Source organism: Tauraco erythrolophus, chromosome 7 (assembly GCF_009769465.1).
Source record: "Tauraco erythrolophus isolate bTauEry1 chromosome 7, bTauEry1.pri, whole genome shotgun sequence".
Lineage (NCBI taxonomy): Eukaryota > Metazoa > Chordata > Aves > Musophagiformes > Musophagidae > Tauraco > Tauraco erythrolophus.
The window spans coordinates 41,404,632-41,470,591 of NC_141471.1; the positions used below are offsets into that span (position 1 = coordinate 41,404,632).

A 65,960-nucleotide genomic window follows, 5' to 3' on the forward strand; every position below is an offset into this window, starting at 1 on the left:
CTCAAGGGGCCTGCAGGAAAGCTGGGGAGGGACTTTTCACAAGGGCATGCAGTGACAGGATAAGGGACAATGGCTTTAAACTGAAAGAGGGGAGATTTAGATCAGATCTAAGGAAGAAATTTTTGACAATATGAGTGGCATGGCACAGGAACAGGTTGCCCATAGAAGTTGTGGATGCTCCATCCCTGGAAGTGTTAAAGACCAAGTTGAATGAGGCTTTGAGCAACCTGATGTAGTGGAAGGTGTCCCTGCCCGTGGCAGAGGGGTTGGAACTAGAAGGTCTTTAAAGTCCCTTCCAATCCAAATGATTCTATGATTCTATGGGAAGGCACAAACAAAGGCTAGGAACTGAAGAAGGTAAATTAAGTGCTGAGTCTGGAAAGTGCTAAGTCATAGAATCATAGAATGGTTAGGGCTGGAAGGGACCTTCAAAGGTCATCTAGTCCAACCCCCCTGCAAGGAACAGGGATATCTCCAACTAGATCAGGTTGCTCAGGGCCTCGTCCAACCTGGCCTTGAATGTCTCCAGGGATGGAGCATCCACCACCTCTCTGGGCAACCTGTTCCAGTGTTCTACCACTCTCATGGTAAAATATTTTTTCCTAATATCCAACCTGAACCTACCTCCCTCTATTTTAAAACCGTTACCCCTTGTCCTATCACAACTGGCCCTCCTGAACAGCCTCTCCCCATCTTTCTTGTAGGCCCCCTTGAGGTACTGGAAGACCGCTATAAGGTCACCCCGGAGCCTCCTCTTCTCCAGGCTGAACAGCCCCAACTCTTTCAGCCTGTCCTCATAGGAAAGGTGCTCCAGCCCTCTTATCATCTTCGTGGCCCTCCTCTGGACCCTCTCCAACTGGTCCATGTCCTTCTTATGTTGGGGACTCCAGAACTGGACGCAATACTCCAAGTGAGGTCTCACAAGGGCAGAGTAGAGGGGGAGAATCACCTCCCTCGACCTGCTGGCCACGCTCCTCTTGATGCAGCCCAGGACGCGGTTGGCCTTCTGGGCCGCAAGAGCACATTGCCGGCTCATATTGAGCTTCTTGTCCACCAGTACTCCCAAGTCCTTCTCCTCAGGGCTGCTCTCAATCCATTCTCCGCCCAGTCTGTATTTGTGCCTGGGATTGCCATGACCCAGATGTAGGACCTTGCATTTGGCCTGGTTAAACTTCATGAGGTTGGTACGGGCCCACCTCTCCAGCCTGTCGAGGTCCCTCTGGATGGCATCCCTCCCTTCCAGCGTGTCGACGGCACCACACAGCTTGGTGTCGTCGGCGAACTTGCTGAGGGTGCACTCCATGCCACTGTCCACGTCACCGACAAAGATGTTGAAGAGGGCCGGGCCCAACACGGACCCCTGAGGGACGCCACTCGTGACCGGTCTCCACTTGGACATCGAGCCGTTGACCACTACTCTCTGAGTGCGGCCATTGAGCCAATTCCTTATCCACCGAGTGGTCCATCCATCAAACCCATGCCTCTCTAGTTTAGAGAGAAGAATGTCGTGCGGGACAGTGTCAAAAGCTTTGCACAAGTCCAGGTAGATGACATCCGTTAGTCGACCCTTGTCCACCGATGCTGTCACCCCATCGTAAAAGGCTACCAAGTTGGTCAGGCACGATCTGCCTTTGGTGAAGCCATGTTGGCTGTCACCCACCACTTCCTTGCTCTCCATGTGCCTTAGCATGGTTCCCAGGAGAATCTGCTCCATGACCTTGCCAGGCACAGAGGTGAGGCTGACCAGCCTGTAGTTGCCCGGGTCCTCCTTGTTCCCCTTTTTAAATATGGGGGTTATGTTCCCTCTCTTCCAGTCATCGGGGACCTCGCCAGACCGCCACGACTTCTCGAATACAATAGCCAGTGGCTTGGCAACTTCATCCGCCAGTTCCTTCAGGACCCGCGGATGGATCTCATCAGGTCCCACGGACTTGTGCACCTTCAAGTTCCTCAGATGTTCTCGAACCTGCTCTTCAAGTACAGTGGGCGGTGGTTCATCCTCACAGTCCCTGCTAGTTCTTTCCACAACTTGGGCGGTAAGACAAGAGGCTTTACCAGTGAAGACTGAGGCAAAAAATTCATTGAGTACCTCAGCCTTCTCTATGTCCCGGGTAACCAGAGCACCAGTATCCTTCCGGAGGGGGCCTACATTCTCTTTGGACTTCCTTTTGTCCCCTACATACCTATAGAAGCATTTCTTGTTGCTTTTTATATCCCTTGCCAAATTCAATTCCTTCAGGGCTTTAGCCTTCCTTACTTGATCCCTGGTCACTCGTACAGCTTCTCTGTATTCCTCCCAGGCTATCTGTCTCCGCTTCCACCCTCTATAGGCTAACCTCTTCATTTTCAGTTGGTCCAGGAGCTCCTTGCTCATCCACGCAGGCCTCCTGGTCTTTTTGCCCGACTTGTTCTTCATCGGGATGCACCTCTGCTGAGCTTGGAGGAGGTGCTCCTTGAATGTGGACCAACTTTCCTGGGCCCCTCGTCTCTCCAGGGCCGCCTCCCACGGCACTTTGCCCATCAGGTCCTTGAAGAGGTCGAAGTCTCCCTTCTTGAAGTCTACGGTACAGAGCTTGCTGAATGGTTTCCTTGCTGCCCCATGGATCTTGAACTCCACCGTGTCGTGGTCACTGCAGCCAAGGCTGTCCTTAAGTTTCACATCGCCCACCAGTCCCTCCCTGTTGGTGAGCACAAGGTCAAGCATGGCACCCCTCCTTGTCGGCTCCTCTATCATCTGCAGGAGGAAGTTGTCGTCCACGCATTCCAGGAACCTCCTGGACTGCCTGTGCCCTGCCGTATTGTCTCTCCAACAGATGTCAGGGTGGTTGAAGTCCCCCATGAGGACCAGGGCTTGTGACCGCGAGGCTGCTCCTATCTGGCTATAAAGCGCCTCATCTGCTCTGTCCTCCTGGCCAGGTGGCCTGTAACAGACCCCTACCGTAACATCCCCTATCCGTCCCCGTCCTCTAATCTTGACCCATAAGCTCTCTGTCAGCTCATCCTCCGACCCCAGGCGAAGCTCCATGCACTCCAGCTGGTTGCTGACGTAGAGAGCGACACCCCCTCCTCGTCTCCCCTTCCTGTCCTTTCTAAAAAGCTTATACCCCTCCATGTTGACACTCCAGTCATAGGAGTCGTCCCACCACGTCTCCGTGATGCCAATAAGGTCGTAGCCCTGCTCATGTGCATGCATCTCCAGCTCATCCTGTTTGTTTCCCATGCTGCAGTGCGTTGGTGTACATACACTTTAGCTGGGCTCCCGACAAAGCCGACTCGCTGGCTGGAGCGACAGGGGTTCTCTTGGGTGGCAGCATAAGTTCATTTGAACATACCTGCGATCCTTCCTCAGCCTCTGGACCCTCGGTGCTGGCACTGGCGCCATGCTGACAGCGGTGGGCTGAACTGTGCTCCCCCTCCCCCAGCAATACTAGTTTAAAGCTCTATGCACAAGTCTGGCAAGCCTTTGTCCAAGCACCTTCTTCCCTTTCTCGGTTAGGTGCACGCCATCTGCCCCTAGCAACCCAGGCTTCTCAAAATTTACCCCATGGTCAAAATACCCAAAGCCCTGGCTGTAGCACCAGTCCCTGAGCCATGAGTTAACCTGCCAGATACGTTTGGCCCTTGCAGGTCCCTGCCCCTCGACTGGAAGCACTGATGAGAACACTATCTGTGCCCCAAAGTCCTTGACTGCTGCACCCAGGGCCCTGAAGTCCCTTTTGATGTTTTTCAGATTGCTGACAGCTGTATCATTGGCACCCACATGAAACACCAGTAGTGGGTAATAGTCTGTGGGCCGTATGAGGCTAGGTATTCTCTCAGTAACATCCCTGATACGAGCACCCGGGAGACAGCATACCTCCCGAGACAGTGCATCGGGTCGGCAGATGGGTGCCTCCGTACCTCTTAGGAGGGAGTCACCCACTACCACCACGTGCCTTTTTTTCTTGGTGGCACTAGTTACCACCCTTGTTGGTTGAGCTGCCTCGTCTTTCTCCAGTACCTCCTCCGAGGTGTTAGGTTTTACTTCTTTGGTCTGCAGGGTGGCAAAGCGGTTCTGCAGGGGTATCGTGGGGTTCTGGGGAAGCTGCTGCTTCTTCCTGCTGCGCCGTACAACTTCCCATTTGTTGGCATCTTCTGCCTTCTTACTTACCTTATGTGTCAGTGGAGGGGTTTTTGATTGGTGCCCTGGTTGCTGCGGTTCGGGTGCAGACTGTGCCTGGAACCAAGCATCCAGCTCCCTTTCAGCCTCCCTGATGTCCCTCAGCCTCCTGACAGCCTCTTGCAGTTCAGCCACCTGCCGCAGGAGCTCCTCCACCTGGATGCACCTTCTGCAGTCAGGGCTGGTGCCTGCCCCAGAAGTAGGATCCAGGCACTGCCTGCAGGCCAGGGTCTGCACCGCAGCCTCTCCCCTTGGCTGTTCCGTCTGCACGGAGGCATCGACTACCGCAGGGGGAGCCGGTGCAGACCTCGCGGCTGAAGCTGCAGCCCTTGCTCTAAGGCGGGTGTTGGCCATGTTATCCTGAGAACCAGGAACAGCAAACGTCCCGGGTCGGCGCCCTCCCTGACGCGCCCTGCCTGCGCGAACTGCCGCGCAAACTGCCGCGCCCCTAGTTCTGCCGCGCCATGCCCCTGTTTGCCCACTCCGGGTCGCTGCGCTCCCCAGGGCCGTTTAAATCTCCCGCGTCAGTTTCCGGGGCCGCCCCCCCCGCGTCAGCAGTCACGTAGGCACTGCCGGAACCGGGACACAGGAGAACCTAGCTCCCCGCCGGCGATGCCGCGCTTTTGCCTCGCTTTTGCCTCGCTTATTCCGCCCCAATCCAGCTCCCGGCCGCAGAACTCACCGTCCTTGCCGCCGAGCGTCGCTGAATGACCATGTGCTTAACTGATGTATCAAAGTGGTTCTAAACCTTCCCTTAGTCTTTGAAAAGCGAGAAAAAACGTTTGAAAAACAGAACTGCTGTACAAGTGCTCATCTTGAATTCTGTTTAATATAAAGAAACCTTTAAGCAAGTTGGTGCTTCAATAAATTCTCTACAGTTAAGTGACAGGAATAGAGAATTTGTGCTTAATATCACCAACTATCCTATCTCATAAATATATATCTCAATCATCATATTCATAGTTAAAACAAAATATATTCTTGAATGACGGATGAAAACATTTCGGACGATGCACAATTCCAGAATAACATTACTGACTCGGAATCCTAGAATTAAGGATATGAATGACACGTAGAAACTCAAACAAATGGGTTGCCAGACAGAAATGCGAAGGGAGCTGCTGCAGCTCTCGCTTCTGCCAGGAAAATGGAGTTGAAGAAATAGAACATGTCCTCCCACTTGTATGAAACACTACAAAATATTAAAGGCAACTATATTTTGCACATCACTCCACCAGCAGTCTCTCAATAAAGTGATCGTTATTGATATTTCTACAGTTTCCAGTGAAATTAGAGAGAATAATGAAATACCATATTTCTACTGCACAGCTAACAACTTAGTGAAGAACAATGATTCATGAACATATTTTTACAGTCATTCAAAATAAAGATTCAGAAGAACAAATTATTCTAGTTTATAATGAGTGACATATATAAGAAGCACTGTGGGTCTTGTCAGTGTTTCTTCGACATTTCAAGAAAAAGAGTAAGAATGGAATAAGGAGACAGTTATCATTTTACTGCCTTTACTTGCCTTTTTCTAAATGATTAGGTTACTGACAGGATGAAATCTGCTTTATGGAAAATTCTTATATGGTTTAATAAAGGGGGTAAAGAAAAACACATTCTGTAGAAATTTGCCTCTACCTTTTTTGCTCCCTCCCTCATTTCCTCCACCTTTCTCCACAAAATAATCATTTGCCTAACAGGGAATGTTTCCTCCCACACCTCTTGGTATAATAAAACACTGTCTGAATATCTTGTGCCCTCTGTGTTAGAAATGAGCAGTTTCTATTTGAAAAAGGTTATGCGAAAAAACCCAGGACTTGCTTTTCAGTTTAAGAGCTTCTGGGTAACTAAATTTATTTGCTAAAATTACTTCATTATTGTATATGCAATAACCCATATATAACATATAATCTCTAGATACTTCTAAACTCTGATGTTTATTTTCTGTTTCACTACAGGAATTTATAATTGGACTTACGGTCCTAAAAAGTGTAGCTGGACATCAAACAAATAAGACACATAGTTTAAGCACCCTGTATAAAAGTCTATAAAAGAATCTATAAAAGAAGCATGGACAGCAAGTCAAAAGAAGTGATTCTCCCCCTCTGCTCTCATGAGATCACACCTGGAGTACTGCCTTCAGCTCTGGGGGCCCCAACACAAAAAGAACATGGAGCTGTTGGAGCAAGTCCAGAGGAGGGCCACAAAGATGATCTGAGGGCTGGAGCACCTCTCCTATGAAGACAGGCTGAGAGAGTTGGGGTTGTTCAGCCTGGAGAAGTGAAGGCTCCAGGGAGACCTTCTAGCAGCCTTCCAGTACATAAAGGGTCCTACAGGAAAGCTGGAGAGGGACTTTTTACAAGGGTATGTAGTGGTAAGACAAGGGGCAATGGCTTTAAACTGAAAGAGGGTAGAAATAGATCAGATCTAAGGAAGAGACTCTTCACTCTGAGGGTGTTGAGGCACTGGAACAGGTTGCCCAGAGAAGTTGTAGATGCCCCATCCCTGGAAGCGTTCACAGCCAGGTTGGATGGGGCTTCGAGCAACCTGATCTAGTGGAAGGTGCATAGCAGGGGGGTTGGAACTAGATGGTCTTTAAGGTCCCTTCCAACCCAAACCATTCTATGATTCTATGATTCTTTCCATAAAAGGTCCTGTATATTGCACATGCTGGGGAGCCAGGCACACATTGTACTGGCACACTGTTGTATAATCCAATACAGAACATTTTTCTCAACGTTTCAAATCATCTTTTAATACTGAAGAATGACTACTACTCTATAGACAGTTACAATACACTTTTCTCACAGACCCTCTGCAGTATTTCAAGAAAGAGCCAACGTATTTTCAGGCATTTCCCTTTAGAGAATCACAGCTTTCTTCCATGTAGGCTCTTTGGCAGAAATGGATGGAGCTGACTGAAAAGTCCCTTCAGACTTTTGTTCTTATCAAAGAAAAACAAACAGTCATTTTGATGCAAATTATTCTTCTTTTTGAAAAGAAAAATTGTGTCTTTTCATATATTATTCATTTCTCATTTCTCCACTTTCTCCTATTTTCTTCTTATTGTGTTTACTCTACTTTCTTCAGTGGGATAAAGAAAAAGGAGACACTGTTTCCCTACCTCCTTTTTTTTTTTGCACTTAAAAGGGAATAATCCACAGAAACTGTGTAACAGCATACAAAATATTAGTTTCTTTTCCTTTCATTCCAAATAGAGTCTTTTTTCTCCACCAGTTCTGGTTAACCAGCAGGAGAATTTGACACTACATTTGACATCTTTCAAGCTTCAAGGCCCAAAGCTTTTCAATTCATGCAAAGCTCTTTTCAAGATAGCACTCTGCTTGCCTAATTCTCCAGTGAAGAAGCAGCAGAAAGGGAAACAATCATGACTTATCTGAACCATGTCTAGTTTTATAAACAAATATTTGTCACGCAGCATTTTATTCAATAATCTCTCAGTTCTTCTTGTTCTCAAATAATAAGACCAATAATCATGACACTGGAGCAGTTAGCACATTTCTGACCCTACTATCCTCATTATCCTTAGGAAAATCGTCTGACCTGAAAAGCTGACAAACACAATAAATGGTGGCAAATGGCTTGAAGCAAAAAATGAGTCAGTAACAAAGTACTAGCACTTTCTGTGACAACATACTCAGGTTACTGCTATTGTTTCCAACAATAAAAAAAAAAAAAAAAAAGGAATTTAAAGAAACAATAGCTATTATTCAAGTGGCAAGTACTTGTTATGATATCTAAGCTTTTGGTCCCAATCTTATCTCTCTTACTGGTATTAGGTTTCATGTCAAAGCAATAGAGGTGAACTGTGTACCATCTTAAGCAAGGATGTATTAAACATTGATAAGGGTTTAACAAGGGTTAACTGGTTTACTTAATCACCTATGTGATTAAACTAGAAAAGAAAATCAGGTCTGTGACAGACAATTATATGCCTGCATGTATGCAGGGACTGTTGCCTACTGTCTTCAGCAGACAGCTGCACAGCTACAAACGCATTTAACACTTGTCCTAAAACATAGTGATGTGAGCCTTTGTTTCCCTGCCTGTAGAATAAGGAAAAAAGCAGACCTAAAAAAAAAAAAAAAAAGCCCATCATTTTACTATCTTAACTGTAATTTAAGTCCAATTCAAATGAGGTAATTAATCATTAGCTCATTTTTCCACAGAAACTCTTTGTACTGCTTTCCATTCTAAAGAAGGTGCAAATAAGGAACTTCAAAAGAGATGCTTATAGAGAGATCAGAAGTCTGGAATCCATTCACATTTGACTTTGAGCAGTACGGTACTTCAAGCGAATCACTGTATGAGTGCTGTTTTGTGGCCCGTATAAATCCACTGGAAAAAGAAGACCAATAAGTACAGGGATAGCATTATTCTACGCTCCCACTGCAACTGAACGACAGAAAGAACACTGGCAGATAGCATTAACTTTGGCCCTAGATCAAGAGACCTGGCATTTAAGAAAGCTAACAGACTGAATCTAATCTCTGTTTTCACAGAGTTAGCACGAGCTTTCACACTAATCTAGGCCTATCATAGACGTAAAAGGTGGCTAGATCCTTTCGCGGAATTTATGCAGAGGAAGAATTACATCTCAGTATAATAAACATCTCTCACTAGCAGCTTAACAATTTACCTTGCTATATGTACCATGGTGGCATTGAAACAGAGTATTTATTTGAGCAAAACCAGTTTAATCTTAGGGTTCATCTTCCATCCAACACTTCCAAAGCATTTTATGAAAGAAAACATAGACTGTCCAGGTGTACAAACTGAACCACGTTCTGTTCTCACAACATGCAAACTGGAATAAAATCCATGTGACTCAGTGCATTTACAAGAGCAAAACAGGTCATGGGGGACTGTGTTTGCATTAAGCATAGAACTATGTGTCACAAGGTTGCTGCACTCAGCAGTGCCTTACTGACTCAGTTTGTGCTAGCTGCCCCATAATTGTATTAAACATCTTAAATCTACCCCTGCCTCCATGTTTGAATTATAGTCATCATTCACAATACTGTTATTAGGGGAAATAAACTGACAGCACAGAGAAAGCTCCCGTCTGCCACTTTTAGATCCATATTCACTGTATCTCAGAAAACATGCTGCAGGATCAAAAAAACTTCAGAGAAAAGTAACATGCCGAAAGAACACTTTGGAATAATTTCTATACAGGCAATAGCTTGACAACCAGTCCCTGGCCAGGATTTAGGAGGGGTGTGAAATGTATGTTTAGATCACAGTGGGCAAAGATTTTTCTTTTCAATTCATTTGAAAAAGTTCAGAAGTAATTATTCTCACTGCCAATACCCTAAAATCTCCATTCGTTTTATACTAAGCTCAGTACTGTATGTGAAGAGTGAGCATTCCAATTCACAGTTGCAGATTTTAGTATTACTTGCTTTTCATTGTTTATTCTTATTGGACTGCATATATATTCATTGAGATTTCCATCAAGATCCTTAAGTGCTTTTCATTCATGAAGATCCTTCTTCCCAAGAAATTGCATTGGTCACAGGTGAACAGTTAGTTCTCTGAAAACCCTCTAAACTTTTCTGACTACCTACCCTGTGTTTTTACATAATGTGCACATACACCTTTAAATATCTTTTTTTTTTCCTTGTTTGTGAAAGCTGAATACTACTACCTAATAGCTGTAGGATTGCATAAAGAATATGAGCCCTCTGCCACACAGCTGGGCATTTATTTTTGCACTTCTTAATCCATTGTTTCCTCCAGTCTATTTCATAACACTTCAGATCTCACACCCATGACTATGTATTTTCCTTACTATCTTACTGTAAAGCACTTTCTCATACAAATTTTTAAACCTGCCAAATAACTTATCACAACCAGATCTCTGTTAGCTACCACTTTGTTGACAAGAAATCACAGACCATTAGAAGCAAGGCAAGATGCCATTCTATGATAATAGTCTTTAAGAGGTCTTGCATATCTGAAACATTTATCTTAAGTACTTTCAAAGTGTCCTTCTGCTTATAAGAGAAAAAAAATAAATTCAAAAATGCAAAATGCGTTCATGCTCTAAGTATTATTATTTAGACTTAGATACACTGTAAAAAAAGATAAAATAAGGAATATAAGATAAATATTTGCATGCTATTTACAAACATGCTGTATCCTCTTTTATTCCTATGGCGATCAGTTCCTACTAACTGCAAGGATAGCAGTGAGATTCATACATATGCGGTGAACACACTATTCAGAAAGACAACAGTGAATTTCAGCTCTGTAAACACACATTATTGCAAATGTCTATTGTATTCAGCATCAGAATTATAGCTGATGTCAATTTAAATAAATGCAATGTCCAAAGACTAGAATTACTGTTTTTTGTGTGTCATCCATGTATCTTATCCAGTACATTCCTGCTGCTTTCTACACAAAACTCTTTTTTCTGAAGTTTCATGCAGGCTTGCTTTCATATTTCTTCAAATCTGTCATCTGAAACATTCACACCAAAGTTGCGGAAAATTCGTGCAATCTACAAAATAATAAATTCATGTAATTCTGATCAGCATTTCCTTTAGAGTCTGGCTTTTACACATATTAGCAATTGCTATTTGTCAAAGAATGTTTTTTCACTCTTAAATAAAAACTACAGACTGTATCCTGCATCCTTAACCAAAGAATTTCCTATTTAAGTAAATCTGAATCTTATTGGGATGAAAGCTGTGGTGTACAAAATTGTCTTTAGTTAATAATGTTGACACAATTTCAACATTGGAAAAATTACACGCAGAAGATTCAGGGAAAAGTAAATGTTTTTTAAAAGCTGTAAGTCAAGTCCTATTTATCCATTGTATTTTTACTGTTTAGAGTTATCAACATAAACCAGATTATATTAGTGTCTGCGTTTCGCAGCAAGAATACTATATGTAAGATCTTCAGTTGGTACAGATAAATGGGTGAAGTGACTAAAATGAAATGGTTCACATCAACTTTGGGTCTTGCTACAGTTTTAAACCAAAGAATTCAGCAGAATTTTTTTTTCTATGTTTTTTCACTTGGATGCTTCCTGCTGCATGCCTTGTTACATTGACCTGTTGACTCATTACAGGAAGGTGGCTTTAGAAGAATATTGGCATGACTTGTGCTTTTGTTAGTATTAGCAAACGTTTGGCTGCTATAATTTTAATGTGCGTGTGTGTGTTACATATATGCCCTGGAGATTTTATGCATGCTTTGATAAAGTAAGACCTTTAATACTGTCAAATCAACCTTATTTATCATGTTTCTCTAAAAAACCCTGTCTTTTCTATAAATATAGGCCTGATCCACAGTACAGCAAATCTGCAGCTTTATTTTAGCCAATAAATCTATGACAGTTTATTCTAGCTGAAATCACAGGAGGAAAACACAGACTAAATTTTGTTTCTTTAGGCACAGGTGTTGTTTCAGTTAAATCAGTAATATTGCTCATGAGGAAAACAAACCAGATTTGCTCTAATGTGAAATTTAAAAGTTAAACTAGAAGCAATATTCTATTACAGGTTATCACTGCAGGGACCATAAAGGACTGCATGCTCTCCTAACTCGGCTTCACCGTATTAAAATACAACTCTTTCCTGGCTCATCAACAGCCATAAAATAACCAGTGACTAAACCACAAACTATTAAGTGTACAGATAGGGTTAAACTGACCCATACCTATTATCAGCATGATAACATTGAATACAGATTACACACTATTACTCAATTACATAACTTCTATTCTCTTCAACAGACTCGGATGAATTCCAGTGAAGAAAACAGCAGCCCCTGGAACTATTTTGCTATTTTGTAACATGAAGAGTCACCTCATGAAACTGTTTGATGGGCAGAATTTGCATTCATTTCTACAAGCCTATACAAAAGCTGGTAGTACTAAATGACTCTGGGCTTTCATATAATAATTTTGTTAGCTATTACATGTTTGAAAATGTTAATGCTTCATATCACAATAAATCAAAGATCATCACTAAAATATTGGAACAGTTCGCTTCATGAGTATAGGGTGGTTCTGTATTGAACTCTGAAATTCAGAGGTGGTTCTGTACTGAACTCTGTACAGCCTGTATAGTCTACAATGAAGTATGACATCTCAGGCCACATTATATATATGTACATAACATTCTGACAAACCGTTTTATGGAAAAGTCTAGAACATGACACCACACCTTTTACATCTAATTACACTAATTAGCAACATTGTTTTCTGTAAAATATATACTCAGTTTCAGATCTACTTTTAAATGCGACTGAGTATTTAATATAATGACTCGTAGAGAGGGAGAGGTTGTAAAGGGTTTTTTTTTTAATTTTAGATTGGAATGTCACATTTACAATTGTCTCACAAACTGTATTTCAGGTAATGAAGTTATCTCTTCATATTTTTTCATTAGAAAAATGCAAACAAATGTAGAAGCAAAAGAGTGAACAATACTAAAGAAGCAAAGTTGTTTTAGTATTTATGTGATAGCAGCCCCCAGAGACACCAGAAAGAAAAAACTTAGAGTCCTCAAGTAAGTCCCTACAGTCTCATGTCCTATCTTTCTCTTCAATATGAGATGGCACAGCATGAGTGTGTGACTCTCTATACCCTCTATCACTGCACAAGTCCTTTGTAGATGCAAGCCTACGACCGTGACTCGGCAGAGCACTTAAAAGGCATATTCAAGCAGTTTGCTGAATTTGCCATTAGCAAAACCTGCAAGTTTGTTTGAGGAGACATACTTTGGGTAAAATTTTCCACTGAACATCCTTCTGTGATAGAAATTAGTGTTACACACCTGCAAAAATCTTTTGTGGCTTTTTAAGATACCTACTCATAGAATCATAGAATAACTTAGGTTGGAAGAGGTCTCTGGAGATCATCCATCCAACCACATAATCAAAGCAGGGCAAACTTTACCATTAAATTATGTTGCCTGGGACCTTGCTCAGAAATTTGAACACGTGCAAGGATGGAAATTTCACAACCACTTTGTTCTTCTCACATTGCAGATCTTAAGCCCTAAATTAATTACCAACCCTCATTTGACACATCATTTAAGCATGTGAGTAGCAACAACCTGACATACTTCCTTATATTACTTACTGAAGTTGGTTCTCAATAAAATTAATGTCTACAACCTTTACGAATAATTTTGAATATGAAGAGTAAATATTTTTTTAGATAGTTGAATGGATGTAAAGAAAGATGGTAATGTTGCCACAATAAGTTCTATAACCTGTTTATTTGATAATACGACTTTCCACTTCCACATGACTAGAAGTACATTTACCTTGGAAAACCATTCTGAAGAAATGCACTATACCTTTGCCTTTGGTTTTGTTTTTAAAAAGTCTCTTTTTACCACTCCCTCTTCACTGAAGACAGAGGGGAACGATAATGCATAAGCATTGGCCTCATCGCCATAATTAGTTCTGTCACTGATGCGGCAAATTTGAGAAGCAGGAATATCTGAACGATTAATCGAAACACCACACACAGGATAACCTGTGGAAATCAATCAACAGGTAGCATGGAAAGATAGTCAGGAAGAATAAAACATTTTGTGTGAAATAAGAACACATTTTGTGTGAAATGAGAACAAATTTGATACTTCATCTCACATAGGTTCAATAAGAATGGATATAATTTTATTCATAGAATCATAGAATGGTTAGGGTTGGAAGGGACCTTCAAGATCATCTAGTTCCAACCTCCCTGCCATGGGCAGGGACACCGTCCACTAGATTAGGTTGCTCAAAGCCTCATCCAACCTGGCCTTCCTCATCTATTTTTTTCATATTTTTAGAATTCCTAGCTTCAGCTACATCATGAAGCTTGACAACAGGAAATCTTGCAGTAATATTCTAGTACTTATCCAGTACTTGTAACTAAAAACATTTTTCGGTGATTCCAAGAAGACATTGTTCTCCTAAAATTACTAGCATAATTTCTCAAAGACATCGAGATTAACTTCCACATTTTGAACGTATTAACCATGCCAAACATCCAAACCACAATCCTAAACAAATTTAGTTTAGATAAATTAATTCACTATTATACATTAGTAGAGCTAGTAGCAACACTTTTTAAACTTGTTCCTGATTTTGTCTTAAATAATGCTCAGAAGTGAGAAACACAGTTCACTGTACTTACAGGCTGTTGGGAGACCACCGACTACAGCATTATACTGAGAATAAATTGTCTGATAATTTCCAAATACATGATCTGTTCATCTTGTAAGTGTTTTGGGTGTCTTTTCTGAGCTTCCTGGTTCTTTTAACACAAGATCTCCCTGCTTCAGCAGTGGCTCATCGTTTGTCTATGTGTCTTCAGGCAGAACAGGAGCATCTATTTTTTCTGCTATAAAAAAATGTTACAGTAAAGCCAGGATTTATTACCAACACATTATAAACTAAGAAGCAAAAACATTGTTTGAATCCCTGAAAAACTATAAAGTAGATAGCATAATATAATTAATCACATATCTGACAATGAGATTTTTCACTTTCTCCTGATTTATGGGACATTCTCAACACGCAACACAGAATACCAGGGTTCTGAAATACATTTGTATCTGAGGCTCTGCTGGGGACAGGCATGGACTAAATGCACTCCTTAAATCCTACTCTCCTAAAGGAGCACCTAGTGTACATCAGCAGTGTTTTTTCAGTAGTTATTGTAAGAACAAGATCATTTCCACAATTTCCCAGTATTAAGTCATATATCTTTTGTACTTATTTTTTCTTCAAACTCTTTAATAGCCATTTTGTCTTTCCAATTCAGAAAGTTTGCCAACTTCAGATAATTAATCAGACCATCTTTGTCCAAATCATAACAGTCAAACAAAGAATCCAGGAGCTCATACTCCAGATTCATATTAAGGTGAAAACAGGACTTGCACAGGACATCCTTGTCTATCATTTCATCACCACTCTATTATAAATAAAATAAATCAGTTATAACAGCCATTATAAAACGGCTCCACCAAAAGGAACACATACACTCATATGTTTATATATACAGATAGGGAGACATATATATAGTGACGAGCACACTATTCTGGAGGTATAACATTGCTAAGTACAGAAAGAAATCCTGAGTAACATAGAAATTAAAAATCTGACTATAAAAGTATCAATAAGTAATTTTCAACAAGGAATACAGTGTTTTGAGATTAAGAGAAAGTCAGTGTGACAGGGTATTGTGACAAGATAACAATCTAATCATAAATGTTGGGGCAAAGCTAAGATTTCTTTCGAAAGCGAGGCATCAATCATTCTGTATACATCACAATTAATGTCATATATGAAATGTCAATTATATTTTTTTTTTCCTAGAGAGAAAAGAAAAGATATGAAATTCTGGTGCTTGGCGATTCAGTCAAAAAGTGTAGCTTGGAAGAAAATATGAACATAATCCCTTCAACTGTATGTCTTTTTAGAAGAATCATCAAATTTTGAGAAGCAAAAAACACTGATTATTACTGCTCACAAGTCCCTTGCTTGCTGTTAACTTGGATATTCCAAATACTGTTGTGTTTAATTCCATAGCATATCACAGTATATTAAACCTAGAAATAACTATGAAGTTACCTTGTCTTTATAGTTTTCATCTATATTTGCCTTGTTATGCTTGTGTTTCTTCATGTCTGTATCTCCATTGCACAGGAGTGCTAATGTTACACACTCCTTTACATTTACATTTTTTAAAAGCACTAACCTTATCATAATGCCTGAATGCCTCTAGTAACACGTCAAAACTCTCATAGTTAGCTTTCTTCACACTTTGCTGAGCTGCAGTCAAGACAGCTCTCTCTCTGTCTCTACCAGAGAGGAACTCACATGGAACACAACAGTGAAGATCGCCAACTCTTATAATAATAAACACTTGCTCAATTAGTTGCGCATATACAGTAATCGGACATTTCAAAAAATGGCTTACAGTCTGAAGGAAAAGGAGAATTCAATTCAGTTTCGAGATGCTGAGTTTCAGTACTGCTGAACATCTGATACAGCCATTTCATTAAAAGATCAAATGGTCCATATGATGATTTCTCTACTCATATGCAGTTAATATCAAAAATTTTGGAACATCTTAATACAGCTTCAAAAATCTATCCATTGCTTCCAAAAGCTTCTGACAGCTATGAGTTACCTGATGCCCAGATAGTCAAGAGCAAAAGAACATATATTAATAATCTGTCACTCCCAGTCTGACATATTTCAGGATACTTAAAAGAACCAATGGAGAAGTCAATGTAATATTTCAGATAAGTATATACCATTGATTTCTAGAAAGACTATGTACTATTTTGAGTTACACTTCCCACTTTCTACATATCATAACCTTATCAATATTTTTTGGCACACTGAGCTACAGTTTTCATCCAATTTCATCTAGTTGAGACACCAAGGTCACCTTCTAGGACGCAAGAAGTTCATTCACAGTCCAATAACAAATAGCAGTAGCAGTAGCTATTGTAGGGGGTCACCTAACCCCCTTCTAAAAGCAACACACATGCATTATTTTCTACTTGTTAATAATGAATATATTTATTCAGTTCCTTCTGCTGTTCCTTATAGGACAAGCATACCTACACTTTTTAAATATTTATTACCCTACATAGTAAAGAATGGATAAAAGCTTATGCAGAATTCGAACAAATCCTCTCTGGTCCTGACTAATTAACTTTGAGTCACTTACATTTTTTGCTGCCTAACCATTCATTGTATTCTTTAGTGATTAAAAATAATATTAAAACACCATAAATCCCAACACTTACTGAGTTGACTAGTTTTAAAAATTTTGTCATAATGACAACAAACTTTTCATTTTCATTCTGTTTTCTGTCTCTCTGCTACCTTCAAAAATCTATTGCTTGTTATTTTAACTCTTTTTATAGAAGTGCTGGAAAAATCATGAGAGGAAACACACATAATTGATTTAAATAGCCATTTTAACTTTGTCACCTAGATGTCAATACAAGTTTTCTGCCATTTCTCATTTTGTTTACATTCAGATATAAAGGCTTAAAAAAAAAATTAAAAACCATGAACATCCTCAAACTAAAGTTTATTTCTGACATTCCTTTTTTTTTTCCACTAGCAATTTCAATTCTTCTCGAATTTTCGCTTCAAAAATTTAGTGTCACTATAAAATTTTTGTACCTTGCCTCTAATCTTTTAGGAAAACCATGTACTACACAACCAACAGTACTTACTTCAGCGTAGTTTCATCAACAAGATAAGATTTTATTCTGCCCCTGACGTTACCATATTCATCTGGACGGAGTAACATTCCAAAAGTACAGCCTGAGGGAACATTGATAGTTTCTGCTATACTGTCAATAAGCACATTTCTTTGTTAATTGTCAAATACTTTATTAATAGCCAGAATAAATCCCATGTTATTACTTAAAGAAATGTGATGATCTGTTATACAATTAGGAATGATACACAGTTCATATGAATTTTTTTTTATCAGTACGTTGCTTCAAAGTTGCCATTCCAGAAAAGCATCCCTTTATCAACCTGTTTAGAACATTTTCTGTTTGTAATATAACACAACCAAACATAAACCTTAACTTTTTGAATATTTGAAGGAAAAAAACTCATTAAAAGGAAAAATATTCTATGCTAAATTTTTTTTTTTTTTTTGAAGACAGTGACAGAGATGTTCAAAACCCGCCTGGACGTGTTCTTGTGTGATCTGATCTAGGTGGTCCTGTTCTGGCATGGGGATTGGACTAGATGATCCTTATGATCCTTTGAGGTCCCTTCCAATCCCTAACACAAGAAAAAAAAAAGTGTGAGAAAAGTCCTTATAACATACTAGTCAAATAATAGGAATGTTTAGGACAAATCACATCTCCAACTGAAATAATGTCTCCAAATATACTACTTTCAGCTAAAGTGGAAAAATTGAATCACATCTCACATGTTTTTTCACATGCAATTGTGTGTCGACTGAAATCAGCAACCAAGCCAATATCCACCTTGAAAACTTGATCCAGTTTTACTTACCAGAAAATTAAGATACTATTGGTGACACTAGGGAATTCCTTGCTTCTTTCTTTATTTGAAAAAGACGTAATGTTCATTTTAATTATGTTTCATAATTAAAACTGTTACATGAATCAGAAATCTCCATCAAAATTGAAAAGAGAATCAGTGCTTTGTTCTAAAATACAAAACAAACACACAAAAAAACCCACACAGATATAGAAGCACTGTAATCTAAAAACTACTATGTGTATTTTCCTTTTATCATTTTCATATTACACACAGGACATGGATGGTGTAAAATTCACTGAATAAAATTAAGTTAGCTTGTATCTGTCTTGTAGTGTCAGCGCTGGGTTTGAGCTTGCACTGGAACTCATATTCTCTGACTGATCAGACTGCCTCATGTTGCTCACACTCCAGGTCTACTTCACAGTAAGCCAGGACACAGTGAAGGGGAAACAGGTTCACATTTGTGTTCACTCCCTACAGGTACTATGGGCATAGCTCTCCACAGTCACTTAGGTCTGTGATCTTGAGCTTAAAACTAAATTTTGCTACCAAAGTCAATAGCGTTGTTTGTGAGTCTTTAGATACAACTTTGCAGAAATCTACAGCATCTGCAAAGACAGTCTTTGTATACATTCAGGAACCCCAGATTTGTAGCACAGCTGGATCCTGACCACACTGCACATTAGGAATACTGTAGTTCTTCGTAAGTATTGTTTTGTAAAATCAAAAAGCTGTTCCAGATCACCTGAGGTTTATGAAGTGCTATAATTCAACTAAGATTGATACATGCTGCTAGATAGTAACACAACTTATTACCTTGTTCTTTTCCAAGGAAGTACTACAGTGAGAATACAGGTGATGTAACAAAGATGACCAAAGATAGTGTCAGAGTTAAGTAAAATGGTAAAATCCCCAAACAATAGGTGAGATATTTCAGTTCTTTCAAATCTCAGCTGCAAAAGACAGGGAAAAAAAAAAAAATAGTTACAGTGTGCTTGCAATTTGCTTGGAGCAAATCTGATCAATTCAGATACAGACTATTTAAACAATAAGACTTAACTTCACCACATGGACACAATGCAGCCCTCAGTAGTAACTTGTGTACTTATCAGCCTGATTGGGCAAGTAGAAAGTCCCTCTCTGTAACTGAGTGCTGCAGTGGAAGCATTGAGTACACAGTTACAATTCTTACCCAAGACAGAAAAAGATACTGGAGTCTCATTAAACGTGGCTGAATTTTGTTCTGGGAAGGTATCTTTGCTTACTTACTGATCAAGGACTTTTCCAAGCTGAGGTTGAAATTTTTCCTTGAAATCATCACTTCATTTTAATATGATTTTTCCTGATCTCTTCCTACAAATTATGCAAATAACTCTCACACATATTTGTTTAACAATATTCAACAATTTTTCAATAATATTAAAAAATATTATTATACATTAGAAGGAAACATCAACTCCTCTGCAAGAAAAACATGAATTTAGTAACTGAAAAATCTTGCTGTTTTAAATCAGAGATGTCTTTATGTAATGCTAAAGACACGCCAAGTGCTGTTATACTACGGCAGAACTGATTTGGATCAAATATTCTGAAAATTACTCATTGCATTTTCTGTTCAGTTCAATATAGCTAAGGATTGCATTGCAACATGTAAAATTATCTTCAAATATGAAGACTCTTCTTGAGAACTCACAGCACCAATTAACTAGTTAACTCATTGCAACTTACCATTGCAGATCATAGAGACAATTTAAGGATTGGATACACTTTGTCCATCTTTAAAGTGAGGGGTTTCTATTCCATAAAAAAAAGCCTTGCTGAAGTTTGGCAAGCCATACTTCTCATTTATAGCTTCCCCTGTGGACAAAATAAGCATTTCAACCTGTATAGAACACCTCAGGAAGAAAAATGTACTAAGAATCTTCATTCTTAAGACAAAATAATGAAGAAACAAAAGTAAATAACTAACAATTCTGTTCAATTAAAGATAACTAATCTGCATTCTCCATGTTTATTAAGTAGTTAGGAATAATCTGTCAAAAGTGAAGACAAAAGGCAAAATAAAAAGCAAAAACTGCTTCAGTAGTAAAATAGTTGTATGTCCTTTTATGTCTGACTAAAGACAAGCCCAACAGAATTAATGAAAAAATATCAGGTAGCCTAGGTAGTGAGGGTCATGCAAACAAATCACTTTATAATGCCTGTACCTGAGCAGAGATGTATACCGTTTAATTTATTATTTGTTTAAAAAAAATGCTAAAAGGAAAAAAAAAAAGTTTTGAGGTGCTGCACTTTCAGATATACTCTTGCTGTTGATTCAATAGAAATTTTGCCACTGACTTCACTGTCGACAAAATATTACCCTTTTAGGTCATGAATCTGTTAAGCCAGTCTTGCCTGTAAAATGAAGTTTCATGTACAAAAATATCACATAAGTCCTCTGTGTAAGCGAGCTGCAAGTACATGTTTCTTGTCACAGAAAAAAATGCCTTTCTTTTTCTTCCTGCTCTTTTCAATCACCTTTTGAAAAGAATGGTAATAAGAACTTTCAAAAAATATTATTCACTGTATGCTTTCTAGCAAGGGCTTCCTCTGGCTGTATGGCAGCATGGAATTTTATGTTATTGTTCAAAACTGGGGCACACAGTTGACTCTTTTTGTTGCTGTCTGTCTGGTTTTGGCTTGGCTTCTCCATGATCTTGTGGACAGAAGTTACAAAGGAGATAGAAACAGATAATGAATAATTCCACTAGAACACCTAACATTAAAGTGAGGAGAAGGGGAAACAAAATTACAAGTTCATACCAATTTATACCAATAGTATAAATTTTTACCAATAGCACATGTAGTAGAATTTCTTAATGAGAGAACACAGTACTGTAATTTTACTTCTGCATAACTGCCACCATGTAAAATTTGCATTATTACAACTGAAATATCTGTATTGCAGTTTCTTACGTGTTTGGCCTACAGCTACAAAACTGTTGGTACTAGCACAATGGTAACTTTATTACAATACTAATCTTACAGAGCAGAAATATAAGTCTCAGCCTGCGGAAATGATGGAACTGGGAAAAATAGAAGTGTCAGCAAAAGTAATACATCTATTGCATTTCAGGGTGCTGTTTCATAGAATCATGATTTGGGTTGGAAGGGACCTTCAAGATCATCTAGTTTCAACTCCCTGCTGTGGGCAGGGACACCTTCCACTAGATCAGGTTGCTCAAAGACCCATCCAATCTGGCCGCGAACGCTTCCAGGGATGGGACATTCACAATTTCTCTGGGCAACTTGTTCCCGTGCTTCATCACCCTCAGAGTGAAGAATTTCTTCCTTAGATCTGGTCTAAATCTCCCCTCTTTCAGTTTAAAGCCACAGCCCCTTGTCCTATCACTACATGCTCTTGTAAAAAGCCCCTCTCCAGCTTTCTTGTAGACTCCCTTTAGGTACTGAAAGGCTGCTATAAAGTCTCTCCAGAGCCTTCTCTTCTATTCGTCAGTGTTCCTGTGCAAACCTATGATATAAAGGGTAACTACCCTGAGCAGATCACTTCACACAAGTACAGTGCCCAGCAGCTGAAGCAGTGGAGGCACAGCCCACTAGAAGGGCAGAGAGAGAAGCTGTGGGATAGACTCACAGACAGGATGCTGTAGACTAAGGAACTTGCATTCCAGAGAGTCAGTCAGCAGCCTGAAATTCCTTGTTACCAGAGCCTCATGCTGAGCTCCCTATCACAAAGTATAGCTGCCCTGAAACTCTGTTTGGATCCTGATAAAAGAGAGAAACCAGAGGCAAAAGTACTGGAATAGGTTGGGCTCTCAGTCTGTGCCTTTAAGCCTGAGATTGCTCTCAATGGCATAAACAATGCCAAACTCAATAAGCAACCAGGACATATATCTATGGGCTTCTAGTTTCCTGGAAATATTTTGCTTTTCAAATCGCACCCAGCAGAAATCAGGCTTCCAAATCCATTACATTCTTATACTGTCTAATACACCCACCACAAAGTCATCTACAGTTCTAAAAACAGGTCAAGATCTCAGTTGCATGCAAGCATTTTTTTCACATCATTACTTTAAAAAATAAGTTATATTATATTAATACAGTAGTAAAAAAATAATAGTTTATATCTCAAAAAATAGCATACAATATGTGTTGAAGACACAAAGATGAACAAGTACCTTTATTTATATTAGAACTTTTTATGTGGTTCCCTATCAGCCTTTGAACTTACCCACATAACAATCATTATGTGACAAAATGTACGGATCATGTCCTTCTTTGGATTCTTTATCCACTTCCTCAAAACTTTTTGGTGGATTTATAAGCTCTCCAGCTAAGACATCTGGAAAGTAAGAAATAAATACATAGTTGGGGGAGGTAAGGGGGATGGGCATTTTGTTTGATTGTTTCTTAATTTTAGGTAATATCTTGTTAGAGGAGATGCTAATACCATGGAATAATGATACCACATTTCTAGTCAATCTACAGGAAACTAACAGCATAATGACATAAGACTAGGGAAAAAAAAATATCACAGAAGCTGAGATGAACATAACTCTTGCAAAAGAGCTACATGGTCAACATATATATGTGATTTGCTCCAATCTATGGAGGAAAAATCCACAGGTCAAAGGTAGTATCTTTTATTAGACCTATTAGAATACCCGGGAAAAGGAAGCTAAGTTGTCAGCTACCTAAACGGTTCTCCAAGGAAATCTACAAATGCAGAACTGGAACAGAGCCAAAAGCCCAACTAGCTACCCAATGTTCTTGGTTGCTTGTTTGCTCATTGTAACTGAAAGATACTAGTACATTTTTATGACTCAAAAAGTTTTTTATGTCTCAAAAACTGCTATAATAATAACTTTTATATTAAGCCGGAACTGTTGGAAGCATAGAATATGTGCTAGATAAATTACAGATTATCTTGTATTTAGAAGAAATAAGTTTTAACACTAAATTTTCCTACCTTGGATGACTTTTTTTCCAAATGTAGTATTAATTATATGGAAGCCCTTAGGTAAGATAGAAGATTGATCATGTGATCTGTCCAAGGATGCTTGATGATTGCTGAAGTAGATTCTTTTTTGTCTTGTATGTTTTGTTGAAAATTGGGTTTAGGAAGTGGATTTCTCAGTGAAGCTGCCTAAAGACATCACAAACAACACAAGAGGCAGGAACACCAGCAAATTTTAATTATTTACACATCAGTACGGCTACCCCCTGACACACACAAACAAAAGTTTGATCATAAGTGTTCTAATGAGATCTTACATGCTTACACTGACATAATTTTATCTACCAAGTTGCAAAACAAAACTGCAATTTGAGAGAAGATCACTAATAATCACTACCATGTTGAATCTCCAGCTAAATAAAATACATACTGTGAGACAGAACTTTTTATCTTTATGCAAGTTTTTCCACTTGGTAATTTATAAAATTTCAGACTGCAGCCTTTCTGTTCTTAGTCTATATTAGAAACTAGAGTCAAATTGTAATATGACCAAAACTTCAGTGTGAAAATGATAATAGTTATGTCATCTTTGGAATGAAGTCTCCTGGTGCTTATGACTAAAACCACCTATTGTCTAGCAGTTAAGAAATTACTTCAGCAGGGTTTTCAAAGCTTAGCACTAGGTTGGATAAAATTTTTTCCCACTGTACACACTGGGCTTGGGTCAATAGAAGTTACCCATAAAATTAAGTCAACTTCAAGACAAAAAAAAAAAAAGTTTAAAAAACATCAAAACAGGGTATTTTCATCTTCTCAAATCATTTGATTTTTCAGGTTACTCATCAAAGTAATGGGGACTCTAAAGAGAGTTTATTATCGCTCTTGTTGAATGTTATATAAAGAAATACTAAAAAAAGTAGTAGCAAATACAATAGATCCAAAACGAAGCTTAGAGAACTCACTAAGATTCCAATCCTTCCTCCAGTTAATACTTAATTAATAATGCAAAGTGAAGCAGTCTTCAACAGACAGCACAGGCTAAACAAATCAATCCATTCAATGTAAAACTTGTGAGGATGGACACCAGGAACCTGTGGGTTTTTTTTTAATTTTGTATATGCCTAATAAATGCCCTATTCAACATCCTCTAATAACAGGACTTACATGTTTCAACCTGAAGACTTATTTTTGAGACCTGAACCTCAACTTCTTCATTTGTAAAATTGAAAACTATTCATTTACAAGTTGATGAAATGCATCATAAAAGCAAACTTTACTAACACAACTGTTATTTTTAGAGATTTGAACAATAATTATGTGATAAAATCACCAATGACCTGTTGAGTTGTTTGATTACAGAATACAAAAAAAAATTCTGAAGTAAAGAATACACACAAAATAGTGTGATGTACCCAAAACATCACTTTTTAATTCACAAAATCAGTTTCAACCCAAAGGTAAGAAAGAATACATAATTACACTGAACCTTCTCAGGACCTTCTCAGATAGCAGTTCTCTTGCTAAGCGTTCTATAGGTTTTACCTCTGTAATCAGCAAAGAAAGCAGCCAAACTTGTGGGTAGAAGACTGTTTATTAACTGAAATGTTGAAATGAAATTAATAATTCAGCAGTCATTGCAAAAGTTAAGTCACTGATAAGATAAAAATCGCTGAACTTCAAGCGTTCTCCTATTTCAATCATGCTAATTAAATCCTACGAATTAACCTCAGAATTCAGATAACCCACAACGCGGTGAAACGCTGCAGTGTAAATCACTCAGCTATGCACCTTTATCCCTGACTATGAAGAAATCAGCTGCTCTTACCAAGGGCATTCTTATGCGGTCCACTCTTAAACAAAAGCGTATGAGTCACGTTCTTACACTAAGTGAAGAACATGGCTCTATGCCATGTGTCAAGTGAGCTGCAATGTCAGGATCATCTCTTCTGCTGTAAAATATTCTTTCAACACTAGGAGCCAAATTTGTTTTATTTCAAAACTTGAACACTAGTTGGAGTAATAGGCTACATAAAGACAAAGCAAAAACAACTTTACACCAAATAGTCACAAAATATTAATGAAAAGAAAATGTACTGCAGCCATTCCAGCGTGATTCCACAGAGGTAAAAGCAAAATATGAGGACATCTTAGGGCTGAAACATGCGCATACACTCCTGCAGATGATGATATTCTAAACAAAAGGTCAATGTAGCCCAACCTAAATTTTATCAAACCAGCAACAGAAGTAACAAGAGAGTTGCTAAGTTTTAACTGTCTGCTTCAGTCTTTAAGATGGCTGGCTAACAGCTTCTTCACGCATACTGCATGAAAAGTAGGTGTTACATTTATCAACTTTAGAAACTTTTAACCTGATTCAGAACAACTCTGCCATCAATGAAGCAATTTCAGAAATTATTTTAACCACAGTTTTGTGTTTTTTTAATTACTCATTTAAAGGGAGAGCTGCTATTTAAGGGATCTGTTTGTATCTCAGTACCCTCTGACTCTTCATGGATGTGTGGAAGAGCCAGTGCAAGGCACAATTCTGAGGGGCATCCTTGATAAAGAAGAAGGGACCTCCATCAGAAGCAATAATAATTCCTAATAACAATCACTACAACTGTATTACCAGATAAAAACCATCTAAGATAATGCTATTTAGTCCCATCTAAGCAGGCATGGTGAATTTTGTTAATCATGCAGAGTGAAAAAGAACTGCCAGAAGTGTTTTACAGTCCTGCCAGCTATTATCTATGATTCCGTGTGACAAAAATTAACATAAAAAAAACAACCAACAGTAGTTTCTAAAGAGAAGGGATGTAGAAAAAATGACCAAGGTTTCACTGTTTTTCTTTTTTTTTTTTTTTTTTTTTTAGGGCTTGTCTCAAAGCACAATCACTAATGGGAAACCATTACAAAAGTTTCACAAGGAGTGCCTGAAAAACCAACTCACCTCAGGTAAAACCTCAGTGAGACAACTCAGTCGTATCACCAGTGGGAAGCAACTTTCCAGCCTAAACAATACAATCAAAAAAAAAAGGCATAACCGAACCCACTGTACTAATAAGTACAACTAGCCAAATTGGGATCTGACACCTTGCATGACATTTTGTCTAATTGTCCCCATTTTGATAAAAGCGGGAAAAAAAGGAGTCATGCATATTTTAGAGGAGAGAGGGGACACCACAGCACAGCGTGCCTGCCTGCCCCACACGCTGCCCTCTTCCCTCAGCCCACGGTGAGACCCTGGCCCCAAAAGGTGCATTCCCTGGAGAAAGCCAGGAAACAAATTGCACTCAGGCTATTTTGTAACCATCATGATATAAGGAATCAATTAAGGTACAACTGCAGATGTAGGTTTCTTAGGCCAATTATTTGAAGTCCTTGAAAATCCGCCAGCTTTCAGACAGGTGGGTTGAGTCACCTTTGGGTTGAAAGATCTTACATCGTCAAAAGTCTGATCAAACTTTAAAACTTTATTAATTGTTCTAATAAAAAAATACAGCCCCTTTTGAAAATGCTGTCACATGTATAAACACATTAATAAAATATTTATACTGAGACTGCTCCTCTAGAGAAAACTGCAGCTCCCATCTACACAGCTGCACAGAGGCAGGTGAGAGAGAAGCCTGTCAGCACTACCCATATATCAGGACATGTGAATGCTCTTACTGTTCGTCTTAAATGAGTCAATATATTCTATATCTAAACCCCTGTGTTTGCCTTTTAGAAACAGATGTGGATTATATCAGAAAAGCAGCATGGGCAAGACAGGGTGAACAAGCTTCACCGCTGTTTAAAAGCCCCTCAGGCCTTACAAAGACTTCTACTCTCAGGTGACACTTAGTAAACTCTCCTCTTCTTCCCAGCAAAATATCTAAATTTCATCACATCCTGTTCCATTCTCTATAGTCCAATGATGGTGAAACCAATTTAGATAAACACACAGACCTTAATCATAATTAATTAACAAACATTACCAGCTGTTGCCATTTTATTCTCGGTTCAAACATTTGTTTCATAAGGATTTAAAATGAAGGAAGCTAAATTAAAACTGAATTCTCAGGACCCTTTCCTACAAATGGAAGGTGAGAGGTTTGGGCAGTGATTGCTCTCTGATGGCCGGGCCACCAGGCGGTAGGGATGCCTGGCTGCCTGCTCGACAATGGTACATGTCAGTACTGCGATCAGCTAGCTTGTCACACGCATAAACACAGCTTAATCTTCTCCAGGTGACCCATGTTATCTTCAGCTCTCATCTAGCTGCGGCAGTTGCTGGTGCCCTTTCCAAAAGTAGGTGTGTTTTTCTGCTGTAGGCATGGCCGTACAACACTGCTGATACAGAACATCTCTGACCACCTGGGAACCAAAGAAACTCTTATAAACTCTTAATATGTTCAGTTCATTTATATTTCAGTCATATTTGTTGTTACTTAAAAGTTTAGAGTGCTCCTGCCAAATAAAGCAGTAATTATTGGTAGTTTAATAAATAAAATAAAATGATCAGTTATCTCTTGCCTTGTGATCTTTTCATGTCAGGTGCAATTTCTATCTAGTAAAGGCTAAACTGTCATTTGAACAAAACTGCAGGTGTTAGAAATCAGGGATGGATTTGATCTGACTGATAGGAGTAACTGTGTAAGGATAATGCTGTCAGAAGAGGGAACTATTTATACAAAGGAAGAACAACGCATATATCACCAAAATTATATGGTAATAGTAAGGTGCAGGAAACTAGGACTTGAATTTTTATTCTTGTGTTTGTTGTACTTCTAGCTGGCTATCCACCTGTGCTTAGGGTAATACCATTTTTGTACATTCTGTTTATTTATTTTATTTTACATTGTTTTTTTTTCCCCAGTAGGTGGCCACACTTGCTAATTGAAAGAATCCACTCAGCCCTGACGGAGTGGGTTGCGTCAAAGGCAAAAAATAGGACCTGGAAGTGTAAAAAGAATGCCTACTGCAGAAACAAGCAGAGCAGAAAGTCCTCGGCTGCCTCTGTTTGCCCCCCCCCCCTTTTTTTTTTTCAGCAGAGATGCAGGTATCTATGAATTGATTTGAAACCTACTAACAATATACATGCTTCTCTTAGCTATCTTTCACCTATGTCTTGGAAGCAGACCCAAACCCTGCTCTTAGAAATGCTCTCATTTGCTAGCCTCTTTGTAGGAAAGAGAGATGCCTCAGTGGCTGCTTTCCACAGGAGATGCACTCAGGTGCCAGGGAAAGCAGGAAAACATTATCTGCAGCAGCTGCTTCTATTATAAACTACTATAGCAGGGTGGATACTGTAGAAAACTGGCTAGTAAAAAGGTGAGAAGAATATATCTCTTTCACCTATATAAAAAATACCCTACTATTAAGCTGTAAAAACTGCATCCCTACTTTCACCTTCTATCAGAAAAAAAAAAAAAATTCTTAAAAATGGGAACCTTGAAATCACAGAAATGAAACTGAAATTGTAGTGGATGAATTTGGGAAGTTGTTGCCTTCGTATGCATTGGACTAAAAGTAGATAGGATTCAGTCCAGTAAAAGCCAGGCTAAATGCAGTCTCATCCTATTATGGGTGGATACACAATATGAGAAATGGTAGTAAAAACTAGAGTTTCTTACCTCTATTTTCTAGGCATTTTCTTAAGACCACAGTGCAGTTACAAAACATGAACTCAAAGTTCCGTGTAGATGTATCCAAGGAAGGAGCTGCCCCTTCTCCCTGTAAGTTTGCTCACTTTAGGAATCAGCATCATACTCATTCTTTCTTAGATCAAAAGTTAGCTAGTGTGCAGGAAGAGTATTTGAAGGGTAGGAAGGATCTGTAAATTTTAAAGATAAGATGATGAATTAACAACAAAAAAAATAAAGGGTAGGAAGGATCTGTAAATTTTAAAGATAAGATGATGAATTAACAACAAAAAAAATAATCTCCTATGTTAAAAAATCCAATCTCTAGAGAAATCTGTTTTGGAAAAATATCCCCTTCTACAGCAGTACTATTTAATAACGGGGCTTGTCATTTGAAAGTTACCACTTGTAAGTTACTTGTAAGTACTATTTGAAAGTTACTTGTTGACATTCAGTTCTCAGAATATAGTGCCTTTTTCTGTCTTGTTCAAACTAAAACTGAGGAATGGAAACTGCCTAAACCCTGCATTTTACTTTCTTTATGAAGCACAAAGATCCCATGTTCTGCAGCACAGTTCTCATTCTGACTATGGTGCTGGCATAGATGGCAGTAAAAGCACTAAGTTTTTTAATTCCTTAAAGTCTTTGAAGACCAGAGAACTCTCATGTAAAATACTGAAAATTTTGGGAAACTCTTGAAAGATGTTAGCCACGCTCATGCACTTTGCTGGTTGCTTTCATGTTTTTTATTCAACTCATTTACAAATAGAAAATTACTGCTATTTGCTGCACCCATTCTATATGCTATGATATGGCCAAAACAATGGATGTACAGAGAAAACATACACAAGCAGAGACAGAAGAAAGACAGAAAAAAAGGATATTATAGCAGATGGACACATGGAAAAAAAAAATCGAGCAAGTGAAACCAAAAAGAAAATTCAAATGGAATAAAGAGATTTTGCATGTCATCTAAAGTCAACTTCCATTTATTGTTATAAGTATTAATAAAATCTGCAGAGAAATGCTGAAATAGACAGAAATGCATCTGGTGAAATCATGACCCACTAACACAAATTTTTTTGTTAACATCATCCAACACAGTTTCACTTTTGCTATTTGACATATGACCCAAGATGACATAAAATACAAAAACATGATCACTGGCAGGGCTGTTCAGGTGATTTCAGAGCTTTTCTTACAGAGCTACTTGTCCAGACTTCCAGAAGAAGAAACTCTTCTTCACCACCAACATTCACAGACCTGTCATGACCAAAATAGAGTAACTGGAACTCGGTCATTTGATGACTGCCGCATGTTCTCCTTCCTCTGTTTCACACATTCACAGCGAACCTTCGCTGTTTGCTGACCCCGGGTGTCAGCTTCAGCCAGCTATGAACAATTTGGGAGTTTCACAAAGCAAAAGAGGCAGACCATAGCTCTGTGTTGCTCTCAAGGAGCTAGTTAGCTAGTAGGAACCTCACTCATGTAACACACGCTTTCCAGCAGCACACCAGTATCACAGCTCTGCTCTTGTAGGATCCAAGCCTCAGAGTGCATCCATCACATAATCCAAAACATGGATTGCCTATATACTTAACACACTAAAAGCATGTGAGATTTGCATTCATGCTAGCAGCTTCAGCAAAATGGCCTACGTATCTTAAGTCTGCTCAATAGATTCCGAAGAGAAAAAAAAGACTCTCATGAGAAAATTATACTTAATTGCTTTCACTCCCTTTTTATTTGTGCAATTATATCAAATGAATATTATTCCTGCATCAAAAATTCCATTCAGTCTTGAATTTCAGATACATTTGCTAATCTGAAAGATTATTCTAGATGTAGAAAGTATTTATTTATTTATTTGTATTAGAAGTATAGACTATCTCATCCCTTCATACGGAATGTATGCATTATGTATGCATAATGCTGCATTATGTTTTCTATTTTCTCTCATTCTTCCTATGTAAACTGAGTGTACAGTTTCACGTTTTTTCACTTTTTTAAAGTAATATATTGGCCTTACAAAAAGCATTTATGTAAGTGATTAACTTTACTTAGTAGAATGGTCAAATTACTCTGAGACCAATCAGCTAAAATGGAAAAGTACATGGAAAAGAAGAATTAAAAATGAAAAGAAAAAGAATAGTCTGGTTTTATTCCATTCACTTCATTAATTTTTAAAATATTGATATGTCCAGGGAAGGGAAGGGAAGGCCAAAAAAAAGGAAAACACAAAGGCAGACAGATATGAGATTTGCTGATTTACCTACAAGGCCATCACGTTTAATAGTTTACAAGTACTGAGGTATTTCTAAAGCAGCAGTAAAGAGTGGAGATGATTAAAAAAAAAGGCTGTGACATGACTGATTATACCCTTCTTTCTGTTCTCAGCATACTTTTGAAGTAGCAGCAACAGGAGAAGATAAATCTTCACTGGCAAGAGGACTGACTGGACAACTAACATGGAAATCATGTATTTTATGAATAGAGTGTAACAGAGCCTTAGCTCTAGTATAACACTGGCCATAGGCTTTCCCTAACTTAATTTTCGCTTCAATTAAATTCATGTGGTTGAACTAAAGCATATTTTGAGAAGACAGCAACATCAAATCTTGATTCAGTATTTCCAGTGATGGAGTAGCTAAACAACCTTCATTAAATTGTACCAAAACTAAATGTCTTGCCGGTTTGGCTTTTCATTTCCTTCAAATGCCAACTATTAGACCTTGTTAAAACTGCTAGACTGAAGAAACACTTACCATTACTGTTTTCTTTCCTATACAGCCCACTTATAGTCTGCGACCAAGTGATCTTTACCCTTCTCTCTTACAAGGTCAGCAGGTCTTCGCTTCTTCCACCGCGACACAAGTTTTCCAGTCTTTTAACCATTCTTAAAGGCCATCCCTCAATTATCCTCAAATTTTTCAGTGTGCTTCCTCCGTTATAGACATAAAAAATGCACACGGATTACAACAGCTTCACAAAATACACCAGTATTGCAGAAAATCAACGATGTATGTCCATCAATCTCTAAAGCAACGTGTGTTATTTAATATTTACATGTATTAAGTCAGATGGTTTGTACCCACCTAGCAAGCCATCAAGACTTGTGTGCTAGCTCTCAAGTCTTAGCACTCCCCCAATAACGAGCGTATCTCTACGGCTTTATCTGTGCTTGTTCAGTTCTTAAAAAGTTAGGTGAATTCCCAATTGTAATTCACATTTTGCTGTGCGGTTCCTTCTTCCAACTCATTTGACTACTAGCTTTGGAAACCAGTTCTTTTGAAGGATTAAACCAGGGCTCTTCTGTCCGTGCGACGCTCAGTTCCCACGCCAGGCCAGGCACCTCGGCGGCCCCTCAGGCTGCACTGCACCCGCAGCCCCTAGGGAACAGGCAGGCAAGGTGCTCGGTCGGCCGCTCCCAGAGACTCTCCTCTGCGCCGAGGAGACGCAGGAGGTACGGATGAAGTCACCACGCCGCTGACAGGCCACCTCGGCAGCGACTGGTCGCTCCTCGGGACTCGCCCGGCTGCAGAAGGCGGCCGGTGAAGCGGGGCGCGGGGGGACGGCGACAGCCCCTCCCTCAGGCCTCGGGCGGCACCGCGGGTCCCCCGCCTCGCGCCTCCCCCAGCGGCCTCCGCGCGGGCCGGCAAGCGGCGGTCGCTGCAAGAGCGAGGGGTATGGAAAAGGCGCCGGCCGCCCCGAGCTGCCATGGTAACGGCCGGGCAGAGGGCGGGGGGAACAGGGGAGAAAGAGGGAACAAAGGAGAAAGAGGAAAAAGGTGGGAAACAAATAGGTCACGTGACGGGCGGTCGAACCGGAAGCGCATGCCGCGAGTGGGCCGGGACGTGGCGGCGGCGGAAGTACGTGTGCGTGTGTGTTTTGGTCAGGTCAGAGGCGGCGGCGGGCTGGGTGAGGCACGGCTGCGCCCCCGCCCCTCGCTCCCACCGAGGAGCCGCCTCCCCTCTTCCCCCTCCTCCTCCTTCCACCCTGCCCCGGCTCAGCCGCCAGCCCCGCCGGAGGGACAGACGCCGCCGCCCGGCTGCCCCGGCTCCCCCTCCCCCGCGCGCGGCCGCCGCGGCCCAGCCAGGTGAGGAGGCGGTGGCGGGGCGGGTGGGGCGGGCGGGGCGGGGGGCCGCCGGGCCTGCGCTCGCGGGGTGGTGGGGTCCCGGCGGCGAGGAGGAGGGAGGAGGAGGTGGGGGGGGGAGGTCTGTTGTTCGGGCTCCCGCTGGCGGCCGCTTACGCGGGCGCTGCCGCCAGGCCCTGCGGAGACAGTAGGCCGTGATGCGGGTTGCCGAGGTGGGCAGCCCGGCGTGCGGTGAGAGGCTGATCTGCTCCTTCCCGTCTCAAAATGGCGCCCCCGATTTTCCCACTTCCCCTTATTCCTGTGCCTGGAAGGGAGTCGCGGGGGAGGGGAGGTGGTGGTGGTGGTGGCGGCGGCGGCGGCGGCGGGGGTTGGAGGGGCTGGGCCCGAGACCGCGGCGAGAAGGAGAGAGCGGGGATCCTTTTCTACTTGGGAGCTCTCCTGCAGGGAGTTATTACTGCCTGGATCCAGCTACAAGAGCAGGGTTGTTCTCTTCGAGTTGCTTGTGAGATGTGGAAGGGAAGGTTGGGCGATGGGTCCCTCACTTTCCCTTTCTGTTGCGTCTGGAGGAGGGACGGTGAATAGGTGGGAAGTAAAATATTCAGACAACACGTCGCTATCTGGGGGATCACGACAGGCCTAGTATACTGGGTATGCTCTACATAAGACTTAATTGGAACTAGACATGAAAGTGGAGCATGATGGAACAAACTTATGCTCTAATGTTTTAAAGGAAAGATTAATTGTTTGAGAACTATCAAAATGTTCCAAACAATAGGGCTGTGAAAGGCTATTCTCTCAGAATTTTCCATGATTTTTTTTTTTTTACCTTATGCCTCTTTCAGAGCTTGGGGGTGGAAAAGAGAGGCTGAACAGCTAATTAAGCAGCTGAAATTAATCAGCTTCTTACACATAATGTTCAAGCCAAATATAAAGCATGGCATCTTTGTTGTTTCCACTTTGGTAGTGGCTTTTCAGAGTTGTAGCCAGGCTAGATTGCGTGTGTGTATCGTTCTGTAATAAGAAATGTCAGGAAAAAGGTAGATGTTGGCTGAAGTGAGGTGACTGGAGACAATGATAGTACAGTCACCATTACTTATGTTTCCTGTATGATAAACCAGTTTATCTGAAAGCAGTTGTTACTATACATCATTCATATGAGCTTATGAGATGGTTATTATCTTTAATTGGAAGGCTATGATTTTTTGCAGTGACTGTTGAGTCACTCGTTTAACTTACTGTCTCATTATGTTTCAATATAAACTGGCTTACATGTGACAAGCATTGTGGTAGTTCCGCGTATCATGCTCTTGAACACTGCAGTAAGATGCCACGCTAATTCTGCCAAACCTGGAAGGGAATAACAAAAAAACTTGGTTAATAAGAGTGTGAAATAAATAAAGCTTTTTAGATACCACTGTCTAAAACATTCAGGATAGTCCAGTATAAACAAAGTGGATAATGGTTGCAACCTCAGCATTATATGATCTGTCTCTGTTCATGAAGTGTGAAGAAGTTTATTAGAAATTACTACAATAGTAAGTGTGTTCATGGTAAAAAACACTGTGATTTGCTCTAAAATATAAGTGGTGGAACGTTCTCATTTTAAATTTATTGTGAATTTTTGGTGTGGTCTTTGATAACACACTTAATCACATTAATTGTAGGAACGGTGTTAGCTGTCTTAATCTCTTCAGTAGGCTGGCTTTTGTCACTAGTGTTATTTTGATACTTCTGAATTAGCTTTCTTGTAGTTTAAAATAGGCACTGATCTGAATGCTTACGTGACTGTGAATTATGCCATTAAATTGTGAGTTTGTAGTTATTGGCTAGGAGTATTGGTAGCTTGTCCACAGACTCAAACATAATAAAATTTGTCTAGTGATCTATTAAAATACGTGTGAGACTTCTCTCTCATAAATAAAACTCATTAACAGAGACTGTTTAGCAGCATGTAAGTTTCTCTTCTAGAGTGGTAAGAATACTCAGCATCTAGTAAATTACTTGGTAGGATTAACTGGAGTAGTTTCCTAGTAATATGCTCCAGACTGTGGTGTTCTGGCACTTCAGTATGGAGCTGCTGTCCCTTTGGGGGATATTCACTAGAAGAGTGAAAGTTCCAACATACCAGAAAGGACCCATGTTTTTGTAGTGCCCAAAGACAGCAAAATAGGCCTTGCTTTTTAATATATGATGAAGTTTTCACATTAAACTCTATAAAAATAAGAAAATCTCCGTTGTTTCTATCCATATGAAGCCATCTATCTAAGAAACTTTCATAGTTTTTTCCTCAGCAGATTTTTATATATGTAATTCACTTGCGTAACTTCCATGTGTGTCAGTTTAAAAATTTGGTTCATGCCAAACAGTTGTGTACTGGCTTTTGTGTAGATGAATGAATGATGTCTTACCAAGGTTTTCTTTCTTCACATGTTCCAAATATAATGATTACAAAATTTGCTAAGCATACAGAAATGGAGGGGAGGGATGTTAGTGGGTCTTTTCCTGGAAATTTTCACCAAAGCTAAGGGTAAAAAATAGGTGTGGCTGCTAAGCCCTTGAAGTAAGTGTTCAGAGTTGGCCTGAAAGTAATTTGTCAAAAAAAGACTTGAATTTGCACTGCGTGTGTGTAGGATGCCGAATGCAGTATTCCTCTCGCGTAGTGCTTTCTTTACGGTTCTCAAGGCTAGTATTTTACAGATGACTTAAGGAGCTGCAGAATGAATGTGACCTGAGGCTTGGAGCTTGCCTGGGGTCTGTAGCATTGAAATCTACTTTTAAGTCCTTGTGAAGCACTCTGTTGAGCACACAGATGTGAAAAGAACAGGCCAAAAACGTCTTGTAATGACTGTCAAACTGTAGTATTGTTTCTCTTCAGATTAAGAAAATCTTTTCCTCATTTTTAATGTTTATATGCTGCCATGTTGTGAACTTACTGAACAGTTTAAGTATCATCTGAAACTTCAAAATATGATGGTTTCTGTATACAGCCATAAAAAGTGTTAGTGACTTTAATGTATCAAAATCATCTGGATGTGCTCTACCAGGTTTTTAGTCTTGCATTGTTTTTTAATCTTGAGTTGTTAAAAAGCGGGTGTTATGACTGTAATAGGTTTTATTAATAAGCTATATTGATGTGACTGTTGAATGAATGATGCTTGCAGTATGTTTCTGGGACATGATGGCCTTCCTTTCAAATAGTTTGATCTCTATCAGCTTGACAGCTGACTGGTTTTGTACATAGCATCTGAGTGTCCAGAATGATTTCTGCTGAGGGTGGAGGGTTGTTATAAAGGTGTAAACTTTGAAGGTCTGTGATAACTATAGCTTCTGTAGCTTGTGCATCTATAAAGATTGAGTTAGGTGTTTTTCTTGACAACCCGTTTCATCCTTGGGTTCTGAAGGAGTTTTGCAATGGGTAGTGATTACTGTTTCATAAGTGACACTGAATAACTAAAAGCTGTAACTGGCCAGTCGAAACAATAGATGTTATGCAAGTTAAATCAGTCTTGCCTGTTTTTCTATATTTTTTTCTATATTTTTCTTTTCAATATGAGAAGCAGCAACTGAAAAAGTAGTCATAGTGAGCAACCAGTGTAGCGGGTTGATTTCCTCACTTTGTATCATCTAGAAGTCACTTGCTCCAAAGAGTACTAATTTGCATGATCGTTGGATGTAGTCCTTACGTTTTTCTAGACTCTACAGCATTAATAAAAACATGGGATGAATTAAGATTGAAAGGGTTTAAATTATTTCGTGGTCATCTAAACACTCTAGAATGCTACAGCAAACAGATGTATTTCATTTTAAACCAGAAATAATTATCTTCTTTTCTGAAGGAAAAGACAAACAAATGGCTAACAGTATTCTGAACTTACCTATGTTTTGGCTATGCCTTGCTGCTCTCTCTCTTATTATAATTAGGGAGAGATTAACTGTTGTCACTTTTTATCCAAATTGCTCCACAACTTCTGAAGGGTATTTCAGCAACATGTGTAGGGGCGGAAGAGTCTTGCCTGAGAATGAACAGACCAGCTGTGCATGAATTGTTTTATGCTGTAAGGATGAAAGGTCTGATATTTTTTAAATAACTGGAATCACTCCTGTATTCTAAAATACTCAACCAAAATTAATTTAATGAGTAAAAATTTTAGTATGTAATTATCATGGTACTTAATAATGATGATGGTGGGATATGCAGGGGCTTCTTTGCTTCATAGGAACACTCTTTCCCTGTGATACAATTTCAAATGTTAGTGAGAATATATATCTAAAATTTTGTGTTTATTAGATCATGTTATACAACTAAAATGAAAAAAAAATCTGTTGATTTGAGGGTATCATAGTAGTCTAACATGATACAATCTCAGGATAGACAGGGATGAATGCGGTATTGAAATATCCTACCTGGATAGGTATTTTGAGATTATTTTGAGAGTTATAGGAGAAGCAGCAACATGAGCAAAGAGGAGTGGCTTTAGGTTGTTGAAAATACTTTTTTCTAAGATGTAAATTCAAGTTCTGTTTACAGTGAGAAAAAATGTCTTTTTTTTCAACTGTTAGATCTCAGCATTATTTATTCACTATCTCATTTATTGCATGGAAATTAGTTTGTATAGGAGTGTCTCAGTGGACAATGGGATTTTGCTAGAGAAGATTCTTCAGGACTTGTGTTGAGTTTACAAAAATAAGAGTTAGGAAGGAGAACGAAGGCTTAGTGTCTAAGCTAGGTGTGTAGCAAACTGGAATGTTCAAGTGCCCAATGTATGTGTTAAGTGGTTTGAAATGGGAGGATGGCTGAGGACTACTACTGCTTGGTTTAAAATGTAGTTGCCTTACTATGAGGAAGAAAGAGCAAGAAGTCATTTGAAAGTAGTAGGTTTGTGTGCCATTTTGCAACATATGTATTAAAACTATTTTCTGCATTAGGAGAATGTGCTCTAAACTAACTTGCTTGAATCCTAGATGCTAGAAAAGCCATATCCCCACAAAGTGTGCACTATTCATGTAAATAATCAACTAGAGTAGGACAAATTTATAGACTATTTTTTGTTATGTTGGTTTGGGTTTTTTTTTTAGCAGAAATAGAAAAGCATATTTCTCTCACTAAGAGCTGAGTGACCATCACTTAGTTGTATTTCCTGTGGACTCACTTGGATTTTGTTTTGGGAACTGGGAGGAAAGAGAGTACAGAAAATTATGCCAGTCTTTCATACCGCAATGTCTAGCTGCAAAAAGATTTATCTCTACTCTTAAGTTCATAAAAGCATAAGTCTTAGGCTCAAAAGTGATACTAGCAGAGTCTAAAGGCTTCCCTGTCTACATGAATATATATTGTGATTTTTGTTTTAAGATGTTTGAAAGAAGAGTAGGTAGGCTAAGGAACACACTGTTCATACTTGTTCTTAACAGAGATCTCTGTTGTCAGTTTTGATCTGCTAGGACATGTGTTAGTATCGGAAATAGTAATTTGTTGTTGTACGATAGTTCTCTGGTGACTTTCACAAAGTGGTCTGGAATTCTTGCTGGTCAAGACAATCCATTTTTCTCCAAATGGAAGGCTTTTTATTTTTGCTTTTCAAAGTACCATTGTTAATTAGACAAGGTATTAATTATTTGTACGTCTAGATCTTCTGTACTTTTATTTAAGGAAATTGTGTTTGATATACATGATAGAAGTGAATTGATGATGTGTACTTGCAAAGAGCTTGATGTGATGGTTGAGTTTTCCCAGTTCGCTCCATTTTTTAGCATCCTTTAGCGGTACTGACTTCGGAATATTGCTTAGCAATAGCAAAATTCTGGAAAAAAAAAAATTGTGTCATTTTATGTTTTACCAGTAATGTGAAAGTCTGAATCTTTTGTGCTATACTTCAGTCTTGATATATTAAGAAATAAGAGTCTGAAGTCTTGCAAGAAGAAACGTAATTGGATTTTAATGGCCTAATTTGAAGCTTTAATAGGAAGACTAGACATTGAAGAAGATAACTGGTTCATTTGTCATAGATTTTGTCTGTAGTTGACAACAGTGATGGTAGCTGTAATCTGGACTATTGAATTAGGTAAATACTAGAACAGGTTATATGTAGTCCATGTTGCATTAGTGAATTAGTTTTTTCTTACTTGCTTTGTAAACCTAATACCACCCACTGTCTTTTCATAAACAGGTTGTTAACTGGCAGAAGCATCACTGAGATTTGAATCCTGGAACTTGCTTTCAAGAGCTTGAAACAAAGGACTTCTTTCTAATTTGGGCATGGCTAATCGAGGAGCAACAAGACCCAATGGGCCAAACACTGGAAATAAAATTTGCCAGTTCAAACTAGTACTTTTAGGAGAGTCTGCAGTTGGCAAATCAAGTTTGGTTCTTCGTTTTGTAAAAGGACAGTTTCATGAGTTTCAAGAAAGTACAATTGGAGGTGAGAAAGTTATCCTGTTAATTTGTTTCACATTGAGTTTGTTGTCCTTGCCCTTGACAACCTTGAATGTAATGGCACTTCTAGAATGGGTCATTGACAGCAAGGATCAAATCTGAGCCCTGTGTCTGTAATTGAGAACTGTAACTTTCTAAGCTAAAAGTTGTAGTTGGCACAAGGTTATAGTAAACATCCCTGTCAAGTGGAAACATGTGCTTGAGCTGCATAGTTTTGGAAACTGGGCTCGATGTTACATTTTGTTTGTGGGTGCATGTGTGACTATTTTAATTGTTCTGTATGCTTAATGCATGTAATAACTGCTTAATAAGAATTAAGAACTTAGTTTCTATGAAAACAAAGTGCTGCATCTTCCAAAAAGGTGGTGGTGTCATTTGTGCATCACAGTTTGCTTTTGATTTGGAAGAACTTGTTTCTGGATATATCTTCCTTTGTTGGTAATCACAGAATTTAATGTACTAATTTTTATATTTTGTGACTTCAAAGAAAACAGGTGCTGGCTACTAAAATGGAAAAAAAAAAAAATTCTGTTTGACTGCAAACAGATTTTTATGCCACTCCCACCCCGTGACAGACTTCTTCTGTTATATTGTATGTTGAAGTTGTTTGTGCCTTGAGCTGTATTCCTCCCTGAATAAATTCAAAGTTTTCCTAAAACTACCTAATGGCATACAGACTTAAACAAAATATGGATTTTATAGTTTAATAAGTATTCTCTAGTAGACCCCGTTGCTGTTTTCATGAATGAGTCTGTTTCATTGTAATGTTTGTGTGACGCCCTTTCAGTGGTCTGTATGTGTCTTTACACATGAAGAATTGTTGAAATGTAAAAACATCTACAAAGCTTAGAAAAATAAATACGAGGTGAATTTCATTGCATCATATTTTTGCCCTACTTGGTGTTGACAGATATACAAAATACATGTAACAGCTAAAAAGGAGAACCACCACTTTTTTTTCTCCTTACTACTGCTCATTTTTGGCTTTGTGCGTTTTATAATGGCTTTAGGGTAAGTGTTAGTGTGAAAGGTTTCTGTATTATTTCGTAGAGCTATGTGGTAGTATGGAGAACATTCTTAAATATCTATAGTGAATTAACTTTCCAATATCAACCTGATTTTAAAAAAACACTGTTAAAATTAAGTGAAAGTCATTGTTCAATTTCAGCTATCTCCAATTCATTTAACCTAGTTTGTTTTTTCTTGGTTTAGTGTCTGGGTAGAGCTAGGGATAGCCCAAACCCTCTTACACTGTTTAAAAATCTATACAAAGGTTAAAGAGCAGCTTAAGTTCAAGTTCAGATATATAGAGTTTAGTGTGATCTCTGTATTAACTTGTACCTCCTCTATATAAGACAGAAACAAGGAAATGCCATATAATACAACTGAGAGATATTAAATGTAGCAATGTTGGGATTCAGAAAAAGTTTTCTGCAGAGAAAGCTGTCTATCTCTGTAGCTTGTAGTTGCCTAAGGCATGATTTTCTTTGTATGCGGAAGGGCCTTTCAACAAAGAGAGGCTTATGTGCATTGTGAATCTGAATAAAAACATCTGAAAGTGCAGTCAAAGGCAGACATGTTGGAGGGTGGTGGTGTGTTTAATAACTAGCCTTTGCCACTTCAGACTAGTGTAGCAATGCCTGTTAGTTGCTTGAGACAAAAGTACGGCTGTAAGGATGATAGGCTTTCAGATAATTAACACAGCTGATTAATTGTCAATTTATTGTGGCTTTGCAAGACAGAAGAAAGTTGCCTTATTAGCAGAAACTAACTGGCATTTTCTACAAAAACAAGAGGATGTAACAGAATAAAACCCTTCTTTTAATTCTCTTCCTGAGTACATCTCTTTATTTATGGAGTGTAGGTACATTCTTCTGTTGAAAAGAATAATGCCTGTAAATACTTCAAATTCCATTTGTTTAACATCTTGTCTGCCTTGGAGAAATGTAATATTGAGCTGGTTCTGGGGAGGAAGCTCTTAGTCTGATGCAGGGCGAATGATTTTTTTTTTTACTCTGTATTTTGGTTGTGGGCTGCCAAGGGAGCTACCAAGAGGAGCCTGTTTTACCAGCACTTGGATATTTAGCATTTAGAGAGATTTATGGTGATTTCGCATTGGACCTTCAAAGCCTTTACCTTTTCCAACCTACTCATCTGTGATGGATGCTAATACCTCTGAAGCAGGAACACCTGACCTCTTAACTAGTCAACTTCTGTATGGTAGTTAGTGTCCTTTATAAAGCAAGATTGACTGCCTTTGGTTTACTGTAATAAGTTGAGTTGAAAGTTGCGGCAGTTTTGGAATGATTCATAGGCTGTGATGTCTTGGAGTATGTGGGACAGGGTAACATCCCAGGTATGCAAGGGTTATGGGTCAGTGCCTCTTGAGACATCTGATTTAAATCAAGCACAGTCTGTCAGTATGCTTAGTGAGTGATGAGAGTGCCCAGTTCAGCCAAGTAGGGGACTTCCCTCAGGGTTTCTTCAAGCAGAAGGTCTTAAATTTTTTGTGTTATTTGTTTGTGGAAGGAGCAAAAGCAAGCCAGTCCACAGTATTTCACCAAATGTCTGTCATGACTGGAAAAACAACTCCAAGCATTTATGCTAGATTGCTCAAACTCTCATCTAAATTATTGGAATTGTTGCATTTTCTGCTGCGAATATACTGTAACTGGGCAAACAACATGACTATAAAGCCGGTAATCAAGACAGCTAGACAGCTTGCCAGACCACTGTAATAGTTGTGTGCTTATTTTTAAACTTTGAAAGCTAAAGTAGAACAGATGACTGAGTTAAAATTCAAAGGGCTAAGAGAACTCAGTAGAAGAAAATCTTGCTTTTCAGTTGTTTTTTTTTTGTTTTGGTTTCTCCCCCCTGCCCCCCCCCCCCCCAAATGCTTGAGATTCTAGCTTAGTTTTGTAGTACAGATTTCTATGTTGTGTGGGTACTCACCTCCCTGGTTCTAATATGTACCTTGATCTGAATGGAAAATCTTTGCTAGGAGTAACTATTTGAAGATGTGGAATAAGTTACTTACTGTTTTCTATAATTAGCAGACCATTATTTATGGTAATGTATTCAGCCATAGTGGCAATAGATGCAAGTTTCCCAGCAACTGCAGGCTGTCAAAATTATATTGAAATTAATTCTTAGGATCACTTAGAAAGCCAAAATTATGACTGCTTTAAGAACAAGAACTTTTGAGAAGCGATTCTTTCTGGAGTTGTCAGGAGCTGAAAATCAAGGCTTTAAGATACTATTCAAGTAATGTAAATGTGTACCTGAATTCTTGGATTCTTTATTGTATGATGGGATGCTGTTACTGGTACTTTGTGTAAGAGAAGACTTGTGGTTTCTCAGATTCACTATTACCAAAAAAAAAAGGGAATCCTTTCCAGTTATTGCTTTCTTATGTCTTTAACTTGAAGAAAGACTGGGTGTTGAAATAACTGCTCTGTGTTAATCAGAGTTACAGTCTATCAGCTAATCCTTGCTTCAAACCTGCTATATTTTAATAATAGGCTAGAATTGTTTAAGGAAATTGTTTTTGCATCTCTGTGAGCGTAATTTTGTATGAATATAGAGATACAAGCAGACTTCTGGTTTCAGCACCTCTGTCTCTTTTGTAGCTGCTTTTCTAACCCAGACTGTATGTCTTGATGATACAACGGTAAAATTTGAAATTTGGGATACAGCTGGGCAAGAGCGGTACCACAGTTTAGCACCCATGTACTACAGAGGAGCACAAGCAGCTATAGTGGTATACGACATTACAAATGAGGTAAGTACTGTATTAGGGAAGCACAAGGGGGATTTGTAAGTTTGCAGTCTTGCATTGATCTTTCCTTAATTTTTCTTGCTGAGTTGTGTGAATCAATTCATCATTTCATAGAGTTGTAGAATGATTTGTGTTGGAAGGGACCTTTAAAGGTCATATAGTCTAACTCCCCTGCCCTGTACAGAGACATCTCACTAGATCAGGTCGCTCATTTCATGCTGAACTATGTAATGTTAAATTGTGTGTGTAAACTTTTCTTGCCAAAAGACCATTTCTAGGGATTTTATTGTGATAAATAAAAGAGCAAGAAAGAAGGCAAATTCTGTTGTAGAAGTGTTTCAAACTAACTTTAAATCAGTTCACCAGAATTGAGCTGTTACTCTGACCACATTGCTGGTGGCTGTTTATTTCTGGTAGTGGAAGATATTATTTTAATCTGGTGTTATGGCAAGTTACAGGTAAGAATTGCAAAGGTAGCACAAGTCATTGAGACCAGAACATTAGGGTTATTTTTTTCTTTTTTACTTGACCTTAGATGAGATCAGCTTCACTTGTTTTTTGTAAAATGAGACTTAAAAACCAAAGCCCTCAAAAAACCCAGAAACTGTACTGTAATGAACAGTGTTCCGTATTTGGAAAGTGTTTTGAGACCATTTCAATATAGCTGTTCATAAACTTGATTCTTCTAGAAGAGAAATTGAAATTCCCATTTTCTCTCTAACCAGCTCTCTGTCCCTACTCTGTCTACATAAAGATCTTCCTATCTTTACTAACTTTTTCAGCATTATCCCAAATAAGCCCATTTGAGAACTAAGGTAGGAATGTTTCATTTTGAAAGCTCAGTTGACAAGTTGGAGTGTGCCTTTGGACAAAGGTAGCAGCCTCGCGTTGGCCTTTTGCTTGAAGTGTAGATAACAGAGATTGGGATGATAGGTGAGTACAAAAGGATGATAAAACTCAGTTGCATCATTTTGCAATCATTAACAGGAGTCCTTTGCCAGAGCGAAAAATTGGGTCAAAGAACTTCAGCGACAAGCAAGTCCTAACATTGTAATAGCTTTAGCAGGAAACAAAGCTGATCTAGCTAACAAAAGAGCTGTGGATTTTCAGGTACGTACATAACTTCTGTTTATAGAAATAGCATTTTGTTGGAATAAAAAGTAAATAAACCTGCAAGGGGCTTATATGCCTGCCCTAGCTAGTTGTTATAGAGGTCATGCTGTTAAATATAAACGTCAACTGAGACTAATGTAATTATGTACACTACTGAAAAATCTATTTCTATACAAGTGATACGTAGCAATAGACTTTTTTGAATAATTAAGTTTCTTTGAGGAATAACTGATTTGTTTGCATATCTTTAAGGCTAATTGAATTTCTGTTCTTTGTGACCTCTTCCTGTCTTCTCCCTGAAATTACCAATAACTAGAGTTTCAGTGGATGAGACAGTAGTAACTCTCGGTGCAAATCATTGTCTGACTTGTCAGCAGGAGAGTTTTGATTATGGTATGATATGCTTAACTTAGGCTATACTGTTGAAGCAGTGTTCAAATTTTAATGGTGCTTGTCGTGGCATTCTTTTTGGTTTAGTGAATGTGTCTGTGCTCTCACTGCTATAGTTTATCTTCTAGAAAGTCTAACCAAGTCATCAGAAAATAGCTTCCAAAGCAAATAAACTTACTGCAGGTGGTTCTCGTCCATTCATTATTGATTGAGTTTGAATTAAGATTTATTAGTCATTAGTTCTCCTACAGTTTTAATCTTTATATGGTGTCATTGTGTGAGATACTGCTGTGTATAGTAATGAATCCTTTTGTAATTGTAGGATTCAGAAGGTTAGCAGTTTTAGGTATTTTTCTGCTAGAATTCAACAACTCAGTTTTCTAATTTTATACATCCGTGTCAATTGTAACATAAAACTGTGTGACAGAAGACCTTTGTTTTGTGAGAAATTGTTATTTTCAAGAAAATTTCATACGTGTCTGCAGTCAAAAACTTAATTAAATTTAATCACCAAAGTAGGACTACCTTTATTATTTTTTGTACAATTACAATCTTAATATTTTTAAAATGTTGTTTTTTTGGCTAGTGTGAATTTATGGGCTCCTTGCAGGCTTGACAATCATTTCTCAATGCAAAGCACGTTTTAGATTTGTACGTATTTGTTAATGTGTTATTTCACATATAGTTACATAGATTGCAGCAGATGTCACTTGAATATAGAATGCTGTAAATTATTTTTTTCATCATAGGTATTCTAGAGTTTGGCTTTTTGCAGATTTCCTATTGAATGCCAAGGCAGTTACATAATCATAAGAAGCTGGGGATTCTCAGCTGAACTGGCTAACAGGAAGTGGCAAAAATGGAAAACTCTTTATAAACAGTGTATTTCAGGTCAAAATTCAGACTGAAAAGGGAGATAATGTGGCAAGATATTTAATACTGCTTATTTGTTTGACAATTGTGAATTTCTGTCAGGATAATGAAACTGTTCTGATCCATCTGTCTCAATGTTTGAAAGATTCAAGATAGTTCACACACTGCCCTCTTTCCAGGGTAGTACTAGACTTTCTGTCATCTGATGGCGCTTTCTGGAGCTTATTTGTTCTTGCTATCACAGCTAGTGTTCTGTCTTTTTAATAAATATTTTTATTACTTAGTTTTGCCTGAAATCTTTCCTTCTGGATATTTTTAAGATGAGTAAGGATTTTTAAGATTGCATTTTTAAATGTTTAGCTGCTTGATGGAAATTGTAACTTCTTCGTAGCTGATGAATAACACATTGCCACATAAGTGTTTAAACAACTTTCTTTCAAAATGGTGTAGAAATTGTTCCTTAGTAGCAGTAGAAGTACAATGTGTAATGATTGTGTGATTTATTTTTTTTAATGAAGTAATGCATTCTTATTTTAAGGAAGCACAGGCTTATGCAGATGACAACAGCTTATTGTTCATGGAGACATCCGCCAAAACATCTATGAACGTAAATGAAATATTCATGGCAATTGGTGAGTTTATGAACAAACTGAGAATTTAAGGGAATTTTTTTTCATTAGATTCATACCATCACAATCTTCCTCAAGATGTTTGTTTTTTCACCTAAGTTATTTCCGGCACTGAAGTTTCCTTAGGCTCTTTCATGTCCTTTTTGATGTTCAGGAGTCAGATAAACTTACTTAAAGCAGTTGCACAGGTCTTCTGTCAAGCACCAGAACGCTTGCATTAACTTGGAATAGCTAAGCTAGGTTACTTTTCTATTCTGTCAGCAAGTTCCATGTACCTGTTCTTATTCCATGATGAAAGCTTGTACTGCTTTAAGTTCAAGCAAAATTAAGCTTTAGTTCTTATACACAAAAAAACCACAGCTTTCCCTTGGTATAGGCAACCATAAAAAGCTTTACACAGCTTTTCTTAATTGTAAGATATACTTGGCATTTGTTAATCAAATTAGTATAAGAATGTAAGTGAAAGCGTATAAATGTGTGCTTTTTGATAGTATGTTGTTTGCAGCAGATTCCACACTGCCTGGGATAGGTGCAGAACCTTGAATAATATACCTCTTATGAGATAGTGGTAATTGAAGCTGGAAACATTTCAAAATAGGAGAACGATAATGGACCTGCTTAAAAAAAAGTCAGGTATTCATTTTAGTCTAAACAAAACACTTGCTAAATACACTTTTGTGTTAAAATTTTCTTTGAATTCCGAATGCAGCTCTCTGAAATCCGAAAGTTATGCCAAAGATGACAATGCATTCTTAAATTCAGCATCCAAGTATAAGTAAAGGACACTTCATGTGAAAAGTAAAGTTGCTAATGTATTTTTAGCCCTAACATAATCTTGAGGATTTCTGTGAAGATGCTGACATGTAATACTAAGTATAAATTAAGAAATTTTGTGAGTTCCGTTGATAGAAAATTGTATTTCGTTGGTAAAAAAAATTTTGAAAGTAGAGGAAAAAAGAAAGCACACATTTTTAGACAGGTCACCAACCTATTTAGTAATAACCTTAATCACAGTAGTGGCTCTGCTACTGGGGAGTAGTAATGACAATATATAATCTTATTAAATCTGTTTTGTATTTTGCATTACAGCAACCTCTCTAACCACTTCTTTTTGTGAAAAACAATATTGCTATCAAAGTTAAATGTTTCTAAAGAGCTCTTATCTTCTGCTTTCCAAGTCAGTAAAGCAGAAGGTACTTTGTGGTGTGGCTCAAACTTCCAGCAGATGCAAATTAAATTATTGTTGTACCAGCACTTTATAACAAGTACTTGCTTCATATTAACTATAAATACTTGAAGAGGGGGAAAAAAAACACATAACTATGAGTGGAAAGTACATTTTGCTCATAAACACTTGAGATAGGCCTGCATTTAATGATACAGAAATGCTCAGTTACACTGTTCTGGTGAAATTATTTTAAAATTAATTTGTTTAAAGATGCAGTTTGCATCTTGTCTTAAAAAAGAGAAGGAGAAATTAATCTCCAAAACCTGATATTTTTTTTAGTAATTTGTTATAGCAATGATAATTCTTACCTCTCCGTATTTTAATGAAGTATACAAAGTAAATTTGAGAAAATAATGCCTGATTGGTACCTGGGTATTTTGTCTGCAAGGTTGGCTGTCCATGTGAGTATTCTTTCACGTTGATGGGTGAAATTCAGCTTTGTCAGTGCATCAGAACAAGATCTCTGCAGTTATGTATCTGAAAGGAAATCTTGATGAGGATATAAGTATTGCATGGAACTTGGAATTGCCTTTTGCACAAGATGAATGCAGTTCTTCAGAAGTGGGGGAAGAGGAAAAATGAGAACATGGACAGAATTGAGGGATGGAAACTACAACTGCTTGTAAATTGGCTGCTTCAGAGCTCATTCAGAACTTCCAGTTTAAAAAAATCATGTTAATTTACAGTTCTAGAATGTATCTAGAATCCAAAACAACAGTGCTCTGAAGGCGTTTTTCTACTAGTGCTTTGTCCGTTTCTGCTGTCTGAGCAGCTCCCTACCATATGAATCTTGTGTTCTATGACAGAATCATAGAACAGCTCAAGTTGGAAGGGGCCTTAAAAGATCATCTGATTCAACCTTTTGTGGGAAAGGGAGCCTAGACGAGATTATCTAGCACCCTGAGATTATCTAGCACCACAACACGTCTTCTTGATGTGTACTGTGCTGATTTTCTGACTGTTACACTTGCATTCCCTTCCTTTTAGGAAAAGTTGATCTTCAGAAAGCTGGTCAAAGTAGTTGCCTTGAAGTCAAAGCACGCAGCCAAACTGTAGAACAGAGGTGTTTGTTGGGTCCTGGTAACACGGGCAAGACAGCTCCACTAGAACTTAGCAATTTTCTGATGGAGAGAAAGCTAGGAGGAGCCACTGCTCAGAAGGGTAGCATTTGTCGTCCTTATTTTTCATGTCAGGACCAAGGAGGTACTCTAGAGCTACAAGGACAACAAAGAAATTTTCACAGTCAATTGACTTGTAAGAGCCGGAGAGAAGAGACGGCTTGGAAAAAAGAGGAGAGACTTGATCTAGTGCTGAGGGTCGTTTTATATGTTGTTTGCAAATACTTATTGTGACTAGGTAGCTGTGTAGTAGTTTGACCCATCTCTTTCTGTGTTTTGTGCCTTTTCATTTTTTCTGTCTTTTAACACTGATACACTGATCTTAAAGGCTGTTCTGTGTAGGTGGATTCCCACAAGAGCCATAGTTTACTGGCGTAGCATACCTGTGCAGATAAGTTTTACTGCTCAAGTTACTAATGCGTTTCACTCTTGAAAACCCTAGATAACGTAGTTAATTATTAAGAAGTTAAGTGTCTTAACTCCAAATCAAATAAGATTTTACAGTGATTATATTGATATGCTTATGCAGTAATGAAGTGTTGACTGTTTGTGTACTCAGGTGATTTAATCTTAGTACAATCTCAGTTTTAACTCCTATTTTTTGTTGATTTTTTAGCAAAAAAATTACCCAAGAATGAACCACAGAATGCAGGAGCCAACTCTGCCAGAGGAAGAGGAGTAGACCTTACTGAACCCACGCAACAACCCAAGAGTCAATGTTGTAGTAGTAACTAAAACATCGATTGCTTTAAACTGTTCTGAATATTCTTCTGCTTCCTAACTGTTAATAACCATGGAATTGGAGTGCTTAACCTGGCCCAGTACAGCTTCCAAACAGCGAAGAGACTTACGATAATAGTCAAGTTCATGATACAGAGTTTTCTTTTGACCTAAAATTTTAACATGCATATATCCACCACTGGCTGTAATGTTTCAGCAGTAGAGGTGAGAGGGAAACGGAATAAACTTCCTTCAGTTGAAAGGTTTTAAAAATCACTTACTATTAGGGGTGTAGAACAACTACTTTCTGTGGACCAATTGGCCAGTTCCTGTAGCCTGAATACTGATTACTGTCATAATAAATAGAATTGGGACTTTTCATTATTTTCAATTGTGCTTTAAAGCCTTTTTAGAAACGGGATCTAAAAATGACTTAAACTTACTTACAATATTGATGCAACCAGTTGTTTCTGCAAGTATCTACCGTTTAGTTACACATTCCATAGTTTAATAATTTAATTACAAATAATACTTGCATTAACAATTTTAAGAACCCTGTGCTTGCAGGAAAATGGAGTTTTAGTTGGTACACTGTGTGTAAATTATATCAATCCACTGAGTTAGCTAAAAGAGTTAGTGATAAATCAAGTTTAACTTCATTTCTAATCTGTTCAGAGGGTACAGACCAGTAAATTCAACTTTGACTTAGGATTTTTTTTCCTCTACAAACTGTAAGAGCTCTTCAAGTAAAACCACAACAAACTTGGTGTCTGTGACTTCTTGTTTTTGATCATTGCTGGCCATTACAGTTTGTTTTTCCCCTAAGGAAAGAAATAGTGCACTAACTATTATGTACATCCAACTTGATTTTAAATTTGGATATTAATGTACTGTAAATAGGTACTCTGCATTGTAGTCTACATTTGTTTAATACTTTCTGTAATATTTAAGAGTTGCTTAAGGGTATACAGAATGTACAGTTACTTAAAGCTAACTTTTTTTCTCTCTAATCAAAGGGGGTTCTAAGTTCTTCCTTTATGGCTAGAACAGTAATAAATGATGCTCTTGTATCTGTAACATAAGTACTGCTGTCTGTCAGTAATGAACTTTGCAACTTTGTTTTCCAAAGTACATTTTATTTTGATCTGTCCAGTATATTGCACTAATTCTTTTAGTTATTTTCATTATATGAAATCTACCAAGTGTGTCAGAAGAGATGAATTAGTCTATTTAAATGTTGAACTGATAGCAGAAACTTACTTGTGCAGATTTTAAATTTGCAGTAATCTGGGCTTAGCAAGGAAAATGACAGTTCACCAGTGTTTAGTTTTATATTGAGGTGCTCAGGTTTGAATAAAGTGGTTTAAAAGAAAAAAAAAATTTTTTATTACTGTTTCTTATTCAGAGTTTCAGAAGGTCTGTTGCATTTGCACAGTTCCAGACAAGATGTCTGATTTACTATATAGGTCAGCATTTAAGGTGATTACAAGTAAATTCATGACACAGCTAAATATAAGCTTGTACTATATGTACTGTGGCACTCCGGTTATCCTATGATAAATTTTTAAATGTTGAGGTAATTGGGTATCTTATCACATCCATTTAGAAGAACAATCAAAATAGTAATATTATCTCTTGAACCTGCAGCTAATGCAGTCTTTACCAGTTGTGCACTAATGTAGCTTGCTGCGTTGTCGTAGAGTGTCTCAGAGGTGACTCTGCCTTTTCCCGTGGTATGTGATTTGCAGTTGGACGGGTCCATATTTGTGCCCTCTTCAGACTGGGGTGGTGGCTTAGAACGCACTAGTGATACAGTCTTTAGCAGTTCTTGACCAGCGTAACTTGCAAGTTTGTCACAAAATGTCTTGGAGTCCATGTTTTCAGCCAGTTGTGGACCTGAGTCATAATGGGATAAGTATGCTTTTGTATCTTTTGGGGGCTGTTTCGTGTCTTTAGACCCTATTGCCAGTACATTCTCTCGCAGCTGTTCATGGGTGCGACTCGGACTTGTCGCACAGAAAGTGTCAGCGTCTCTTTCTTCTTGCACTACAGTCTGTGGCTTTGGCTGAAAACTATTATATAGGTAAGCTTTTCTGTCCTCAAACTGTTTCGGCTCTTCAGAGCTACCTTGTGTGCTAAAATCAGACTGTTTTATCTCTCTGTTCTGTGAAATTACGTCTTTGTTACTGAAAAGAGACAGTTCTGTATCAGTTTGATTTTTGTGGTCATCAGTTTCCTTAGGAACTCCATCTTCACTTTGCAAATGGCTCCTCCTAGAACATTTTGGCTTATTTTGTTTCAAATTGCCTTTTGAGTCAGTGAGAGAAATGTCTTTATTCGAATACAGTGTCTCTGTTCCGTTTTGCAGGTCTTTAATAGCCTTTGAGTCATTTAAGTTGTCTTCAGTGAGGGGCATCAAATATTGACACTCACACGGAGAAGTTCCATTTTGTTGAACAGATTCATACATTCTCAAATAACGAGTGAACGTTGTTAGAGTCAGTGCGAGTACTTCGTTGAAATCCAAAACCTCCCAAAGCCCATTAGAAGCTAAAATAAGGAACTGACAGGTGTCATCAATAGGGACAGATATGGTATGAGGCACAGGTATGACAGATCTTTTCAGTACTGGATCTCCGTGATATCCAAGACCCCTTGTAGTTCTCAGGTACCCCTCTACTAATCCATCTGGTTCATTAGTGCTGATCTTTCCACCACTCTGAAGTATGCGTTTTCTCTCGCTTGTGTTGGAGGTGCTGTGCTCGTTTGAGAGGCAGTGACTCGTTCCGTTTTTACATAAGACTGCATGTGCATTACCTAAATTTGAAATAAGATCATTTGAATTACAGCATACTGAGGGTTTTTTTGTTTTGCTTTGTTTTTTTTAAGATACTGCAGTTACATTAACAGACTTTTGCTAAGGACTAGGAAAAAACCTGAAGTCATAGTTCCATTATCTACTGCTACTGGCAGCAATATGTCCATCAATGAATCTGGTTCTATTTTACAGCAATTTTTTTTTTTCCCCTCCTATTACTCAGCGGACTATTCCAGAACCTTATTCTTCTGACTGCAACTAAAGTCTTGCGAGTCTTAAGTGACATTTCATCCAGCTTAAAGTGCACTCTGATATAAATGTTGCACTTTGACTGTTTTTTAAGCAAGAGTGCATATTTTTCTCAAATACTTTTTTTTTTTTCCCCTAGGAGAGCATACTTTCAAAATACTATCGCTGAATGGACTCATTGAGACATTTCAGGTTCAGACTATTTTTAGCAGTATAGAATTTCTAATACCTGAAAATAATTTGGACATCGTGTAGAATTTACAGTTTACTAATATGATGCCTTAAATCTCTTCCTTGGTTAAGGGACCCAAGGAAGCAAGAGTTCTCAGTCATCATGAGAAGTCAAGGACTAACTTCTTTCCTTCAGTAGGAATAGATACCTTACCTTTCCCTCAACACTTGAAATCTGCAGGATGAGAATGAAAAGTGTTAGAAATTGCAACACTGCAGGTGACTAGTCTTTTCAAACTTAAATGCAGAGCATAAAGGAACGCAGCTCTGAAACAAAGTGATACATTGTTTGAGATCCTCTATAGCTACACTGAGAGAAGCCATTTTTTTTTTTGTGTTAGAGGAGGTAATTGGTCTGCTCCCATGTGTTGGCATAGGGGCAGAAGTGATGTCTTACAGAAGGAACTTGAGTGGGATGGTAGCTTTCCGGACACTAAGCTGCCTGCAGTGTGTTCTTTTATATCGTATTTTTAATACTCTCTGGTTAGACTAGGGCACAGATCTCTGAAAAGTGTTTATGAGTAGGTGCTGCTTATACAGTAGCTGTATTTCTTGGAAAGTATTGGCATTGTCTAGTGTAGGAGACAGCTAGGTTTAGTCTGTGAAGGCAGGTTTCTCTAGAAGGTGATTCAGAACATCAAACTGAAGGATACACCTTTTTTTATTGTTTATAGAATGTAGATACCTTAAGTTATGTTGTGTGAATGTTTCCTTTTGCTTGCTCCCTCCTCCTTCCTCTGATTACCATGGAGAGCTAGAAGATTGTCTAAAATTTCCTTTGAACCCTCTGAGTAAGACCACCAGCAACAAGGGGCATAATATAACCCATGTGGAACAATCTGACTGCAAGAAAGAGTAAGATCTAGTTGCCTTTGGATGCAAGTCTCTTGTCTGCAAACCAGACAGGGTGAAAGGATCAACAAAACCTAGCTGACCTATCCACGCGGGACGAAATGAAGACAGAGCTGGCCAATGGCATCATCTCCTGCTCCTCATATCTGACCATCCTCTTCAGTTGCTTGCCTGGTGCTGAAGGAACATGTCTATACTTGTGTAAGAACACATTCCTGGGGGGAAGATGAAGCTTGATGTTGTGCAAATCTTTTTCCTTGATGTGATACATTTGGTGGAAAATTAAGTGTATTAGATTAAATAAATGTGTGTTTAGAAGTGGTTCAAAAATGTGGACTTCAATAACAAAAGGCTTAAAGTATCTCTGATCAACTTCAGGCCTTAACTCATTACCAGAGCTTGAGTTTACAGTATCTTGTAATTTCAGCCAGCATAAAACCTCGTCTGAGAGGAATGGGTGGAGGCAGGTAACTAGAACCAGAAAACTTAGATTGGGTGAATTCTCTACCGAATTTTCTTACCTTCATCCTACCTCTCAAGCTCATTGTAATAAAAACGGGTTTCTTCCTCGATTAAGTTGAAAACAAATGCACTTGTTACCTCTTCAAACATTACAATCGTTATGTGAGTTACTCCTGTATTCTATTAAAGGTGTGGCTGCCTCTTCTGCAAGAATATCTGAGCTAGTGCTAAACTACCAATTTTCATACCAGCAACAGTAAAATTCTGGTAGCTGCCAAAATGCTTGTTGGAGGTGGAGAAAGTATGGCTGTAGCAACAAGTGCTGGGAGAATAGAGGAGAAAAAAGGGAGGGAATAGACCGCAGTTACTTATTTCACTGTCAGTGCATGTTCAAGTTGGTTTATAGTGTTCCTCAGACTGGCAGAGGATTGCATATCATTGTTAGGCAAAAAAAAAAATTTTTTTTTTTTTTATCTGGGATCAGTTACTGTAACTGTGGAATATGGCTTTCGTGTAGGTTTGGGTTTTTTGCCTCCTGAAGAAATTAAGTCTCTCAAATGGTTTTCCCTTTCCCTACTCATCTTTGATCCTCTTGACTAATTTCAGACAAGTTTCATATGAAGAAACATAAAGAAGTCTTACAAGTTTTGTGAATACACTTGTCTGAGGAGGAAAGAGTGCACCTGTTAATGGAAGGTTGGAGTGGTAGCGTATTCCTCACTAATGCTAGGGAGAGTGATAGTAAAGTATATAGTGCTGGGCATGTGCTTCGAGCAGAGACTGAAAGACACTAGAGAACATAACTGTAGACACAAATCCATTTGAAACTGTTCACCAAACAGCTTCTTTTACACAATTCTGCTTGTGTGCTTCTTTATGGGAAAGCAAGCATCTTGCTTGTAATCTTACTGCTGTATTATGTACACAAGATAATTAGTAACAAAGATCACCAGGTAGGAAGACATAATGAGTTGAGTTGCTAAGAAAAGCAAGAGCTTTGTCTAGCATTGCCTGCAGCAGGGCTGGGTGGAGAAGCATTAGGAATGCATGAGTGTTGCTGACTGTAATTAATAACTGATTTGCTACACTACAGGAAGGCAAAGCAAGGTTCTCCTTCATAAGGAAACAGGTCTGAGTAGATCTTCCGTAACAGCAGTAAATAACAGCTAATTCCTATTTCATAAATTAATAATTCAGATGATCCCTGCAGATCATGCTTTCAGTTTGCTAGTAGCTTGTCAATGCAACAAACAAATAAAAAGAATATCTTAAGCATGCTTCATTGATGCAAGGAATTTAATCAGATCTAAAATTGGAAGATTTATGATTATCTGACCTAAAAAAAAAATTGTCCTTACTACTCTTACAGAGGTTATGTGTGTATTAGGGAATGTTTCTTAACTGTGTCTTTTGTATTAGTAAATTGACTTTATTGCTCAATACTCAAATATCATATTGAAGGTACTTATCTAGTAAGCTTAATACTTACTGCCTGAGACCAATATCAGTTGCAAGGGAATTTATCCGATCTCCTTCACATTGTCAAGTTAAAGCAATTGCAGATTTTATCTTCAAATATATACTGCCACCAAATCTATAGATTAGCTTTTTTTTTTCTATTTTTATTGTGCAGAGGAAAAAAAAAAAAACCCACCTATTGTGGAATGTACATACCTATATTGGCGACATGCAGTAACCCAGCAACACCTTTGGCTGTCCTGGCTAATGGACTGTGTGTGTTGTTTTCAAAATGTTTTCCTCCTCCTTCCTCAGTGCCATCTGTCTCTTCACTAGGGATTCTTTCCACCAAACAGGTAACAGCTGAACAGCCACTCCAGCGAACTTTGGAAGCCTCATTCCTTCCCAGTCGTAAAAGTCTATCCATTCTCCAAAAGGACTTGGCATACGCTTTGTGAATCGATTTGTAAGTATTGGTCTTGTTGGTCTTGTCATTGCCTGGTTTGTTGGAGAAAATCTTCTCTTGTTCCCTGTAATCTGTCTTGATTACTGTGGCAAAAGAATCTAGAATTTGCTGTTCATCCTTACTCTTTTTGTAGGAGGAATCTATTTGGGCAAGCTGGTCAAGAAATAAAAGTGGAAGCTCTGCTGCAACTGTTTCTGCAGCTGTCACACCATGAGAGCCATCAACTAACCCCAGAAAACATGTATCTGACCTATTGCCATAGTTGTCGAGCACAATAAATCTGTCTTCCATGTCTCCCTGCCATGTGGAATTTTTATCTTGGCAAATTGATAGTGCTTTTATTAAAGAATTATTTACTTTCTTAAAAGTACTAGGATTGTTAATATTCGCAAGATCACAATATGATGTAGGAGTGTGATTATCCATAAGGAGTTCAAATGAATAATCAACCTTCTGCCTATATGTCTCAGAATATTTAGGAATCTTGGTCAATTTTGAAATTAGTTTCTGTCTCTGAGCTAGAAGTGTTTTTTTATCAGTCTTTCTTTGTGGGCTGTCAAAGCCCAGCAAAGTTAGGGCTTTGTGAGTTTTTTTGTGATAAAGAAGGTGAGATGGAAATATTGTTTGTTGACATGCGGAGCAAAAAATTGAAACGTGCTTGGAGTCTGCATTCTCAAGTGCAATTGCGACCTTCTCCAGCTGATCTTCCTCATCTCTGGAATGTTCAAAATCAGGTGGGTTTGTTTTGTCTTGTGACTTTTCCTCCCATGTCATTCTATAAAGGAGTTAAATATGTTAGGAGTTCTCATATTTCAGTACTTTGGTATTAGGTAACACCACATTTACCTAAGCCTTGTTCTCACTTTCATACAAACTCTGAATTGCATCATTGTGTACTAATGCATATGTGGTCAAGAAACTGGGAAACTCATGTGAGATTACATAAAAATTGTAACTAATAACTGCGTTAATCAGTTATACAGCAAATCCAAGGAGTGAAAATTTTGGAAATACAAAATTCATGGCACAATTTAGATTATTCTTGTACCTCATGAGGTCTCAGTCAGGTGTTTCTTGTGATTCAATGCGTAGCCCCATGCCTTCACACTGTTAGAACTGTAAATACGAAATAGTTTCTCATCAGCTATTCTGTATCTTCATTACTTTCCAGACATGGTACTGGAGTGTAAATCCTACTTGCGAAAAAACGAACAAACAAACAAAACAAGAAAAAACCTAAATCTCACACACATATAAAAACCAAACAACACCCCAACAAAAAGGCATCTTCAAGACAAAGATTCAAAAAATCTGCCAATCTTGCATGGGAGATACGAAACAGGGCCAGAAGCCTTGCTATATCTGTAATCAAATCTCACATTCATTGCCATCAATTTTAGTTGTGAGGCCTTGTGTCAACTGGAAAAAAAATATTTTATACCATTATATTTAGGCACACAGAAGACAAATTACATTTATGCAGACAATATTCTGTTGTTTTTCTTGCGTATGAGAACTAGATTTTGCAATGTTCGTGTTCCTTTAATGTAGGATGGATTTTTGAATATGTCCATTTCTAAGTCAGGAAAGCATAATGAAGAACAAAAGTGATGTCCAATGTGCCAAGCAGTGTTTGAGCTTGTAGGTCGGTGGGAAGGACCTGTGCTCCTTGAGTCATGAGACCTGTGAGCAGCAGCTGTCCCCTCTGCATTCTCCAGCTATCAGGGTGGAAGGAGAGACGTGCTTTCGAACGGAGTTCACGGAAAAGCAATGAGGCAGAAAATGTGAAATCGAGGCCAGGTGCTGCAAGGGCACAGGGTCTAATCAGCACAAGCCTCTCTGCCTGTTCTCCAGACAGAGCTAATCTCTTCCTTCTGTCCGCATGCGCCTCCTTTCTCCCACATCAGCTCCTTGCTCCAGTCTCTTCTTCCTTGTCAGTCCCAGTCTCTCTCTCCTCAGTCTTGTTCCTCGATGCTGTCTTACCTCCTGAGTTCTGAGACTCTTTGTCCTCCCACACACTTTATATTGAGTATCTACCTCCAAATACCGCTCCTACTGCTAGTGATGGGGATATGCACATATATATAAAGATACCTTCAGTCTTCTCCCGTTATTAGCAAAGGGAACACTGAATGCCAGGACAACATATGAGGTGGTCCTAGGTCTGGCACCTGCTGCTACAAACTCAAGACAGCTGTAGCGTAAGCCCCGGTGAGGCACTGCCTGGCAGAGGCTGGTGCAGAAGGGCTGCCTGAATTCAGCACCTACATGCTGACATGTTTTCACTCAGCACCAGCAAACTGATGCTTCTTTTGAAATATTGTGACTTGCTCTGATTTGGGTAAATTTGCAAGAATGACAAAAGGTGCACCACCAATGCTATCTCAGCCAAATTTCCAAGCCCTAGTTTAAATCCTGACAATCTTGGATCTTTATATATATTTAATTCTATAAAATACTAGAATTATTTTTCAAATCCTATTCTCAGAAACAGCTAAACCATACTACCTGGAACTTTTTCAAATCATTCTGCTTCAGGCTTGGAGAATTTCAGAATAAACAGTTAATATTTGGCAGAGTTTTAAGTTACTGAAAACAGGAGGTGACCCTATTGGTAGCAGCAGTAATAATTCTGCCTATAATTGGAAATGGGTAAGAAAACGTATATAATATTCAGAGGAAACATCAATATTGCTTAGGCAGTAGATGAAATTAAAATTCTTTGAATGGCTCCTGTGTCTTGTAAAGTGATGTGGAGCTGAGCCTTACAGCTGCTTGCATAACATCCTCTCATCCTAAACAAGCACATAACGTACATGTACAGACATCACAAAAAAAAAAAGCAACAACCCCAAAAAAAAAAGATCCTGATGCCACATGAGCAGCTTGGCTGGCCAGCCTGTACATTGTCTGTCTAATAAGTATGAAAACATAGTGCTTGTTTATTAATTGTTTTATTTATTTAGTGTTTAGTATTTATGTGTGTATGGATGAGAAATATCAGAGAAAAATGCATCTATTACAGGTCTTTATTGTATTCTCTCTTCTGAGATTTCTGACTTTCAGTGACCTTTAACTGCTGTGAATCCACCACCAGGACAAACAGCGGTGGTTTAGCAGTGGTAATATCCCACAGCATCGTTACCAGAGTAGCCTTTAGTAATTCCATCCTGCTTCAACCTCATCCATTTTCTGGGGCTCTCTCTTTAAACTTGATACAGCCACACCTTAAAGTTTTTGCAACTGTTGTCTCTTTCAGGATTTCAGCTGGGAAGTACATTTTCTTCTCTCTATTTCTTTTCATCACCTCTGGGTTATAAGTATTTTCATGAGTTGTTTTTCAAGGCATGTGCTTTTTTCCTGTGGTGACAGTTGTTTGACAAATTCTTTCAACTGTTTGAGAATTACAGGAGCACCAAAAGACAGAGCCCGAAATTCCTCCAGCTCCAATTAATATGTCTTAAAGAATGAAACACCTCTGATCTGCTGAGGTAGATTTTTCTTTTTAAAATTTCATCATTACTCTCTTCAGCAGAGGGTGATACCACTTAAAAAACCCTAATGACACTGTAGTTATGCCTTGTCCTTGCAGAGGCGAGCTTGCAGGTGGCTACAGCTCTCAATCTGCTGTAGGACCAGTTTATGGGAAAGTCCATCTCTCCATGAGAGGTGAGCATCAGCCTCCTCGAGAAACGCTGCACCCCTTTAGTGGGGCAATATAAGGAGGCACATGATGAAAATAGCAGGGAAGTATATGTTTGCACAGATCCCTTTATTTTAAATTTGAGACTGAGAGATTGCACAGGCCTTTTCACTGCTGTCGTGACGATGCATTCAGGCATGAGAAAAATCAGGACTAATATATACAGAAAATCTTTATACAGCTGCTTTTTGTCAGCCATTTAAATCTGAACCCATTTTACATTTAGTGTATGTAAAAGCTCCTTGGATTAGAGACAGGAAACTGAAAAGTTTCAACAGAATGTTAGTCTGACCTCAGTAAACTTAATTCATAACAAACATACTTTATAGATGTTTATATCTCTGTAAGTGGGTGTAAGTGCTAACAAATCACAATTTCAGAGCACCAAAACAGTCCTGCTTTATAACAATGCATAAATAACTAGGATAATATACATAATAATTCATGTAGAACAAGATATGCTACAACTCTTCAGTTGCAATCATTTTGCTCATTATTATTAAAAGGGCAGCCCTGATGTTAATTTTTTGTAGTATGCGTACACTGCATATGTTAATAGCTGAAAACCTTGTACAAAATGAAATAAAAAGGAAACATTTCCCTTGCTGATCTCTTATGAAGTAAGAAGATTAGTCTGTATTTCTTTCTCACCTTGTATTTCCCTCATCAGGAACAGATACAGACTCGCTAGTTCTTTGCTGTCAGGTTAAAGGATAACTGAGGTACTGACAGCACAATATACAAAGCTAAAGTGCTCTCAGCCTCAGAGAATGAAAGATAACATTCAGGTTTCCAGCTCACTGCAGTTTCCCTGTGCCTATTTAGGGAGCCAAAACTCAGCACTGTTTAATGTTCTGAGCTGAAAATAGAAGCAGATTAAAAAAAAAATTAGAAGATATAGAAGAGTGGGGAGCCAACCACAGTTTGAGATTGTACATGCTTTCAAAGGCAAAAATGCTCTTTACTATTTGTGTCACAACAAAGAGCTGCTTGGTCAGTGTAGTCCTGCTCCTAGGAAAGGGAGGCTGCTTCACCCCTCTGCTGTGAGCTGCCCCGTCTATAGGAGGGGCAGAACAGAGGCAGGGCACAAGGCTGCCGGCCAGGGACTGCATGGCAGAGGGTACCATCATCCCAGCAAACCTCGTACTTCTGGCAACTCTCTCTAGCTGTGGCGCTTGGAGTTGCTTGCTGTTCGTATAGCAAGGGGGGATTATTTGCTGTTTCTGCAGTTTGGCACTACAGTCTCAGTTTCTAATTAGTGAAAACGTCCCTAATTGAGCTTCGAGGACCCAGGATCTGATTTGGATCCAAACAGAAGAGTCCCATATGCAGTCATCTCCCTCTGACACGTCGTTCCTGTCTCCACCCAGAGTGTGCTTCTTCCTCGCTTACCTTTGTCACAGTCAGCGCTTATTTTACACAATCTCTGGTCCTGAACTCCTTCCTCCATGAGGTTTGGGTTTTTTATTATTATTTGCTACATACTTTTGGTCTTAGAAAATGGTGACTGTTGTTAATGCTGAAACCAGCACTGGGAAGATGCCTGCCTGCGGGCGACAGGAGGAGGCAGAGAAGGGCTGTGTGATGTAAAATGGAGGTCACAGTCTCCCTGAGCTCCTCATCACAACATTATCCACTAATACGTATAAACAGGCCTCACCGCTGCAAATTCTTGCTGAATGAGCAGTGGCTTCTTTGCCCGTCTTTCCCTTCTTCCCTTCTATACCATGCCTTTCCTCTGCTCCTGCCTCAGCCAGTGCTTCCCTCTTGGTCTTCCCTTTCCCCCATGCCTGTGATGCCACAATATGGCTTGCGTTGCTTCCACACGTCCAGCCCTGCTCCTCTCCTGACTGATTGCCCTTCCCTCCACCTCTCACACTGTTTGGCAGTGGCACCACCCCTGGAAAATTGTTAGCGAATGCATCATGCCCCCTTACAGAAACCAGGGCGGGGACTCTTGGCATCACCTGAGCCTCAGCGTGCCTGATGCCGCCAGCCCCTGCCAAGGAGCCACTGCGGGTAGCCAATGGGGCTGTAGCATTTGCCACAGTGCAGTTGGCAGTATTGCACAGTGCTTGAGCCAGCATCTGCTGGACAGGTGTCCTGCCTTAATGGGTCCCAGTTTTACATGGTCACTTTCGGCCAAAGCAGCAAGGAGCTCATATCTCATGTGAAAAACCTTCTGTAGCCTTTATTAAATGCTTATAAGACCTCTGAAAAACTCTCCACTTGAAAAGGCAAACTCATCTGATAACCTAGCAGCCATGTCCTGCACCTTCCACCCCTTTTAGCAGAGCTGGCCCTCTCAGTCTCCAAAACCATCTGCAGTGGGAATGATGCAAAAGGAAGAAAGCGTCTTCTCCTAAGTGAGCCGACTCAGGTGTGTGTAGCACCCTACTTACTGTATGTATCCTCAGAAGCAACGATGCAGCTTCAAGGAAGTCTTGTTATGAAAGGTGTGGGAAGAGACAAAGATGAACCTGGTGAGTCACAGGAGCGTGCCAGGAGCAGAGCCTGCCTTCAGGACTTAGGAACACTCCCACCCCTAGACCCGATAATAGGCAGGAAAGAAGGAAGTGATTAATAATTAAAATAATTAGTCTCCTTATTTATCTTCTGAAGTGTTGTCCAATACTGGAATCTTGGGATTCCAGGCCCACTGGTTTTGTGTCATCCTGTAAAGTGGAAGCAGTCCCCATCATTAGCTCTTCTTAGGCGAGAGTTATAATTTGTGACACTGTCTGCTTGGGCAGAGGCGCAGCTCCTCAGCTGGGAGGAAGCATCGAACTGGGAAATGGGGAGTAGCTAAAAAATGGTAACAACAGCTCTTCCTGTGCCCCAGATATCTTGCACCTGTTCCTGGGAGCGAGGTCAGTCTTGGTGGGACAGAGGTGGCAGTTCATAACCCACCGAGTGCCTGCGCGAGGCAGAGAGGCTGCAAAGCCTCGAGCAGGGATGGCAAGCCTGCTGGGCTGGCAGGGCAGGGGAGGCACGTGAGGTTTTGAGGATCCACAAGAAGAAAGCTGTGGCAGAAGTGGAAAACAGATGAAGGTAACGTAACAGTTCCTCCTGCACTCTCCTCCCAGCGACACCCACAAACCCACATCTGGGGTTACTGCTGTACTCCTGGGGTTCCTTTGCTTTTTCCAGCTGTTCACATCACAGTTACAGTCAGCCTAAATGGAGGGGTTTAACCTGTTTAGTTTCTGTGGTTTAGCCAAGTGACTAGACATGGTGCTTGTGGTTGTGTCCCTTGTTCTTAGCGTTTCCAGGTGCTCTCCTGCACAGATACAGGGAAAGCTCAGGAACAGGCTTGCACATTCACATGTGCTTAGGCGAATGTAACTTCATCTTAGAAAAATAAAAGGGATTTTCCATGTTGAGTTTTATTATCTAAATCAGTGTCATATCAAGGGTGCTGGCTGGCAGCTACTCAGGTGTAGGTAGCAGAAAGGAGGCCCCTTCCCTCCCACCACTGCCAGTTGAGCCTGTGCCAGTCGCTAAGGCGTCTGTAAGGCTGCCCTACATGGGGATGGGGTGGTTAGTAAAACTGTCAAAGCAGACGCAGTCAAAGCATGCTGAGCGTGGTCCCAGAGGACTTGCAGGAAGAAGAGAAGAGGATGTTAGAGAAGGGGGGAAAAAAAAAAACACACACAAAAAAATATGTGGGGAGGTAGATAAAATGGTAAGGGAAAAATTGACAGTACATTCCACGTTTGCATGAAGCAATCTAGAGCTCTCCCTACTGTGAAACAACACGGTATAAGCCTATGTAGTAACTGGCTAAATAGCTTTAACAAGCAGCTTCTGAACTTGGCACACAAAATTCACATTGTACTGGCAAAGGCAGTAAATGTCCTGTGCTGCGTGAGCCCAGCCTTTAGTTTTCTCACTTGGTTTACATTAAATCAAAACTTTGATTGCAGTCAAGAAGAGCATCCTCTGTGTAAGAAGTTAATAAAAGCTGCTAAGTGCTCCATCGCTAACGAGAAGTTTGTGTTGCTAAAACAGCCATGAGTGTTGTAATGACATTTTCTCAATTTTTTTTAATTTTCTTTTTTTTTCCTTTAAAAACTGGGTAATTGGGGTGTGAGGTTCCCTGTAACAGACAAAGGCCTAGCGGGAAGGTCTGCCATCTCATTATTAAAATCACATGTAAGCACCATGGGAAGCGGACAAGATGCTAGAGACAGTATAACGAACCAAACTTTTGTACTGTTAGTGTTTCCAGTGATTCATAAAATATTGATAGCAGTCCTGAATGCGTGGTGGCCGAGAGGGAGGCCACTTCATCCACAAGGAATGCGCTAATGAAAGGACACAATAGGATTTTATACTCAGATAAATTCCCCGGAGCAGCAAGAGCTCCGCTTTTCACATTTGCATTGAATGGGAAGAATAAAAACAGGTGTGGGAGAGCAGGAAGAAAGTCCCTTCTTGAACAAAAAGAGAAGGAGAGAGGGCTGGGTTGGGCATGCTTGCTCCGACTAGGCTAGGAGACAGGGACGAGGGTAGAGTAGGCTCCCAGAGCTCGGCCATGGCCTGGGAGGTCCCTCTCGGAGAAGCAGCGTTCAGTGTTAGGCTGCTATTAGTTGACTCATTCTTTAATTTACGTGACTGAGATAGGCCCTAAAAGCCCTGAATGACAACTAGGTACTATCCAGGCATCTGGCACACCCTAAGATGCGTTTTAATTTCCTCTTTTGTGACTCGGCATTAAGAATGCAACCGCCTGCTTTGCTGGGATAACAGACATGCTCTTTCCTTTAAGCCTGTCGGGTGTTCACAGTGAATTTGGGCAAGAGCAACAGGTGTGAGATGCGAGTCCCCGGGAGCACCAGCTCTGGGCAGGCACCTCCTTGGGGTATCGGCAGCCTGAGAGAGACCTGGGAGTCACAGAATATGGCACTCCTCTCTCATCTGGCTCCTGGCTTGTTTAATTCAATGGAGATGAGTAGTCTTCCTGAAGTCATGGACTACTCACCGGAGTTTTCCAGCCAAGCAGTGCAGGCAGGAGGCAGGCAGCAGCATGCTCAGGTCCCACCAGCACTTGCTTCAGAGTCAGGTGGACTTGGGCAAACCCACTGATATGCCCCGAAGGACAGAAACCAAAAAGTGTGGCGAGAGTTTTTCAGACAATTCTTTGAGTTTGAATGCAATCTAATTTCTTCAAAGTGCACGTTTAATGATGAACAATAAGCACCAGATTCTGTTGTGCACAAATGGAGATATATGTGCATTACAATTAAATGATTAATATGTACTTGCTTGTGAATTCAGGCAACAAAAAAAGCCAGCTTGGATATATGAAACCAAGAATGACATGCATACACTCGCATGTCAAAGCATAATATTTTTCCTGTTTTCCTAATGTACTGCAACCTGTCATGGCCAAATTATATTCACCGGAGCCACCACAAATCTATATAGCCCAAATTATAGTCCCATGTTTCCAGCCAGCAAACGATCTCTTCATTTCTTATTCTTGCCAAAATTGCGAGTGCAATATTTCACCTGTCACTAGAGGAGTTTAAGGCAAAGTCAAGTTTTGTTTTCGTTTTTTTTTTTTTTCAAACAATGTATTTGCACAGAGTAAGTATGAGAACAATGATTTAAATGAGGCTTAGCGTTAAAAAAGAGAAAGACTTACCTATTTGCAGTTAAAACGGTGATTTCTTTCTAAGCTGCTTCTCTGCAGTAGCAGGCAGTAGTTCTGTGTACTGAAATTAGTGTTTATAAATGTTACTATAGTAACCGTATCCCTAGCCACCGGCTGGTAGACTTACTGTTCTGGTTATCTGGTGAGCAGCAAGGTAAAAAGGGGGAAAAAAAGAGACATAGTAGTTTAAGGCAGCAGTGCTCTTGAGGATTCAAGCAGTAACTGCAGCAAAAGTATTTTTTGCCTTTATACTAACCAGTGCCTTACTGTATGCAATAAAGCAGCGTTTTTCCCATTAGATCCTCACAGATCACCCATGAAATTTAAACAAATATTTGGGCGCTTAACCAAACTCTCTATCTGCTTTGTAACAACTTTCAGCTTTGATTTTACTGTAATGGAAGTAAAAACTTATCAGGATTTTAAGGACCTTGAAGAAAAAGGTGAAAGAATAAAGTTGTTCATTTACGCTGTTATCCTGTGAATACTCGTCTGTGCAGTTTCAGACATAAATGCACACTGAACGGCCTTAATAAACATCAATGGAGTTACTCACCTGTACAAAAATAGTAAATGTATTTTCAGAATTAAAATTTGTAATTAATTTTTATGGGGGTGTGCAAAATTGATGCTGGGTTACATATCATTAGCTCACCATTTAAAGGAGAAGCTGGTGATTTAAAAAAAAAAACAAACCAAAACCAAACCAAACCCTGACATACTGGGGGATGTAAAGGCTACAGCATCTCGCAGAAAACAAGGAGTTCAGGTATGGACACAAAGTGGACCATAGGAGCCAGTATGTTGTTCCAGATGAGCTCTTTGCTTGCAGCATTTGCTACCAAAGAAGAGTAGTGGGAAAGCTGAAAGTGAAACCAAGCAATAACAGTTTCATTTTCAA

The 65,960-nt window shown here is 39.2% G+C and overlaps 3 protein-coding genes across 3 annotated transcripts; 1 reads left to right on the forward strand and 2 right to left on the reverse strand.

Annotated features, from left to right (window-relative positions):
* Window positions 1-10,553: 10,553 nt before the first annotated feature.
* Window positions 10,554-32,508, reverse strand: EFHB (EF-hand domain family member B). The gene is given in 15 exon segments (XM_086615154.1): window positions 10,554-10,697; window positions 13,513-13,694; window positions 14,343-14,546; window positions 14,912-15,122; window positions 15,909-16,057; window positions 17,462-17,529; window positions 19,472-19,555; window positions 19,931-19,964; window positions 19,967-20,059; window positions 22,437-22,547; window positions 23,175-23,285; window positions 23,288-23,351; window positions 25,045-25,132; window positions 30,063-30,181; window positions 32,257-32,508. Coding segments are annotated over 15 exon segments (1,914 nt in total).
* A 338-nt stretch (window positions 32,509-32,846) lies between these two features.
* On the forward strand, window positions 32,847-50,526 carry RAB5A (RAB5A, member RAS oncogene family). Its single transcript, XM_086614353.1, has 6 exons — window positions 32,847-32,885; window positions 39,047-39,298; window positions 42,942-43,093; window positions 44,078-44,200; window positions 46,005-46,098; window positions 49,058-50,526. The coding sequence occupies exons 2-6, from the start codon at window positions 39,136-39,138 to the stop codon at window positions 49,174-49,176; spliced, it is 651 nt and encodes a 216-aa protein (XP_086470479.1). The 5' UTR covers window positions 32,847-32,885; window positions 39,047-39,135; the 3' UTR covers window positions 49,177-50,526.
* On the reverse strand, window positions 50,523-56,807 carry PP2D1 (protein phosphatase 2C like domain containing 1). Its single transcript, XM_086614352.1, has 3 exons — window positions 56,746-56,807; window positions 55,448-56,472; window positions 50,523-51,978 (listed from the first exon to the last, which is right to left on the reverse strand). The coding sequence occupies exons 1-3, from the start codon at window positions 56,748-56,750 to the stop codon at window positions 50,726-50,728; spliced, it is 2,283 nt and encodes a 760-aa protein (XP_086470478.1). The 5' UTR covers window positions 56,751-56,807; the 3' UTR covers window positions 50,523-50,725.
* Between the last annotated feature and the right edge of the window lie 9,153 nt (window positions 56,808-65,960).

Coding starts and splice junctions, on each gene's coding strand:
- RAB5A (XM_086614353.1), top strand. CDS start 39,136: ATGGCTAATCGAGGAGCAACAAGACCCAATGGGCCAAACACTGGAAAT. Junction 43,094..44,077: donor TATACGACATTACAAATGAG/GTAAGTACTGTA, acceptor AATCATTAACAG/GAGTCCTTTGCCAGAGCGAA. Junction 46,099..49,057: donor TGAAATATTCATGGCAATTG/GTGAGTTTATGA, acceptor TTGATTTTTTAG/CAAAAAAATTACCCAAGAAT.
- PP2D1 (XM_086614352.1), bottom strand. Junction 51,979..55,447: donor ACTGCATGTCGCCAATATAG/GTATGTACATTC, acceptor TTTCAAATTTAG/GTAATGCACATGCAGTCTTA.